This window comes from Brassica napus, chromosome C2, assembly GCF_020379485.1.
Source record: "Brassica napus cultivar Da-Ae chromosome C2, Da-Ae, whole genome shotgun sequence".
In the NCBI taxonomy this organism is placed as follows: domain Eukaryota; kingdom Viridiplantae; phylum Streptophyta; class Magnoliopsida; order Brassicales; family Brassicaceae; genus Brassica; species Brassica napus.
Genome location: NC_063445.1, coordinates 5,148,587 through 5,220,515, shown reverse-complemented (window position 1 = coordinate 5,220,515; position 71,929 = coordinate 5,148,587). Strand labels below are relative to the sequence as shown.

The following is a 71,929-nucleotide window of genomic DNA, read 5'->3' as shown; positions in this document are numbered from 1 at the left end:
TGGACACGCGAGTCCGCGTGTAGACGGAGAAAAAAAGGGATTCGCGATAGATCATTCATTTTCACTTCTCTCTTCTAAAGCTAGGGTTTCGTTCTCTCCCTGGCGATTTTTCGTGCGAGGCGATAGCCGGATCATTTTCTCTTCTTTCTTCGATCTAATCGACGTCGTACTCTCTCGTAGACGATCTGAGGTGAGTATCCACTAGTTTCACCGATTGATTCAATCGTTTGGGGTCGTAAGCGTTTTAGGTTAAAAATCGATTTGGGGGTTTTGATTTATGGTTTTGGGGGTTTTGTCGTAGGGTTCGAAATTGAAAAGGGGGTATAGATTTCTGGTTTAAAATCGTCATGCGGGTACGTTTATTTGGGATTTGTAATCGATTTAGTTTATAGTTAGGGTTCTAAAAGGAATCGTTTTGTCTGATGCAGATGGATCCCGCAGCAGAGATAAGAGATTCAAAGAGGACAAAGGAGTACATCAACATGCTCTCTTCTGTGGCTGATTCAGAGTACGGGATTCCGACGAGGTGTCCCTGTGGTGGCAGTATCATTCACGAGGTTCGTCGGAAGGACGAATACGACACGCTTCCTGGGAAGCGGTTCTTCACGTGCAAAAACTACGAGGTACGGTACGGTTGTTCTTAATTGTATTATGAAATTTTTTTTTTAAAAGAGATTGATTATTGATTCAAAATTTTTTTTTCTTCTTACCAAGGCTGATGGGTTTCATTATCGTCAGCCTTGGGTCCATGGTGTCGAGGAGCAGATCGAACGCCTCACTAAGCGTCTGGCGGAGGTGGAGGTGGTGATAAATTGGGTGCCGGAGGTCGATAACCACATTCAGAGACTTGAGGTAACTAGATTCTAATTTGATTTCAATTTTGTAAAATATTTCTTAATTTCTTATGCATTGCCTAACACTGTATGATTGTTCTTTCATGTACAGGCAGAGGTTAAAGACCTCACTCGGGAGGTTGATTACCTCACTGGGCAGGTTTATAACCTCTCTATCCAGGTTGAGGTCTTGGAGAAGCTCTGCTTCGACTGAAAACAAAAGGTAACCCTTACTCTACACTGGTTAACTACAGTGGTAGCTAACTAGAGTTTAACCACACTTAGTTGAGTTTTAAAAATTATAGGTAGTTGCGTATTCAATGGTAGTGAATGGTTGTGTATCAAATCGGTGTAGTTGAGTTTTTAAAATGGATTTGATGTTCATTCAATGATATCTGTGTAGTTATACCTATGTTGTACTTGTTATAGAGTCATTAAAACACACAAACCAAACACTAAAACTAGTATAGAGTAATTAAAACACACACAACAAACAGACACACGAAAAACCAAACACACACACCATACTTAAACTAGTTTAATCAATGCTTGGTAGTTAGACAAACACACACACGTAATCAATTTATTGTACTTTCTAACACTAAAACTAGTATTAAAACATAGGCATGATCCCCATCACAAAACACACCAAACTTTTAAAACTTCTATCTAAAACTCAATGGAACCAATTTCCCTTAACTCTCATGGGTTCGTTAACCTCCTTGCCTCCCAGAGCAGTCAACCAATAGATATTGGTTGTTCTGAGGTTCCAAAACCTGCGGAAAGGCGGAAGTGGACAACCAAAGAAGATGTGGTGCTGATCAGTGCTTGGTTGAACACCAGCAAGGATCCAATCGTGAGTAATGAGCAGAAGGCTGGCTCATTTTGGAAGCGCATAGAGGAGTGTGTGAATGCAAGCCCTCTGCTTGTTGGCTCCGTTCCTAGGGAGTGGAGTCAATGTAAGCAGAGGTGGGGTAGGGTTAATGAACAGGTTTGCAAGTTCGTGGGATGTCACGAAGCTGCTTTGAAGAAGCAAGCCAGTGGACAAACTGAGAATGATGTCATGAAGGCGGCTCATGACATCTTCTTTAATGACTACAATGCCAAGTTCACTCTTGAACATTGTTGGAGGGAGCTTCGGTTTGATCAAAAATGGAGATCCCACACTTCGACACGAGATGGTGCAAAGGAGAAGAGGAAGGAACCTGCGGAAGAGGTGGGTGGCGAGCAAGATGTTAGGCCTCCCGGTGTGAAGGCTTCCAAAGCAGCAAAACGCAAGAAACACTTCAATGAACCAGCGTTTGATCAGATAGAGAGCATTTTAGAGGCAAAGAATAACTTATCCAAACACAAACTCCTAGATAGGTTGCTAGGAAAAAATGCAGAAACTCTTTCTGATCAAGAAATAGCTCTAAAAAACAAACTCATTTCAGAAATGCTTTAACGTGGTGAGTGGAAGTTTTTTTGTGCATTTATCAGTTGGTTAATTGTTTGATTTCTCTTGTTTCACTGGTTAAACAGTGTTTGAATATGTTTTGGTTTATGTATATTGATAATGTTTGTATATGTTTTGGTATCTAGATTATTGATATGTATCCGTTTTTCTTTGTAGGTCACGGGTTCAAGGAGGAGGATACGTGTGGACGTGGTTGTAGGTCTCGGTTTCTTTATGTATCAAATCAAGTAACGGGTAAGGTTGATGGTTGTAGTAGTATTATGTCAGATTGAATCACGGGAGGGTGTAGTATTTTGTATGTTTCTACACTCGTTTTAGGACCTTCGGTTAATATGGGTGTATGTACCCACAGGATGTGTTTTCAAGTCACGGGTGTATGTCCCCACGACTTGCCTTTTCAACTCACGGGTGTATGTACCCGAGCAACTTGACTCATGTATCTCTATATATATAAACTATGTCTTTCTATTATTTTTGTGCATCAAAGTGTTTCACAATAGTTGTAAACTTGAAAACCAAAACTTCTAAACTTGTAAACTTCGTTGATACACTTGCTTTGATACACTCATCAACCATCACCACTTGCTCTGATACACTTTTCATCCATCACCACGGGGGTTCACCACGATTGCATAGACATCACCACCTCTACTTATCAAAAACCAATCCATTGAGGTAAAATACGAACTTTTCTTTTGTTTTTATGAGGCAACAATATCATTTACCATATAGAAAAGAAAAAAAAATGATTTCTATAACTTTAAAATCCAAAAAACAATCCTAAAAAAGATAAACATACCATATAGAAAAGAAAAAAAATGAATTATATGAAAAAAAATTATAATCCCTTTTGTTTATGAAAAAAAATGAACTATAACTTTAAAATAAAAAAAAAAATTCTAAAAAAGATAAACATACCATATAGAAAAGAAAAAAATTGAATTATATGAAAAAAAATATTAAACTCCCTTTTGTTTATGAAAAAAAAGGAACTATAACTTTAAAATCCAAAAAACATTTCTAAAAAAGATAAACATACCATATAGAAAAGAAAAAAAATTAACTATAAGTTCTTCTTTTGTAGCAAGAAAAAGATCAATAAATATCATCAACAATGTCTTCCTCATCAAGCGATGAAGCAGATAAAGCTTTTGATGAAATGGTCGACAAAGTTGTTGATAATTTCATAGACACAGTAGTTGATGGTCAAACCAACTACCGGAAGAAACGAGCTTATATCGAAAGAGATCGAGAGCGAGGACACAATCAACTATGGAAAGACTATTTCATGGAAAATCCTACATACCCACCTGAAATGTTTAGGAGGCGTTTTCGAATGAACAAACCACTGTTTCTTCGCATTGTCGAGCGTCTAAGTAGTGAAGTTCCATACTTTCAGCAAACAAGAGATGCTGCGGGAAGGTACGGGCTTTCTCCCCTTCAAAAGTGTACGGCAGCTATACGTATGCTCGCATATGGTCAGTCGGGAGATACATATGACGAATATCTCCGACTTGGTGACAGTACATCACGTTTATGTTTGGTAAATTTCTCTGATGCAATAATACAGTTGTTTGGAGATGAGTATCTACGAAGACCTACCCCCGAGGATCTTCAACGATTACTCGATGTTGGAGAGGTACGAGGGTTTCCGGGGATGATAGGCAGCATCGACTGTATGCACTGGGAGTGGAAAAACTGCCCAACGGCTTGGAAAGGTCAGTTCACACGTGGTTCAGGAAAGCCGACAATTGTCTTAGAAGCTGTTGCATCACAAGATCTTTGGATATGGCACGCATTTTTCGGCTTACCAGGTACCCTCAACGATATCAATGTTCTAGATCGGTCACATGTTTTTGATGACATCTTACATGGTCGAGCACCTAAAGTTAAGTTCAAGGTCAACAACCACACTTATCATATGGCCTACTATCTTACTGACGGAATTTATCCAAATTGGGCAACATTTATCCAATCCATCCCACTTCCTCAAGGTCGTAAAGCCGAGAAATTTGCTGAAAAGCAAGAATCCGCCAGAAAAGATGTCGAACGGGCTTTTGGAGTATTGCAATCGAGGTTTGCAATTGTTAAAAACCCAGCTCTACAATGGGACAAGGAAAAGATAGGAAAGATAATGAAAACTTGTGTCATATTGCACAATATGATAGTAGAGAACGAACGACACGGATACGCTCAAATTAATACATCTGAGTTTGAGTCAGGAGAGTCCAGCAGAAGTTCAAGGGTGAGAAGCAGAGATAGTATTCATGTCGGTGATATGTTAGGCATCCGCAGAGAAGTTCGAGATTTAGAGAAGCATGCTCGATTGAAAGCTGATCTAGTAGAAAATATTTGGTAAAAGTTTGGTGATGAAGATGAATAAGCTTTGTATGTTTTTGAATTTCTTTATTTATGTAATCTACTCTTAATGTATTGAATAAAAAAATTTCAAAATTTTATAATATATTTTAATATTTTATTCATGTATTCTGAATTATTTCTAATTTTTTTTTAATTTATATTATTATTTTATTCCTATGAACTCTTTCTACGAGTTCACTAATGCAGAAAACAACAAATACAGGTTCATAACTATTTATGACCCCATTAAAAAATATTAAAAAAATTGGATGAACCCCAATTGGGGGTTTACCAATGCTCATGCTCGAAGGCTATTTGCATAACCGGTCATGTCCATACAATAACTTGATCTTCTGTGTGGTGGCACCAACGCTCATGATCATACTTTTTGAAACTCTTTTGCATTAAAATAAAGAAGTATAATCAATCTTTTGGTGTCTTTTGGAACAAACCGATCCTAGCTAACAATTTTGGGATGAACTGGGTTAATAACTTCGAACCGATTGGAAAATGGAAACTAAACCGAAATAAAAATTAACAAAACTGAAAATATATTGATGTATAAATATCGAGCAAAGTAGTAAAACCTATATTGGGCCTCGTATTGTTTTGTGTCATACAAAACTTGGTCACGAAGTTTTATGTCTTCTTAATGTTCTTGTTGTATCACGATCAAGACAGAAATATATAACAAACACACATTTTCTCTTTTGATAAACTAACAAACGCATCTCCACCGAAGAAGCTCTCTCCCACGGCTATCAGTCGCAATGAAAGAAACTCTCCCTACGGATGAAGGTATCCTCAAAATTCACCATCTTCCTTCTTATTGAGGAAAAAACAATTAAAGGCAATTAAAAATACGGAAATTATTATTATTATAAAAAAATAGAAGTGGATAAAAAATAGAGGCAACGAATTTGTGTGTTGCGTCTGAAACTCCCACACTCTCTAAAATCTTCATTATCCTCTCGATGAGTTTCACGAGAGCAAGCCTCTTCGATTTCCCTCTTCTTAAACCCCTCGTTCTTTCCCATCACTCCTCTGTTTTCGCTTCTAGACGTAAGTCCCCATCTCAACGCTCATATGAATCGAGTCAAAAGGAAACTGAAACTCACTGTAGTACACTACTAGTAGACGCTTAGTAGAGGTTCATTCTTCTCGAAAGTGTTTGACTTTAGGATGCGGGTCTCGATTTCTTGATCGTAAGAGTCTAATTTGATTCCAAAAGGCTTTGTTCTTGAGTCTGGTTTTGTGATGGGTTTAGTTTCACCATGTAACTTGGCTGATTTGATTGATTCATAGATAAAGTTGTCTCCTCTTTGTGGGGTTTGCAGGTTTTGTTACCAAACCCATTCTTAGTCTTTCTCCTGCTGTCTTATTGCCCACAAGACCAACTCAGATTATTGCCAAGAGCTCATCAGGTTCTCCCCTTATTGTTTTTTATTGCTTCTTAGAATGTCAGCCATTGGATTCTTCTAGAGGAATGAAAATATCTTTTACTTTTGTGGATTTTAGTAACAGCACAGCCTGTCTCTGAGGACGCTAGTGAAAAAGATCATCAGTCCAAAGATGTTAGTGGAGACTCAATACGGAGACGTTTTCTTGACTTCTACGCCTCTCGTGGACATAAGGTCCTTCCAAGCGCCTCTCTTGTACCAGAAGACCCCACCGTCTTGCTAACCATCGCAGGAATGCTTCAGTTCAAGCCTGTTTTCCTCGGAAAGGTATCAATCATAATCCAATTTCACCGCTGTTTTGAGACTGTTTCTTGAAGGATCCGAATGTTACAAACCGCACCGTAACAAAAATCTCTAACATACACCTATATATCTCTATGTTTTTATTATTGTTAGAACCGCACCGTAGTTGTCTGGCATTGTTAAGAGACTTTTTTTTAAACAATGCTGCAGGTAACAAGACAGGTTCCTTGTGCAACAACCGCACAAAGATGCATTCGCACAAACGACTTGGAGAACGTTGGCAGAACAGCCAGGCACCACACCTTCTTCGAGATGCTTGGGAACTTCAGCTTCGGCGATTACTTCAAGAAAGAAGCGATCAAATGGGCGTGGGAGCTCTCAACCGTAGAGTTCGGCCTACCTGCTGACAGAGTCTGGGTCAGCATCTACGAAGACGATGACGAAGCTTTCGAAATCTGGAAGAACGAAGTCGGTGTGCCCGTTGAAAGGATCAAGAGAATGGGCGAAGCTGACAACTTCTGGACCAGCGGACCAACCGGCCCTTGCGGTCCCTGCTCGGAGCTGTACTATGACTTCCACCCCGAGAGAGGGTGTAATGAAAACGTTGATCTCGGGGATGATTCAAGATTCATTGAGTTTTACAATTTAGTTTTCATGCAGTACAACAAGACGGAGGATGGGTTGCTAGAGCCTTTGAAACAGAAGAACATAGACACCGGTCTAGGCTTGGAACGTATAGCTCAGATCCTTCAGAAGGTTCCTAACAACTACGAGACGGATCTGATATATCCAATTATTGGAAAAGTATTGGAGTTGGCAAACATCTCGTATGACTCTGCAAGTGACAAGGAGAAGACGAGTCTAAAAGTGATTGCAGATCATATGCGTGCGGTTGTTTATCTTATCTCAGACGGTGTTGTGCCTTCGAATATTGGGAGAGGCTATGTGGTGAGGAGGCTGATAAGAAGAGCTGTTCGTAAGGGTAAGTCTCTAGGGATAAATGGAGATGGGAGAGGAGCGTTTTTACCGATAGTTGCTGAGAAAGTGATAGAGATGAGCACTTATATTGACTCAGATGTGAAGCAAAAGTCTCCAAGGATCCTTGAGGAGATTAGGCAAGAGGAGGTTCACTTCAATAAAACTCTTGAAAGAGGAGAGAAGCTACTTGAACTAAAGCTTCACGAGGCCTTGTCAATGGCTGGTAAAAAGTCGTGTCTGTCTGGAAAAGATGCGTTTGTTCTGTACGACACTTACGGTTTCCCTGTGGAGATAACAGCAGAAGTTGCTGAAGAGCGTGGAGTCAGTATAGATATGGACGGTTTTGAAGCTGAGATGGAGAATCAGAGACGTCAGTCGCAAGCTGCTCACAATGTTGTGAAACTGACGGTTGAAGATGGAGATGATATCACGAAGAACGTTGATGAGACTGAGTTTCTTGGGTATGACAGCCTCTCTGCACGCGCTGTTGTGAAGAGTCTTTTGGTTGGTGGGAAGCCTGTGGTGAGGGTAACTGAAGGGAGTGAGGTGGAGATTCTGCTTGACAGAACTCCGTTCTATGCTGAATCAGGAGGGCAGATTGCAGATCATGGGTTTATGTATGTTAATGGGAGCCAAGATGATGATGCTGTTGTTGAAGTGAGTGATGTGCAGAAGTCTCTTAAGATATTTGTTCACAAGGGGATTGTTAAAAGTGGAGCTTTGGAAGTTGGTAAGGAGGTGGAAGCAGCTGTGGATGCAGACTTAAGACAGCGAGCAAAGGTGCCTTTGAATTTCATCTTATTATTTTATCGATTTGTGTATATTTTGAATCGGTGCACCTTGGGACCCAAAAAAAAATTAATTTTCATGTTTATTAATTTCTAGGTTCATCATACGGCCACACATTTGCTGCAGTCAGCACTTAAGAAAGTAGTAGGACAAGAAACATCACAGGCTGGTTCGTTAGTAGCTTTTGACCGCCTCCGGTTTGATTTCAATTTTAACCGGCCTCTACATGATGGTGAGCTTGAGGAAATAGAAGGCCTGATCAATAGGTGGATTGGTGATGCTACACGTCTTGAAACAAAAGTCCTTCCTCTTGCTGATGCCAAAAAAGCTGGAGCCATTGCAATGTTTGGTGAAAAGTATGATGACGAGGTAATAGACATGTCATTGACTCATTATACAAAAACGCAAGACATTAGTCAAATTATGAGAACCACATTAGTATAAAGTGTTACATTTTGTTTTATAAGTTGATTTCCTTTACACTAATGGCAGGTTCGTGTAGTGGAAGTTCCTGGTGTCTCCATGGAACTTTGCGGTGGCACTCATGTTGGAAACACTGCAGAGATAAGATCCTTCAAGATTATCTCAGAACAGGGCATTGCATCTGGAATCAGGCGTATTGAAGCAGTTGCAGGTGAAGCATTCATTGAATACATAAACTCGCGGGACTCTCAAATGAAAAGCCTATGCTCCATTCTAAAGGTATTCTACTTCTAGAGAGAGTTTCCCTTTCCATGTTTGAAGATATGTTTTAACTCAACAAACAAGGTAGTAGTTACTTTTATGACTTTTAACTAATTGTTTGTTTGGTTTTAATCTGAAGGTGAAAGCGGAGGATGTTACAAACAGAGTGGATAATCTTCTAGAGGAGCTGCGTACTGCTAGAAAAGAAGCATCAGACTTGCGCTCAAAAGCAGCGGTCTATAGAGCATCTGTCATATCCAACAAAGCATTTACTGTAGGAACTTCACAGACAGTTAGGTAATGAAATCTCTATTGTTTCTTTCTAAAATGGTTTATATGAACTTCATGTGGATGTTTTTATTTCTTTTAGGGTGCTGGTTGAGTCGATGGATGACACTGATGCTGACTCCTTAAAGAGTGCAGCCGAGCATTTGGTAAGCACACTTGAAGAACCAGTGGCTGTGGTGCTAGGATCATGTCCAGACAAAGACAAGGTTAGTTTAGTGGCTGCATTCAGTCCAGGAGTAGTGTCTCTAGGAGTTCAGGCAGGGAAGTTCATTGGTTCCATAGCTAAGTTGTGCGGAGGAGGAGGTGGTGGGAAGCCTAACTTCGCTCAAGCGGGAGGCAGAAAGCCTGAGAATCTCTCGAGTGCATTGGAGAAAGCTCGGGAAGAGCTTGTGGCGACTCTATCTGAAAAGCTTGGTTGAAAGAACCAACTTTGCTATGTACATGGAAAAGAGATTTGTACGCATTTTGCTAAATTGTACGATAAAATAATCGGTAAAGAAGTATGGTATGCTATTTAAAATTAGGGCAAATGTCCAAAATAGCATCTTTCTAAGTTTATATCACAAAAATAGCACTCAAAAACTAAAATGACTAAAATAACACTTTTCTAAGTTTATATCTTATCTCAAAACTTCATTTCTCAATTATAAACCCTAAACCTCAAACTCTAAACCTAAACCCTAAACCTTAAATCATAAACCCCACCCTTTAACTCTAAACCCTAAGTTTGTGACTTTTGATAAAACATTAAGTGCTATTTTTGTGACTTTTGACTTTGAGTGCTAGTTTGTGAACAAAAACTTGATTTAGTGCTATTTTTGCCTTTTTCTCTTAAAATTATTATCAAAATTAGTCTATAATATATAATATATTTATCTTTAATGAATATATTTCTAATATATATATTAAGATATAAAATTAAAAAGATATAAAATTAAGGACAAATCTCCAAAATAGCATCTTTCTAAGTTTATATCAGAAAAATAGCACTCAAAAACTAAAATGACCAAAATAGCACATTTCTAAGTTTATCCTTTGAAAATTTTAATTTTTTTATTTTTCAAAATTTGAAATCTTATCCCCAAAACCTCATTTCTCAACTCTAAACCCTAAACCCTAAACTCTAAACCCTAAACTCTAAACCCTAAACCCTAAACCCTAAATCCTAAACCCCATCCTTTAACTCTAAACCTTAAGTTTGTGACTTTTGATAAAACATTAAGTGCTATTTTTGTGACTTTTGACCTTGAGTGTTAGTTTGGGAACAAAAACTCGATTTAGTGCTATTTTTGTTTTTTTCTCTAAAATTAATTTATTTTATTTAATAATTTAAAAAATATATTTTTATCGAAAATATTATTTAAAATAAATTTTATAATTAAAATATCTATTTTAAAAAGATAAAAAACAAAAATAGCACTAAATCAAATTTTTGTTCCCAAACTAGCACTCAAGGTCAAAAGTCACAAAAATAGCACTTAATGTTTTATCAAAAGTCACAAAGTTAGGGTTTAGAGTTAAAGTGTGAGGTTTAGAATTTAGGGTTTAGGGTTTAAGGTTTAGAGTTTAGGGTTTAGGGTTTAGAGTTTAGGGTTTAGGGTTTAGGGTTTAGAGTTTAGGGTTTAGGGTTTAGGGTTTAAGGTTTAGGGTCTAGGGTTTAGAATTTAAGGTTTAGGGTTTAGAGTTGAGAAATGAGGTTTTGGGGATAAGATTTCAAATTTTGAAAAATTAAAAAATTAAAATTTTCAAAGGATAAACTTAGAAATGTGCTATTTTGGTCATTTTAGTTTTGGAGTGCTATTTTTGTGATATAAACTTAGAAAGGTGCTATTTTGGAGATTTGCCCTTTTAAAAAATATTTTTTCACGTTTAAAATAAATTAAATTATATAAATTAAATTATATAAATTAAATTATATAAATAAATTATATTTTAAATGAGAAATACTTTTTTAAAAAAATATATATTTTTATTGTAAATGAATTTTATAAATCAAAATTTTATTTTGTGGATATAAAAATAATTTTATGATATTATTAAATAAAATAAATGAATTAATTATATATTTTTCTTAATTTTATAAATTATAAATGCAAATGCTCTGCTAAAAGCTTTATATGAGAGCATTGACCAGAGAGCATTTGGAGAGCATTAAGCATTTAGTAAATGATTTTCTAACAATTGTTGATTGGATAACGTAGAGCATAGTGCTAATGCTAATGCTCTACCAATCAAGGCCTAAAGGTTCATTAATGCTTTTTACACCACGATGTCTAGGGTTCAAACCCTATAAAATGAAAATTATGTAGATTATGGAGAAAAAAAGGTTACAAGAGGTCTTCAGAATGGTGCAGGACGTATCATCGAACATGGATTATATAGGGCGGCTTGGAGTGATGCAATCAGACGTGCATTCTCATATGATGGTAGAATTGTCGGCTGTAGGATCATCTATGTAATATTTCTCATCGTTGTAATAGCATAATCAATCAGACTTTAAAAAAAAATAACTGTTATATATTTTAGAGGTGTCTTAATATAACTAATTGTATTCAAAAAACTTGGACCAAATCGGGTAATATTGTTATTTTTGGTACAAATATTCAAACCCGTTTTAGATACATTTGTTATTTAGATATTTTTAGGTTTCTATACATCAGAACCGAACTCATCCATATCCAGAATGATCCAATTCAAAATCCACACATAAATTTATAATATTCAAGCAAAACCTAATTTCAAAACAAAAAAAATGATACCCGAAAAGAACAACTCATACCTAAATGGATAGCCAATGTTCATGCTTAATTGATTTTATAAACTAATAAAAAATATTTTCTATGTGTTTGGCTAAATTAATTAAAATAGAAAGAGTTTTTTATTTAGTAAAATAATTATATGAAATGAAAAATTAAGTGACAATAAATGTAATACATTTTTGTTAATTTGTTTTGAGTTATTATTTTATTCATAAAATGTGTCTTTGAATTATGTTTTTGACTACGCAATTTTCCACCGATCGAAACTAAAATATATAAAAAAAATTTTAGTTAAACAAACTAAACCGAACGTTTAACCATATGCAAAACCCAGTTATTTTATATTTTTGATTTTATAATTGACAAAAAGTTAATGTTGGTTAACTAATAAATAAAATATGTACTATTATTATTATGGTAATATAATTAATGAAATTGTTAAAACTGAATGAAATATAAAAAAACAATTAATGTAATTTTATACTGATATCCATGTTTTCAAACAGTTCTCATTTATATTGATACAAGGGATTAATCCGCGCTACGCGCGGAATATATTAATTTTCAAATGTTAATTATCTAACTATTCTTATTGTTTTATAGAAAATGGTAATACTAAAATATATTTTTAATATATTATTTACTTATTATTTATTTTATTTAACATTTTTTAGATAGATAGTTAATATACCTTTTCTACTTCTTATATTATATATTCTTTATTATTTATTTTTTCTATATTGTATATTTACTTATACTAATATTATGGTAGATATTTAATGTAATATTCTTATTTCTTATATTGTACATTTAATTATTGTTTAGTTTTTTTTATTATTATATTGTATATTAATTTATTCTAATATTTTTTATTTTTTATTAAATAAACAATATTGAGATAATATTTGTATTTCTTTTACTGCATATTTACTTATTATTTATTTTTTCTTATATTGCATATTTACTTATTCTAATATTACGATAGATGTTTAATGAAATATTAATATTTTTACATTGTATATTCAGTGATTATTTATTTTAGTATAAAAATTTTAGATAGATGTTTAATTTAGTTTTTCTATTTCTTATTGTATATTTACTTATTGTTTATTTTTCTTATTTTTATATTCACTTATTCTAATATTCTTGTTTTATATGATAATATTACGATAAATGTTTAATTTAATATTTATATTTCTTATATTGTATATTTACTTATTATTTATTTTTATATCATACATTTATTTATAAAGTATTTGAAAATAATAAAATGAAAAAGTATACATTTTTCAGATAGATGTTTAATGTAGTTTTTTCATTTTTTATATTGTATATTTGCTTATTATTTATATTATTTTTTGATAAAGGTCTTTATTATTTATTGTTTATTTATTGTTTCTTATATTGTATATTTACTTAATCTAATTTTATTACTTTTATATCTAATGGTAATATAATGATAAATTTTTAATGTAATATTTCTTTTTTTATACTGTATATTTATTTATCATTTATTTTAGTATACAATTTTCAGATAGATGTTTAAAGTAGTTTTTTATTTTTATATTGTATATTTATTTATTTTAATATTATGATAGATGTTTAAAGTGATATTTCTATTTCATATATTTTTTTATATACATTTTTCATATAGATATTTAATTTAGTTTTTCTATTTTTATATTTTATATTTGATTTTTTTTCTTATATTGTATATGTACATATTCTATTTTTTTTTTGCTTTATATCAAATTATAATAACATGATGGATGTTTAGTTAAATGTTTATATTTATTATATTATATATTTATTTAGTAGTGATTTTTTCTTATATTATTAACTTACTTATTTTAATATTTCTTTAGATGCTTAATGTAATATTTATATTCATATTTACTTACTATTTATTTTACTTTACATTTTTCAGATCGATGTGTAACTTAGTTTTTTTCCTGCTTTTATATTGATTTTCATATGTTATATTATTTATTCTAATTTTTTTCATTTTATATCAAATGATAATATTACAATAGTCTTTTAATGTAATATTTACTTATTATTTATTTTATTATACATTTTGCAGATAGATTTTTAATGAACCTTTTCTATTTTTTTTAATTGTGTATTTGCATTTTAAGATAAATATTTAATGCTTAATGTACTTTTTACATTTTTTATATTATGTATTTACTTATTAATATTATTTTTGTATATTATATATTTTTTTAATTGTGTATTTACTTATTATTCTATATATAATTCGTATATTATATATTTATGCATTTAAATGTATATTTACTTATATTTTCGTATGTACTTACTTATTATTACTTTTTGTATATTATATATTTACATATTTAAATGTGTATTTACATATATTTAATTTTTATATTTTAAGATTGATGTCTAATGTAATATTTTCATTCTTTATTTTTTTATTTACATTTTAAGATAGATGTTTAGTGATTTATGTATTTTTTCATTTTTTATATTATGTATTTACTTATTAATATTATTTTAGTATATTATATGTTTACTTAATATCAATATTTTACATTTCAAGATAGATGTTTAAGGTTTAATGTACTTTTTCTATTTTTTTTATATTGTGTATTTACATTTTAAGATAATTTTTTAATGCTATATGTATTTACTTATTAATATTATTTTTTTATATTATATATATTTTTAAATTGTGTATTTAATTATTGTATATATAATTCATATATTATATATTTGCATATTTAAATGTATATTTACTTATATTTTCGTATGATTTAATGTATATATATGGTAATAATGTGTATTATGGTAATATGATTTAATGTAATAAGGTTATAATAGTAGTCATGCCATGTGGCTACTTTTCGAAGAGGGTTTATAAAACGATGTGGACGTTCCGTGGAGCCTCAATTAGTCTTTTTTATTTTTTAATGCTTAATATATTTTTATTATGTATTTACTTATTAATATTATTTTAGTATATTATATATATTTTTAAATTGTGTATTTACTTATTATTGTATATATAATTTGTATATTATATATTTACATATTTAAATGTATATTTACTTATATTTTCGTATGATTTAATGTATATATGGTATTAATGTGTATTATGGTAATATGATTTTTGTAAAAATGGATTACTTGTTTTAGATGATCACACCACCTAGAAAATAGTCATCAGTTTTCAGCAATATGGATACTGACTCTAGAAATACCCTTCAATTGGCAAAAACGAAATAAAAGCTTTGGAATGAAGCACCACGTGTAACGATAACACAACGCGTCACTCAATTAAAAGAGTCAGGAATATTACTTCAAAAATCGGATCGATAAGTGGTAATATTACTTCAAATACCGGATCGATGGTGTTTTACAGATGGATTATGGAAAAGGGGGAAACTTACTCAGGACAAAGCTGGTATAGCAATTTGGAATGTTTTGATGGGTTTATGGAAGAGAGGAATATGAGAGCGAGTTTATCACCCCTTTATTCGGAAATAGAAACTCTCATTTGGACAATGAAATGCTTGAGGAATTTATGTCAATTTCATATAACGTTTGCAATATATTGTTCTTTATTGGTGAAGATGATTTTAGAACCAGAAAAATGGTCTGCCTTTGCAACATATTTAGAAGATATCCAGCAGCGCAAGAGCTTCAATTATTCAGAACTCTTACGTGAACCCTGAACGCGAAATACAAAGACAAGAAGTCTGGCACGCAATGCTTGACAACAATCGTTTACATGGACATAGAATTATTAGTTTGATTTGCAGAGTTTTAGTTGAGTCTGTGTTGTTGATAATAATATATATAGGACTAATTAGCGAAGTATCTATATTGAAATGCACAATTGAGAAAGTAACTGTGTAAAAAGCAACAAATAGATGAGAACCAATGTTTTAAAACCCGACCCGGACACTGAACCAGACTACTTACCGGGTTGCTGGGTTACTGGACCGACCGTGGGTGAACCGCGGGTTAAGAAATGAATTAATTTTATTATATAATAATATATCAGCTACGTAAATAAAAATATAGAAACTAAAATTTAATATTTTCTAATTTTTTTTTAAAACATAAAATAATAGTTTGGATATGTATATACAGTATAACCTCTTTAAATTAATACTCTATAAATTAATATACGCTAAAAATCTCTATAAAATAATATAATTTTATAATCCCAAATTGAGTTTTTGGTTCAATTAGTATATCGATAAATTAATATCTCTATAATTATAAAAAAAATTATAGTTTTGGTGTAGTCCCAACATTATTAATTTATAGAGGTTTCACTGTAGTTTATGTTTAAGAACATTTAGAAAAAAAAACTTAACTTTAGTTTTTATATTTTTATTTTCATTTGACATACAAAATATCAAAAAATAGTTCAGACTATTTAAAATTTTCTCTAACAAGGTAAGAGTTATGATATCTAAAAAAATCAAGACATAAAATTTATAAATATTTAAATGTCTAATGTGAATAGTAAATTAAACTTCAAAAACAAAATAAACCAAAAGTAAAAGATAATTGTAATAAATTATCAATAATGTAAATAAACTAATTAACACCAAATTACATCAACTAATTTTGGTTTCATCAAAATCTAGAAAACACAAATATAAAACCGAAAAGGAAAAACCTAACTTTTTTTTTTATTAGAGCATGTTTATCCGGGGTTCTTAGTGAGGTTCTTAGTGTGTGGGCCCCCACAAAATCCTTAAGGATCGGTTACAAAAACTACTTATTAAGAACCAATTTTAGTGAGTTTCTTACACTGTTCGCGGGCTCCACTGACTCGTGGCGGCCCGCGATTGGTTTGCTTTTTAAGTTTTTTTTTTTTAGACAAAAAAACCTAAGAAACCCATTTGTGTTTCTTAGGGATAAACATGCTATTATCACCTAACTTCTTAATTGGAAACTTAGAATATAAAACATAATCTAAAAATATAATTAAAAAATTAAAAAAAAAGAAGTAAAAGTTATTTATTGGTTCAACCGGTGGTTCAACCGGTACTGGGTTCTGAGTTTTTGCGGGTTTCTAAATATTTGGTTTTTCACAAAATCCAAACCGGATTTTTTCTAGGTCACCGGGTTTACCGGTTCAACCACAAGTCCGGGTCGGGTTTAAAAACACTGATGAGACCATTATGCTAAGTGAAAGACGGTTTCATGCACCTTCTTCTTTTTTGAATTAGGGTTTGTGGATTTCACCACCAAGCCACCATGAAAGATTCACAAATGCCTCTCTCACCACCACCACGAAGTGACCTAGATCATGCTATAACTCCACAACAGACATCCCTCATGATCTCATCGTTGAGATACTCTCTCGGCTACCAGTAAAACCCCTCATGCGATTCCAATCAGTCTCAAAGCTGTGGTTCTCTGCCATCCGAACCAAAAACTTCGTTGACTCGTTCCTGACTAGGTCAAAAACTAAGCCTCGTCTCCTTTTGCCTTTCATGCACTTAGACCCCACAAAACGTTTCATATTATCCGCTCCTGAACACAATAGCAAGGAGGATGTCGACAAGTCCTCATCCACAGTCACCCTCAGACACTACATGACGATCTCGGATCCCGTCTACTATACCATGTCCCGACCCGTGAACGGTCTGATTTGTTGCATGCGTGATGGATCGATCGCAGTCTGTAATCCGGCCACTAGACAAATTGTGAAACTGCCAGATGTTACACGCAACAGAAGATGCATACATGCATTTCTTGGCTATGATCCAGTCGAAGATCAGTACAAAGTGTTGTGTGTCATGATGACGAGATTCGATTGGTCCCGCCCTCACCAACAAGATATCCAACGGGAGCATTTAGTTTGCACAGTGACATCATCTGAGAAACAAGAGTGGAGAAAGATTAAGAACACCACCATAGATATTTATCGTACCGTCATCGGCGGAGGGATATGCATTGCTGGCGCTATATACTACGAAGTTCGACAGTCAAGGATAGTTAGATTCGATGTAAGAACTGAGACTATTATGTTAATTAAAGCACCTGAAGAGTCAAATTTCTCGAGAACATTCCCTTCCAGTCTTTTAAATTAAAATGGAAAATTGGGAGGTGTAGAATATGATTACAAACGCGTTATGAGATTGTGGATTCTTGAGGATGCTGAGAAGCAGGAATGGTCGAGCATGACGTCTGTGTTGCCTTCTGAACTAAAATGTTTACTTGGGAGTTACGTAGTGTCTAAAGGAGATGTTCATACCGGCGAGCTTATGGTGTTTTATCCATGGTCATGGTCATGGTCATCTAAGCCATTTCGTATTTGCTATTATGATTTTAAGAAAGAGAGCATAATAAGAAAAGTCGAGGTAGTGGTGGATGGTGATTTAAGACGTATCCATGGGATCGGTGAGAAAAAATGTCAGTTCGGATGTTATCCAGGTTACTTTGAGAATATTAGGTTTTTGTGATCCTATCGTTAGCTTCTCCCTCTCAGTTTCAAACGTTACTTAATTGTTTTGTTGGAAATGATTAATTCCTGAAAATGGTTTTATTTAATTTTGTTTTGTTTGAAGATATTCGGCTTTGTCAGTTTTGCTAGTTAGGTATGGAGTGTGAATAAACAAAGAACCGATGACGAATAAGAGAAAATATCGTTGAGTTTAAAAAGATTATATCATATATCCTTACCAGCAAATTTTCAGTTCACAACATATATGATGCAACACACATCTCCAAGTAAATTTTGAATTTCCCAAGGACTCCACCTCATAATATCAAAACAAGCTTTTTAACTTATCAGCTCCTCTCTGCAACGGCTGGACGATGACGTAAAGCTTCATTCATCAGTCAAATGTGCAACTTTAAAAAAGCTCAACATTGTAATATGTTTGAATAGTTTCTTGATGAAAGAGCATAGAGGTATTACACTACATAAGGATATGTTGGAGGCGGCTAAGTCCGTGACCCGTGGGAGTAGAAAAATGTTTCTTCTTGCTTATCTTGATTTACAGGTTTGAGCTTGGGTTAGATTGTTCATGTACTTTGAATTTTTCTGTAGGTGTAAAAGTCTGCAGGGCTATTATACTGACCGGTTGGGTTTCTGATGAGGACAAGCTCGATGCTCCAAAACAGAATGCTTGCAGATCCTTCGTTTCTCTTGAAAGTTGGAACCAAGGTCTGTCAATGATTTAAGCAAAGACGAGGCAAAGACGGTGTAAAAGTAACTGCAGATCACATGCGAGCAGTTGTCTATCAGATGGTGTTTTGCCTTCAAATATTGGCCGTGGTTATGTGGTAAGGAGGTTGATAAGAAGAGCTGTTGGCAAAGGATGGTCTTTTGGGAATTGGGATAAATGGAGATGGAAAAGGTAGAGCATTTTTACGAACCGGTATGCAACCTGCCTTAGAAGTTTCCATCTAAGATCTTAATCTGATGGGGGCTATATATATATACCAGATGATAACCCACGCGCATGCGCAGAGTGAGTTTTTATAATAATGTTTGTTCATTAAATGGTTTTAACATTTTGCAACACTACAATCTTTATCGATTATAAAATGACAAATACAAATGTTGGTCTCTTAAATGTATCATCGTTGTTGGAGAGTTAATATATTACATCTTATTTTAATTAGTTTTAAGACTTCATATGCACAAAAGAAAATTAAGTTTTGCGACTGTCACAAATCACCAAAACCAAATAGGCAGCATCAATTGTATAATACGAAAGAAAATTAGGTTTTCTGCTCTCGATTTATTTACTATTGACTCTTCTTAACTGATTTCATTTTCTACCTCTGAAAAATTGTGCTTTCGTTCTCGTCTTTTTTTTCATTGATATGAGTTTATTTATTTTTTAACTTTTTCTATGAATTCGTTGAATTACATAAGTGTAAATTAAAAAAGATAGACATTTGTAAAAATTAGTTTAACTCGAGATACATATCTAATAATCAAAATTTTGAAGAAAATTACCGGCAAACTATATTAACAGGTTAATGTTCAAATCTAATATATCAAGTTGTTATATAATATAAGTGCAGACTCGAAATATAAATGTATGTCTAGTATATATTCACCAGTTCGGTCCAAAATACAACAAAACAAATTGCTTATTTTATTAACCTACGTTTTTGAGGTTTAGTTACTTAAGAGTATACATATAAAAATATATATAATACTTTACCATTCTAGTATATGTAAACTATGTATAAACTAAGAAATGTTTGATTTATTAAATGATAAACCAGAAAACTTATAATAAATATTACAAATCTCTCATTTTTACAGTTATAATAGCCAGGTGGGGTATTAGGGAGAAATAATATTAGACGAATGATCAAATTTCTCGTTCTTCAAACAAACTCAACTGGAGGTGACTGAAATCTTGTCATGATATTTCATTAAAAGCTTTTTAGGAATAAAAATCAAGATTAAATTATTTAATCTGAATGAAATAATATATATAGTGCTTTCAATATTAAAAATCTCTTCGATTTGAAGAAGTGTGCTTCTGACGTTGTCAAGATCAAATAAGATATCAGTAGCCACCTATTTAAAACATAATTTGTATACATAAAAGTATATACATTAGATTAAGCACATAAATCAAAATCAATACCTATTGTTAATTTACAATCACGTTTTTGGTAAATAAATCAAAACAACTTTATTGATATTGACATATATATATATAATATATATTTTAATATAAATATTTATTATTGACACTTCCTACTCATATGATTTTTTAACATTTGTATATTTGCTGTAACAAAAATTTAAACCGTTACTCACAAAATTTTGAATGTGAGATTTTCTAATACGAATTTCAAAATTAAAATATTAAGATCTCAGTAATTTTTCACTGCAAATTTTGAATTTAACATATTGATATATTTTTGTATAATTTATTTCAAATTATATTAAAATATATATATATAATATGAATATCTATTAATGAGACTTCATATTCATGGGATTTATTAGGGCTGAGCATTTTATCCGATACTAAAACCCGTATCTGAATTCGATCCGAAAATCTGAACCGAAGTAGCAAAATACCCGAACGGATATTGAATTCAGAGAGATTAGATATACGAACCCAAACGGGTAATATCTGAACCGGAACAGCTAATATTCCAACCCGAATGGATATCCGAAGATGACCAAACATAAGTATACTAACCATATATTAATTTCTAGTTTACTTCTTTCATTTTATTCAAAATATTTATATTAATGGTTCACATTGCTCATAATAAGATAATATACATATAATTATTGACAAAATCATTTGCTATTCACTTAAAATAGATATCAAGCTTTTGTTTCTTGCATTAACAAAAGTTGCATCTAAAATTTCAAAACAACAACTAAATTAGTGTCTTTCTATTTTTAAAATTTTATCTCCAAACCTATTAATAGTTTAATCTTTTAAAAATTAGAAAACAAGTTAAGTTAAAAATATATTTTAAATACAAAAAACTTAACCAATCAATAATTTATTTATTTTTTCTTCAAAATTTAAATATCCAAACCCGCACCAAAATATCCAAACCCGAACATAAAATACCCAAACCCGACCCGACGTGTATAAATACTCCAACGGGTTCTATACCTTTATACTGTAATCCCGAAAATCTTAAATACCCGATACGAACTCGAATGTGTATCTGAATGCCCACCCTTATGATATATGATCATTTGTATCTTGCTTGAACCAAAACAAAAGTTAAACCATTGATCACAAAATTTTTAATGTGAGACTTTTACCATTTTTAGTAATTTATTGTCATTTTAAAAAATTTAAAATATAACATATAAGAAAAAAATTATTTTTTTATTAAATGATTAATCTGATTGTTTAATTTATTTTAATAATATAAAATTAAAAAAAAAAAGAGGACACAAAAATTGTTATTAAATATGTATTATTCATAATCATTAATTGTCATATATATGTTAATCATATTAGGCAATTCCGTAACTTTTTTCGGATGACAAATATTATATTAACCATTTTAAACATTCAGTTTTAGTTATAAAATTTTTTTTGATATTTTTTATTTATATAAATAAGAGTTTATTAGGAAATAATATCAAAATTAGAGTAAAATTATTTATGTATCCAAATCAAATAAACCAAATCTCTATTTGTAGAGAACAAAAAATAATGAATTTTGATATAATTGTTTTTATATAAAAAGTATTAACTACAAAATAATTTATCTGAAGCAACGAGGATGAAAAAATATCTGAATAATTCCAACAACCAATTAAAAATTAACAGTTCTATGGACTTTATATCTATTCTATTAAAACAGGAATATGACCTATTGATATATGTGTGGTCCAATTATTTTAATACAATTATTAAAACCTCTTATTAATCACTTAAGAGAAATATTATACAAAGAAAAGCACAAATATAACGAAAAACACACAAATATAAAAATTAAATTTCTTAAAAAATGTAAAAAAAATATAGTTTATTTTTTAAGAAAGAAACAAAATCTCAGACTTTTACTCGCTAGTTAGGAGCGTGGAATTCAAAGATGTAATCTGATTAGTTTATGTTTTCAGTGTGGGTTTTACTTTCTTGTTTTTCAACCAGTTGAATCTTTTCAATTTGGTTTAATCCACGTCCTTTTTTTTCTTGTTTCGTATGTGTTCACTAGTTGAATATTTTTTTCAACTACCCCAATGTAAGTAGTCTTAGATTATGTACATTGGTTACATGGTTACAACACCCTATTTCTACCCCATATCACATTTTTTTTTTGAAAGAATGTTAAATTTTATTCATCAAAAAAAATTTTTTACATTAAGTGGGTCTTTGGCTAAACAAGGAAAACTTCTAACTCTGTACACCTTCCATACTTCTACCTTCTACCTTCTACCTTGCTATCTCCTAGCTATCAAAAATTATTTACAGCCTTGTACTAAACCAATACTGCAAGAGACCTTCCATGCCTTTCATTTTCTTCCTTTGCACCAGACTAAGCTTATTCCTAATTGACTTATCAATAAGCTTGGAAAGGGCTTGCGACGGCATATGGGGTTTTCCATGCCGGCGTTTGTTTCTTTCCCACCACAGTGTATATAAGGTGACTTGGAATGCATATCTGAGACAGAACCTCTTCCTTTTTTCCATTGTTGGGACAGAGATCAATTCGACAATGATGTTCCACTTATCCGTATATGATCTGCACAAAATCCCTTTAACAAGCTGTTCCCAAATCAATGATGAGAATAAGCACTAAAAAAAAAGATGGTTTCTTGTTTCGGTAGCCGATATACATAGCACACAAGTAGAGTCTACACCCTGACTCCAGCCAGATATGCGATCCATTGTTGCTAACCTGCCACGCATTGCAATCCAAGTCATGAAGGCAAACTTTGGTGAGGCCTGAGAGAACCAGATACTCTTCCCCCAGGTGCAGAGCGACCCTACTTCTCGCGTCTGCTGCCATGTCTCAGTGGTTGAGAAGTTGGTTTTGTAACTCGTCTTCCATCTCCACAAATCCACATCATCCGTTCCAGATCTTAGCTTTCCCTTAACAAAGTCCATCTCCTTTTCAATGTCGTTTAATATAAGCCGCCTGTGTCTTTTCCTTCTCCTTTGATTACAGACAGCTTCCTCCAAAGTAGTCTCCCTACGGATCCCCATTTCGAGTATACCTCTCTCCCCCAAGTAACTCAGACATCACCCCAAGCTCAGACCACCGATCTAACCAGAAGGAGATATGTCTTCCATTTCCCACCGCCTTCATATGAAATGTCCTGGCTACATGTCTCAACTTGAGCATTTTCCTCCATGTCCAAGAGCATGCTTGTGTTTTCTCATTAACTTCCCAGAAACTTTTCTTTTTGAGAAGATTAGTTCTGATCCACTTACCCTAAAGAGAATCACCATTAAGCATTCTCCAGATAAGCTTTAGACCATATACATGATTAACTTCCTTCAACGGCCTAATCCCCAGCCTCCCTCGCTCTTTGTTTTACAGATATCCTGCCACGCCACCTTAGCACCAGTAGACTTAAGTTCTGGCCCAGTCCACAAGAAAGCGGAGCAGAGCTTCTCAATCTCCTTTGAACATTTACTTGGTAGTCGAAAGACAGTGGCCCAGAAGTTAACAATGCTCATTATCACAGACTTAATCAATTTCAGTCTTCCTGCATAAGATAAGAACCGACAAGTCCAAGTGCTTATCCGGCCTCTGATCTTTTCAAGCAGTGGCAAGTAATGTTGTCTACCCATAGCCTGAGTCATCAGAGGAAGTCCCAAGTAATGAACTGGGAGCTTGCCCTCTGCAAACGGGAAGTTTGTGAGAATTCTGCTTTTCTCTCCTTTAGCAATCCCTGCCATAAAGATAGTTGATTTCTCTAGGCTGATAGAAAGACCAGACCACCCTGCAAATTCATCAAACACTGAGAGCACTCCTTCTATAGAATTCTTAGTACCTTCCACAAACACCATCAAGTCGTCAGCGAAGCAGAGATGGGTGAGGGCGAGAGATTAACACCGAGGATGGATTCCAAATTTCTTCTCCCTCAACGCTTTGTCTATCTTATATGACAGAACATTCATACAAAGAACAACGAGGTAAGGTGAAAGGGAACAGCCCTGGCGCAGCTCTCTTGAGCTCTGGAAATAGCCAGCTAAGTCTCCGTTAACTTGGACCGAGTAGGAGGGAGTGGTAACACATAACTTGATCCAATGAATAAATCTTTCTGGAAATCCCATAGCCACCAGACTGTTCATAAGGAATGAACACTGAACAGAATCAAAAGCTTTAGAAATATCCAGTTTCATAGCACAACAAGGAGAGATCGAGTTCTTGTGATAATCCTTTACTGCTTCTGAAGCCAGAAGCACATTTTCCATCAACAGCCTACCCTTCACAAAAGCAGACTAGTTTGCAACAATGATCCTGGGTAGTAGCTTTTTTAACCGGTTCGCAAGAATGTTTTAGACTACTTTATAGAGCACATTGCAACAAGCAATGGGTCTATAGTCCCTCATCTCCGTTCCATCTGTCTTCTTGGGAATGAGTGCCAATATTGTTGAATTAACTCCCTTTGGAAGGAAGCCCATCTGAAACACAGACTGCACCGCAACAGTGAAGTCATGAGCAATCACCGGCCATGCCATTTTGAAGAATTCACAAGGAAACCCATCAGGCCCTGGCAATTTATTCGATGGCATAGCAAATAGCACACTCTTAATCTCCTCAGCAGAAACAACAGCCTCCAAACCATTACAGTCCTCCAAGGAACATTCAAACTTCAGCAGGTTCCTTAGCTCCTCCACTGACACACCCTGATAGCTCTCCGGAACTTGGTTTAGGATCTCGGAAAAAAAATCTCTCCGCCTCTAGTTTAATCTCAGAATGCTGTTTGGCCATAGTACCATTCGGACATCTGTTCTCCCTCAAGGTGTTTCGGGCTTGCCTTGTCCTGATTGAATTGTGGAACGTTGTGTGTTCTTGGTCACCCACATCCAACCAGTGTAGCTTAGACCTCTGTTTAAGGAAGTCTTCTTTCAAGCCTACGAGGTGAAGCCATCTTCCATATGCCTCTGCTTCCTCTTGAACTGCCCCCACGCTTGGATTAGCCAGAGTACTTTTCTGCGTGTTACATAGCACCGCATGAGCTTCCTTTGTTTGAGTAGATAAGTTACCCAACTGCTCTCTACCAATCTCTCTAATCAGTGGCATAAGATTTTTTAACTTCTTGAAGAAACGGAACATATCAGATGTGGAGTGGAAAAGCTTCTCCGTTGACTCCCAGTACTCGAAAATACTTTTGCAACTCCAAAATTTGTGCAGGCAATGGTCTCTGGATGCAGTTTGACCAGGAACCCAACTGCGCTTGTGATAAAGCTAAGACTTCCCAAGAGTACATGTGTAGAGGAACTCCACGCAAATGCACCCATATTGGGGTTGCCTCCTCCTCCTGCTTATCTTCCTCTGACCTCGGCGTCCACTTTGAAACTACCATTGGGACTCCAACGATGTTCCATACCCCTTTTCAAAATCTTCTCTCTCGCTTTCGGGTTCGAAACTCGAAACCTCATTGTTGTAGCATTAACTTCAAAAACAACGATGCCGAAGCACCCCATACTTCCAGATCTTATTTAGCACCATATGAACTTTAGCAACATGGGGCGAGATGTCGAGGAACTTCCCCACAATGAAATCCTCCCACACCGGCGTAGAACTGGAGAGAACGTCATCTCGAATCTCTACCAAACGCACCCCATCCTTTTTCGAAATCGCAACCTCGTACTTCTTTAGAACCCTCTTGTCTTGCGCAACAGAGACCCAACTTGGGGGCACCGGCTTCGCCGCCACAAACGACACCAATTTACCCACTGAAGAGCATTCATCCTTGATTTCCCCTCGCCGGAGACCCAGGAGGGTCGCGCGGCGCATCCGAAACCATAGTCGAAACCCTTTCGCCAATCGCCAGAAAATCGCCCTCAGAGCAAAACGCAGCGTTTTTCTAGTGCACTTTTATCTATTCATCCACATATCATATTCTCTCTCTTATACATCATCTTTTCTTTATTCTCTACAATGGTTTTGTTTTAAAAAAAAATTATAACACCCTACCCTACCAATTTTATTTATTATACTTTTATTTTATTTTATGTTTTATTTTGTGATTACATATTATTAATAAAAATTATCATTTCAAATTAAATCAAATAATTAAGAATTAAATAAATTTATAAAATAATTTCAATTTTTCGTTTTTATTTTACATGTTAGTATTTTTAAAAACATTGTAAGTGATAAATACGAAAAATATAGATAATTATTTTTAAATCACATTCAATCACAAAAAACTGAAAACTGAAAATACAAAACAATAAACAAAAATCACACATTAAAACTAATAAAACACATATAACTTAATTAGTACAATAGACTTAACTTAGAATTTAAAAAATCTCATTAACCACAGAACATTCCGAATTTTGCTCATATGTGTTTGACCAAATCTGATTGCAATTCGTGATGGACATTTGAATACGGCAACTCGGATCTAGCACGCACATGATTAGGAAATGCATGTAGCACCTCCGTCGAAAATGGTTGCAGTGTACTAGATCAACTTGCCTCAGATTGATCATAAGCGTTCCAATGTTGAGCATACGTATCTCGCTCATCCTCAACAATCATATTATGCAATATGATACATGACATCATGATGATAGCCAAATCGGCTATGTCCCACATTCGAGCTGGTTCGCGAATGACTTTAAACCGAGCTTGTAACACTCCAAATGCACGTTCGATGTCCTTTCGAAATCCCTCTTGAAGTTGTGCAAATAACTTATATGGTTCACTTTGAGGAAGCCTGATCGATTTTACGAATGTAGGATAAGAAGGATATATACCTTCAGCTAGATAGTATGCCATATTATACTGACGTTGATTCACGAAATCACTGGTGCTCGATTTAGTGGTATTTTATGGGGATTCTATCTATCGCTGTAGGATTCCTATTCAAGATCACTGCAGTTCCTTTTCGGGCGGCTGTAGGACAGACGGCCGCCTATAGGTGGTAGGGTACGCTAAATTTGAATTGAGACGAAAGCTTTATAAAATGGATGTAGCAGTTGCTTGTCGGAAACCCAGAGTCTTTACTTGATCTAGGATGTGTGATCACTTTTGGAGTACTTCCTTGTTCGACAGCATCGAACACTGGTGAACGATCTAGAACGTTTATATTGTTCAATGTGCCTGGACATCCAAAAAAGACATGCCAAATCCATAGATCATGAGATGCAATAGCTACAAGAATAACAGTGGTGGTTCCCTTATCTCCTCTAGTAAATTGTCCTTCCCACGCTTTAGGACAATTTTTCCATTCCTAGTGCATGCAATCAATACTCCCAATCATCCCTGGGAACCCTCACATTTCACTAACATGCAAAATTCTCTGCAGATCATCTTGAGTTGGGACTCTGAGATACACTTGTTCATACAGTCGTGTGACTCTTTTACAGAATCTACGCAAACACTCCAACGCTGTAGTACCTCCTATTTTGATGTATTCATTGATCGCGTCAGCCGCCACACCATACGCTAAAATTCGCATGGCGGTGGTATATTTTTCTAATGGAGATATACCTTCTTTCTTGGCTGCCTCAAATCGTTGGGTGAAATAGTCGTCACTGCTTGATAAGTCCCCAACGATCCGAAGGAAAACATATTTTTGTGTCCGGAATCGCCGACAAAACATCAAATCGTCATATGTAGGTTGATTGGCAAAGTAGTCGTCAATCAGTCTTTGATTTGCCGCTGCATGATCTCTCGTGAAATATCTTCTCTTGCCACGAGATGGATAGCCTTCCTCTATTTTCTTTCGACGCTCCCTAAAATGGTTGAGGATAAATGTATCTTCAATTTCAAATTGCTTTTTGTAAGCTTCGATATAAAAAAATATTTCTGGTTGATCCATTGAATTTTTTTTTTTAGCAAAGTGAGATTTGTGGTAGTGGTACATTAATGGAAGAATGAGTCTCATTTATAAAAAAAAAAATGAACCAAAGGATTTCTTGGTTGGAAGATAAGATTCTCAATTATAAAAGCTTAACGTGCCAATATAACATTACTAAAGCATAAAATACAATACACATTATTAAAGGAGAAAATGACAAACAAACATTATTAAAGAAGAAAATGACAAACAAGCATTATTAAAGGATGGGGTGATATGATGTAGACAACCGTGGGGTGACATGATAAAGAAAAAAATGGAGTGACATGATACATACAACCACTCGTGACTACAATTACTTTCCAAATAAGTCATGGCTCAACTGCTGCAACAGCTCTCTGATGTGGTCATTGAGACAATCCTTTTCACTTAGCTTCAGCCATATCTTCATCTTCTTAGCACGAGTCTTTTCTTTCATCAATTCGTTTGCTTCATATTGCCTTTGGGTTGCCTCCTTTTGCATTAGGTTTGCCTCTTCTTGCAACATGGCTAACTTTTCCAAGTGTTTAGACTCTTGTGCTTTCATTTTCATGAATTCATTAAAATCTTCGTTGACCACTTCTAAAAATGCACCCTTACCCTTTCTTTTAGCCTTTTTCTTAGCTGCATCCCTTCCCATTGGACGAGCGCTAGATCCTATAAAGTTGGGGTCACTCTCATGAGATCTCTTTGATCCACTGCTTCCAGAGCCAAGATTTCCCCCTACCTTGCTACCATAACGTGGTTGATCACAGACAGCGATCCATTCTTTCATATATTTGAAAGTCCCATTGCCAGCACTTGAATATAATTCATGTTCTTTCTCCAATACATCATCTTCCGACCACCCGCTTTGTTGCATATGTTTAACGTTATCGTATGCACCAACCCATTTGACTAACTTTTTATTCACGTAGTTGTAGTGATTCCTGCATGCATTTCCGTCACGTGGAGGATCAAATGAGCAATACTCATTACAATACTCAGCAATTTTATCCCAATATGAATCACCTTTTTAGTTTATGCCAAAAACGCTATATGTTCCATATTAAATCCAACCACTCAGTAGCACTAATTTTTGCTCAGTGGTCCATTTGGGACTTCTCTGGTGAGAATGAGTTTAATCCTCTGCATCTGGAATGGCTTGAACGCTGCTCATACCAACAAGAACATTTGTGTAGAAAATTCGGAGAATTCAGTTGCTCTGACATCTGAATCATTTTCATTACCAGCTGGAGTAGAATAATACGGGCATACCAGAGATGAATACGGCATCATCGGTCGATAATAGGGAGGATAGTTTGCAACAGCTGACAACATGAATAAATTTGGTGGATAACCATAGTTAATTTGGTACATGTTGGTGTTGGTTGGAAGCTTGATTTTGAAATTGAGAAATGTTGAGATTTGAGTAGTTAAAAGGATAATTAGAAGAATTTTGGGTGCTAAAACGATTATTATTGGGATCTATTTTACTAATTAAGGATGGTTAATGATAAAACGAAATTTTAGTGGGAGTTAATTGCAAAAATATAGTAAAAACATGAGTTTTTTTGTGTTCAAATGAAATGAAACAAGTCTCTGTTTATAAAATATGAAAAATGATGAATTTTGATATAAAACTTATATATATATATATATAATTATAATTATATGCAAAAATTGATATCAAATAATTGAGATGAAAAAAAAAATAGAAACTATGATCATCTAATCAGTTTCTTACACTTGTCTTTATCTACCTATTTACTTTGCAATCTATTCTACTAAAATAGATGTCATGATTTTTTTCATGTGTGATTTTTTTTAATTTTGACCATCCTTTAAAATTTTATTAAATGTATTTTATTTAAACAAATAAAACATAAAATCTATGAACTACTTTAATCATAATATATTTTGATATCTTTTCATTTTAAATATAAAAATATATATTTTTTGAAAATTTAACAAATCTGTTTGAAAAGATTTTAACAAGATCTTATTTTTTAAAAACTATATGTAAATATTTTCACTAATTTTGTAATTAGTTTTGAAATATTATTATACATTAATATATGGAAAATTCTTCTAAATAGCCATTTTTAATAATTGTCTCAAAATTAGCCTCTCAAGTTGGGAATCAGAATAATAGCCTTCATTAATAGAGCTAAAGACTATAATGTCCTTCTTTCAACTGTGATATTATCTCGACCAAAAAAAAATATGGTGAAGTAATCTCCAGCGACGAGTCACCTCCGGCGACGAGCTGTTGAAGTCCAATGGGGAACGAAGCGGTGATTATCCATGTCGACGAAACGAGCTGTGTATTGATCTGTTTTAATCATTATTGACAGTGGTTTACAAAGAAAAATTCCAATCTCAATTCGAAAACTTAGGGTTTTCGAATTGAAATTTGGGGGTTTCGATTTTGTAGTTCTTCATATAATAGATTTGAGCTTGTTTTGTTGTTCAAATCAAACTGAGAGAACATAATCATAATTAAAAGAAGAAATCTCGCGAAAGCTTCATTTGCAGAACTTGGCTTATGGAAGAAGACGAGTTCGTGACCTTGCTTTTTTGGTAAGCCATTTTGAGTCTTTGATGTTCCTAGTTCTTCTTTCACCAATGCTTTATTTCGCTCAGATTCAATTTTTTTAGTCTGATTGGGTCATGCAGGTAGATTGGATGATATGATATTGTTTCAAACCCGTGTGTGTCGATGTTGTAGTTCTCTTGTTCCTCTAAAATTTATAGTTTTTTCTTGTCAAGAACATATATAAAAATAAGTTAGCATTCAGATCATAGTATCTTAAGCTGAGTTGTGTAGAAATTTAGTCGTTAAGGCTTGAAATTTCATATTTGCACTTCTCTAGTACTATCTGAACATAGAAACAAAAACTCAATACAATTTGTTCAACTCAGAACATTGATTTCGTCGGAACAAAACGTTTTGGAAGCATTTATACATTATCATGATAGCTTTCCTGATTTTCTGCAGAATGAGACAGAGCCACCGAATGAAACACTTGCCTTTCCATTGTCTCCACAGAGTGGGACTCAAGTTTTTTCTCCTAAAGTGACAGAACACATATATGCTCAAATCTTGTTTTGCATTTGGAGTTTTGAAGTAGTTTTTAAGCTTTTGTACATAGTCATGATAGCCTTTCTTATTTTTTTTTTGTAGAAAGACAGAGCCATCGAATGCGACACTTTCCTCTCCATTGTCTCCACAGACTGAGACTCAAGTTTTTCCCCATAATGTGACACAACACGTATATGCTCAAATCTTGTTTTACACTTGGAGTTTTCAAGTAGTTTTAGAAGCTTTTGTACATAATCATGATATCCTTCCTGAGTTTTGCAGAATGAGACAGAGTCATCGAATGAGGCCCCGTCCAATCAAAAACCAGCGGAAGAATAACTTGACAATGATGTAAGATTTATTCTGAAAAAAACTCTTATAGTTTTCTTTTGCCTTATAGGCTGAGACACAGACTAGGAATCAATATTTTTCACCTAATGTGACACAACACATATATGCTCATTCTTGTTTTACAATTGGAGTTTTCAAGTAGTTTTGGAAGCTTTTGTACATAATCATGATAGCCTTCCTGATTTTTGTAGACTGACAAAGAGCCATCAAATAAGACGCCATCCAAGCCGAATCAAGCAGAAGAAAAGATTTCAAGAAAGGTTAGAGAAAGTCAATATGTCACACTCATTTTCTGTTTAGCTTAAACTATATTTTTGAACTTTGTTTAATGTTGACTTAGCCAAGTATGAAATGTTCCTACGAAGTTTGTAATGAACTATGAAGACTTTTGTTTTATTTAGGTTGTTATTGAAGAAGTTTCAGGTTTTAACACTTTATTAATAAAATTACTTCAAACATCTCGAAACTTCTTCAATAACAGCCTAAATGAAACAAAAGTCTTCATAATTCATTACAAGAATGAACTGTGAATCGGTATGTTTCAATCGTTTTTATCAATGGTGTACAAAGAAAAGCTCAAGTTTACTTAGGGTTTTCAAATTGAGATTTGAGGCTTTCGTGTTGTTGTTCTTTGGATGATACTTTAAGCGTGTTTTGTTGTTTGAATTGAACAAATAGAGCATAATCGGAGTTACAAAGAATGAATTACAGAAAGCTTCATCTACAGATAATTTTGGCTTACAGAGGAAGACGAGCTCATGACTTTGCTTTTAGGTAAGCAATTTTGAATTTTTGATATTCCTATTTCTTATCTGATCAAGGAACCTGGTGTGAAGATAGCTTTGACTATTGGAGTTGGTCTTCAGATACTGCAACATGTAATGCTTTTTATTTTTAGAAAGTAAAAAAATGATAACAAATAAAAGAGAAGAAACATGTTTGGAGTTTACATGAATAAATGGAATATTAATATATTATACATTTTAAATACCGGAAGAGACAAGTGTGTCTCGTCTTTTGACAAACCTTGGAATAAGTGCAGAGTCTACATCTCTCCTAATAAGCTCTGTAACTACATTTTTTATGCTTCCATGAATTCTTGTCTCTAAGGTTAATGGATGTATATGGAAGAAGACAAATTCTCTTTGTTGTGTTTCTCTTTTTTTCACCTGAATGGTAATGTAACAGTTTCAAATTGAGTTTGATAGGGGAGTCTAATACCAATGATAACAGTTCATCTACAAAGGTCTTAATCTTGTTTAGTCTCACATCTAAGAATTTGATACAATTTGTTTAGTTTCAAGAAAGCTTTCCAAAAAATCCGATATTAACAAATTTTAGAAACGTTTTGCTTGGTTACTTGTTTGGCTTACGCATATTTTTTTTGTAGGCTCGTGAATTTTCTTATGACGTTGTTAATCGCTTGCTTGTGCTTGTGAAACTGTATGGTTTTGTTAATTTTAGGAAGGATTTGTTTAGTTTCAGGAAAGCTTTCCAGAAAATCCAATATTAACAAATTTGAAAAACGTTTTGCTTGGTTACTTGTTTGGCTTACGCATATTGATATCTTTGGTAGGCTCGTGAATTTGCTTATAACATTTCTAGATGATTTCTTGTGCTTGTGAAACTGTGTATTTTTTTAAAAATTTTCAGGAAGGATTTCTATAGTTTCAGAAAAGCTTTCCAGAAAATTCGATGTTAACAAATGTGAATTTTTTTTACTTGGTTACGCAGGATAGTAACACGCTGGGAAATTCATTACCTCTCAGACTAACACTATCTGAGCTGAAATATCATATTGGTTCAGAGCCAAGGCAAAACAATTGGAGATTTATGTTGCTTATTGAAAATGTTTACATTTCGAATGTAAAAAGAAAGCATTTTACATATTCTGGATGACTTTACAAAACCAAAAAAAATAGAAAAAATGTTATAGATGATTGGAAAGCATTTGATAATTTTTGGAGGGCTTCCAGAAATAATATTTTAGTGTATTTCTATCTAGCAACGTTTCAACTTAAAAATAAAATCAGATCAAAAACTTAGTGACCTTCACGTTTAGTAAAAATAATGGTTTAGACGCTAGGCTTGAGGAGAATCATCTGTTATAGTCAAACACATAAATTTACTTAAACTTAAATTATATATTATAAAGTTGGAAAATATTTGGCAATTTTTTGATAGGCTTCCAGAAATAATAACATGCATGATTCAAATTGTTTTGGAAGGTTTAATATATAATTAGGACAACTATCGCTTAGTTAATAAAAAATAACAAACTTTAACCCACAACCAACATATTCCATGAAAAGCTCTAATCTTGCCGTTGAAACTTCTGAGGTTACGAGTATTTGCTATGGAGATTGGGAAAAAATCTTAAACAATACTTTTCAACTCTAAACAAATTCCATAGCTCAAAGTTATATCTTCCTCTTGAAAGATTCATTTGAGTCCATTCTCCACAAACACAAAAAAAACTTCAATAATATTTCGAAAATCTGTTAAAAATATCAAAACCAAATCTCAAAATGATCAACCAGAGAGACATTTAACTAAATATTCCAAATTAAATATTGAAGATCTTCTTCTAAGTGGATAAAAGATGTAGTCATATTCTTATCAACATAGAACTCTCATTGGAAAGATTCATTTGAACTTCATTCTCCACAAACACAAAAAACTTCAACCATATTTTGAAAATCTGTTAAAAATATCAAAACCAAATCTCAAAATGATCAACCATAGAGACATTGTACTAAATATTCTAAAACAACTCAAAAAAAAAATTGTGAGTCTAGAAGGTGAAGATGACAACAATCCAATTTTAAATTTCAAAACAACTAGAAAATCCAATCGCAGTAACATATCCTCAATTTATAATGAACATGAAATGATGATACGTTGATCAGATGCGGAGACAAGAAATAATGAGATGTGGAGACGAAGGCGGAGTGGAGATGATGAGGAGACGGTGACGGATCGGAGACGACGATGGCGCAATGCGGAGACGACGATGGAGACGATGCGGAGACGACGACGGAGACACAACGGAGATGACAATGGAGACGACGGACGGCGGCACAGCTTTGTCTTCGTGGAAAGATTTATTAAGTTTTCAAAATGCTTTAATTTTGTTATTATATAATTTAGGTTAAATTAACGTTGGGGATAATATAGTAATTGGCAATCATTAAATGAAACATTTCTGTGACTTTGAGCCTTGAAGTCTATATTTGGAAGAAAAACTTGGTTTACTGATCTATGGTCATTTCTCTTAATATATTCAGTTATCACTTATAAAATGAAATATAAAAAATTATATCCTATTTTTTATCTATTATATAATCATAATCAATCATATTAAAAGAAAATTATTATATTGAGCTAAATCTGGTAAAATTATATTAAATTAATAAATTTATATATAAAAATATATACAAAATTATAAATATTTATGTTCAAAAATATAATACATTAATAAGGCGGGTTAACATTATCAAACTATATAATACATGCATAAAAATTAACATGTATTTCATTAAAGCTAATAATCATGTTAAAATAAAATTATTATATTGAACTAAATATGATAAATTTATATTAAATTGATAAATTTATATTAAATTGATAAATTTATAAATTTTACTTTTCAAAAATATAAAAGATTCATGTTAAAAATATAATATGATGACAAAACGACTTAACATTAGCAAACTATATAATACATGTAGAAAATTAAGATTTTTCTATATACAATAATATATTATCTAAAATGAATAAAGTAAAAAACATTGGTAAAAGGAAATGTAGCTTTGAAAGGTGCGTCAAAATTTAGAATAAATTAAATACAAAACAATTTTGAAATATGTTGTTTCATGCATATATTAATTTGATTAATAACTTAATGCAAATACAATAAGATAAAGATATAATAAGAAGCAATAAATACATATGACGGTTTTAAATAACTGATTAACTACAACATATAAAATATTAATTTATTAAATATTGTATATGAAATAGTTATATAAATATTTAAGTATATGATTAATTTTTTAAAATGTATACTATTAATGATCTAAAATAAATATCTATGTATATAAAATTGAAAACAAACATCCGCGTGCTTGCGCAGGTCGAGATCTAGTTAAAATTTGAAAGACAAACTTAATATTTTGGTCCAATCAACAATAAACATTTGTAACGTCGTACAAGAAGAACCCATTTTTTTTCAACGGTGTTAATAAGTTTCAACACTGAATTTGCCAAATCATGTATTTTGTTTTTACAACAAACTATTGTAAGCTTATCAATAGTTATTAATATTTATGTTGATAAATCTCCCATTGTAAATAGTATAATACAGAATTCATTTGTTTGAAATGCAAACACATACATTTTTTTGGTAAAGACAAACACATACATTTCTTATTGCTCAGTAGCTTTTTTTCATTGCTAAGTGGTTAATAATAAAGTAAACATAAAGCTACGACTTCCCTGGTTAGAGAAATCTAACGAGGCAAGTACCTGGTTGAAGAAACTGCTAATATTTCTACTTGAACCCTCAACGTGTCATTCACGACATATCCTCTCCGTGAATCCCTGAGATCAGCTAGAGAGATAAACTCAGGGTAACCCCAACCTAATCCTGGTCCCGGACGATTGATCCAATGATTGACTGTGAAAGATATAAAGTTGACAAGAAAGCATTCTTAGTCACAACGGATGTGTTCACAGCGATGATGAATATACAGTAGTATCGATATATATCATCTGCTTACTTGGCCTGTCGATGGTTCTCCAGTGGGGAGAGGCAAGTTGGTTAAGAACTCTAAGCTGGGCTCGAACATAGATACTCTCGTAAGGTCTGAGGCTCTCGTTCGCATTAAGGACAATATACATGGACAAGAATCTTCCCTCCCCCGTTGAAAAGCCAGTTGGATACAATTGTATATTCCTGATCAACATATGTAATATTTTTATAGCAAAAAAAAAACACATGTAATATTTTTCACTACCACTACACTCTTAACTAAAGTAAAACAGCTTTGATCTTGAACTAATGTTCACTACAAGAAAAAATCGTTTTCATAGCACTACAGTATAGCGTTTTTTGTCTTTCCGCTATGGTTGATATACCCTTAATTTTAGATAGCGTTTGTATATTTGGAAACGCTATGATAGTCTATTTTTAATAGCAGAATATAATGAAATGCTATATTTAGCTTTTTGAATCCCCAAACCCTAAACAAATTTTTAATCCCTAAACTATAAAACACAACTTAAAACTCTAATATTCTCATACTATAATTTTAGATCCTAAACATAAACTCGGAATTTACTCTTTTTAATATGAATATATAACTTTCAAAACACAAGCCTTAAATCTTCAATCAAACTCTAACAATATAAATCCAATCCCTAAACCACATACTTTAACATATATCATAAGAACATTAAACCTCAAACTTTAAATAAAATATAATTTTTATAATATATATCTCAGACTATGTATAATATTTCAAATTTACATTATACAATTCAAAAATAAAAATAAAACCATTAAATAAAAACAACACAAAAAGATGATTATAGATAAATGAACAGATAATTCTTATTAGTTTAATTTTGGGCCTTTGATTAGTTTTGATCCAAAGGCTAAAAATCACTCTTTTGTGATCTTCCTCCTTCGTTCTTATTGGTCCATTCTTCAAAATTTGGATTAATATTTCTGACCATTGATTATTTGTAATCCAATGGCCAAGAATTCATCTTTTCATTTTCCTTCTTCTAGAGTTTATCGATCTCTTCCTCTCTGTATCATTCCCTTCATCTCCCTCACTGTCTCAAACACACACACGATTCATGTAACACACATCTCCTTTCTCTGTAATACTCTCCTCACACACACACGAGTCTGAAGGTGGAGTCGAACCCAGAACCCAGCGACCGCGGATCTGAAGATGCTTGACCACCGCCATCTCCCCCTTTCGCCACCGTCTCTCTCACCACCACTGGTCACCTCTCTCTCTCTCTCTCTCTCTCTCTCTCTCTATTTCTCTTTTAAATCTGGTTTTCTGTTCTCGTTAAAAGTGAGGAAGAAATGGTGATTGTTAGCAGATGTGGTAGTTATTGGGTTTGCGGCTAGGAGGCGATGGAGAAGCTGGTGGTCGTGAAGAGAGGTGGTGGTCATGGGGCTTGCGGCGAGGAGGCGACGGAGAAGTGGGTGGTCGGAGCAGAGTGGTGGTCATGGGGTTTGCAGCGAGGAGGAGACGGAGAAGTTGGTGGCCGTGAGAAGAGGTTGTGGTCATGGGGCTTGCGGCGAGGAACGGAGAAGTTCGTGAGGAGGCTGGCTCAAGAAGATTAGGTTTTGATTAGGTTTAATTAAAATTAGGTTAGATTAGATTTAATTTTTAAAACATTTGGTTTAGTGTTAAGTGTAAACCGATTCTTATCTTTTATCAAATGTAATTTATATTGTTTAATAAAAAATAATTTATTATGTTTTTAATTATTAAACCTACAAATAAATAAATTTTAAATAAATAAATTTTAAATAATTAATTCTAAAATAAATAATTTAATGTAAATAATAACGTTAAAGATATGCTATTAAAAAATATTTAATTGCATACAGAAAAACGCTATAATATATAACAATAAGATAGCAATGCAAAAAACCGCTATCTAATGTGTTTGACCTACTATGACGGACGATGATACAGCGTTTCATAAACCGCTATCGTATCGTTAGATAGCGTTTTCCGTCCGCTAAGAAAAGCCTTTTTTCTTGTAGTGGTTGGACTTACCAATTTCTTCCTCCGATGGAGAACGCATCAGATAAATAAGTATCTCCGAGCAGCGTGGAGAACCTCTGAATAGTCCAGGTGAACCTGGGGTTAGGAAAATTCCTAGCGACGGTAAAAAGTTCTGATCTTTGAAAGGTAGTAGGAAAAGTCACATCAACACCAAACTCGCAGTGATCTCCATTGAAGAGGTATCCGTTTCTCGGGTCTCTGAAAGCAGCAAGAGACATGACCCGAGGGAATCCCCACATCGTTTTGAAAACATTGTATCGCCATACATGTGCAGCTGCGGTTTATACAATTGTTCGATAAATAGATGTCACCACTATATACGCATTGCAAGTTTTTTTGATAAAATCGATTAGCAAAAAAAATACCTTGCATGGTGAAGTACTGCCTCGTGCTTCTACTAAATACGTAAACCCTGAGATCCGCGATAACCTCTTGATGTGAAAAGACTAGAGTCGAGTTGTCTATGGCTACATAAAGAGAAATAAACCCTGAACCACCATCATGCCTGTTCCCGTTGGGGAACACAATAAGTGACCTGTTATAACAAGATCCATCAAACCTTTTTAATACATTGATAACTAATATCACTATATCAGAATACCCAGAGAAACAATTAAGTAAGGATTTAATCAAAAAATGTTTTTTTTTTTTACCAAATTCAGGGACCTTTGTCTGTGTAATTTTTTTTAAAAAAAATTGAGGACTATACGTCAGTGTTTAACTTGGCTATGCCTAAGACCGTCCTGAGAATACCAACATACCAGTTGTATCCACCAACCGAAAAAGGACCAGATCTGTATCTGTCTCTTTCTTGCGACTGAAGGATCGTGTTAAAAGCCTCAATTTTGAGAGAGTAAGACATTGGAGGACGATCTCTCATACCCGTCACTTGGTTTGAAAGTGGAACTTTATAATCACGTGAGGAAATCTCTAGGTCGTCATCTTTATCTAAGTAATGCGCTTCTCCCAGGTTTGTGTCTGCTTTTGCTCCATTCTCCTCTGTTTCAAGACAAAAACAGAGCATTTGAGTAAAAGAAAATAAATGGATTTCTTGAATATGGGTTCGAATCTAAGAGCACAAGATATTTCATGCATACGCTGTGGAGTTGTCTTTAGGTCATCAGTGTATTCTCGTATGAGGGATTGTGCAGAGGCAGATGTGATCAAGAGACAAAATAAGACATAAACAGCATAAATGGTGTTTGTGTAGTGACTCTTCATCTTTTGAAATTACATATGAATGAAAGTTTAGACCAAAGACTGAGATTTTATAATAGTCCGTAAGAGTGACAGGTTCCTCTGTCAATGCTATAATATTTACTAGATGATAACCCGCGCATGCACAGAGTGAGTTTTTATAATAATGTTTATTTATTAAATATTTTTAACATTTTGCAACATTATAATTTTTATCGATTATAAAATGATGAATACAAATGTTGGTCTCTTAAATATATCATCGTTGTTGAATAGTTAACGTATTACATCTCATTTTAATTATTTTTAAGACTTCGTATGCACAAAAAGAAATTAAGTTTGCCGGCTGACACAAATCACCAAAACTAAATAGGCAACATGGATTGTATAATGATGAAAAAAGATTAGATTTTCTGTTCTCGATTTGTTTACTATTAAATCTCCATAAGTGATTTCATTTTCTGGCTCTATAAAATTGTGCTTTCGTACCTGTCTTTGTTTCATTGATATGAGTTAAGTTTATTTTTTTAGCTTCTTCTATAAATTCGATGAATTACATAAGTGTCAATTTAAAATAATAGACATCTGTAAAAATTAGTTTCACTCTAGATACATATCTAAGAATCAAAATTTTGAAAAAAAACATCGGCAAACTATATTAACAGGTTAGTGTTCAAATCTAATATATCAAATTGTTATAGAATATAAGTGCAGACTCAAAATATAAATGTTTGTCTAGTGTATATTCATCAGCACAGTCTAAAAATCATCTAATTCAAGAAAAAGAAAAGAAATTATTTATTTCACCAGTTCGGGTAATATCTGAATCCGAACGGGTAATATCCGAACCCGAATGGATATCCGAAGATAACCAAACATAAGTATACTTAGCCCTATATTTCTAGTTTAGTTCTCTCATTTTATTCAAAATATTTATATTAATGATGCTTATTGCTCAAAATTTGATAATATACATATAATTATGGACAAAATCATTTGCTACTCACTTAAAATATATATCAAGCTTTTGTTTCTTGCAAACAAAAGTTAGTTCTAAAATTTCAAAACAACAACTAAAGTGTCTTCCTAACCTATTAATAGTTTAGTCTTTTAAAAATTAGAAAATCAGTTAAGTTAAAATATATTTTAAATACAATAAACTTAAACAATGAATAATTTATTTATTTTTTATCAAAATTTAAATTCCGAACCCAACCCAAAATATCTAAACCCGAACATAAAATATCAGAACCCGACTCGAAATGTAGAAATACCTAAATGGGTTATATACCTTTATACTGAAATACCTGATACGAACCAAACGTGTATCCGAACGCCCACCACTACGATATATGATCATTTGTATCTTGTTGAAAAAAAAAAATTAAACTATTGATCACAAAATTTTCAATGTGAGACGTTTACCATTTTTAGTAATTTATAGTCATTTAAAAAAAAAATCAAAATATAACATATAAGAAAATATCTATTTTTTTATTATATGCTTAATGTGATTTTTTTTTAAATTTTTTTTAATTGTATAAAATTAAACAAAAAATAGATAGGTTAGAAAAATTCTTATCAAATATGTATTATTGATAATCATTAATTGTCATATATATGTTAACCATATTAGGTAATTTCGTAGCTTTAATTTAAGAAAAGAAAAAATATTATTTTGTACACTGCTAATTAATTTGATAGTTTGTTTAATAAAAAGCATAGTATATGTTTACACTACAAGAATTGTTTAATATAGCTAAGGACGAGCGACGACAATTCCGTAGCCATATTCATTAGCTACGTAAATAGCAACAGATAGCAACAAAAGTAGAAATTTATAAATTTGTAGCTAAATCTGTTGCGATCTCTAGCTAAGTAGCTACAACTGTGATTTGTAGTTATTCCATAACTAACTTGCTACTGATTAGCTAAAGAATAAGTTATCGCAAAAGCAATTTTAACAAACAAATGATTATGAATACTTTGGCATCATATGATATGATAGATAGTATCACCAGTATTTTAAAATTCGATTAAAGAAATGTATTCCACTACACATTTAGACAATTTTGATCTGAGATTTATGTATTTAGTGATAAGTGATCATATAGATTATAGAGACTGAGACAAACAATTTTTTGTAAAAGTGTTTAATTGAGGGTGTAAAAATCACATTTATGTAATATTTTTATGTATCGAATTGAAAAAAATGTAAACATTGAACCTAATCTTAAACTTAAACCTTACATCTTACACCATAAACCATAAAATCTGCTTAGTAAACTCTAAACCCTGTAAATCTTCATTTTTTTGAAAAGAAAACCCTAAAAATCTATACCCTAAACAATAAACCCTAAATATGTATACCCTAAACCATGAACATAATATCCATAGTTGTATATTGGGAATTTAGATGTTTATTATAGTTATTAAAATATAATAACACTAGTTGCATATTTGATTTTGGCAGGCATCGATATAATTTAGAAAGTATTTATTAGAATGAGTATATAATTTATCTCATTTCGTCACTTACCAAAAAAAAATTACAAATCAGCGCCAGCCGCCAGATTTATTTCATGGCCGCGAAATATTTTCCAAAAACTTTCAGTATCCCCCCCCCCCCCAAAATATTTTCCCAAATCTCCGCCAAAATGTTCTGATTATAACTTTAATTCTTGTTCTCCATCTTTCCCAGTCTCTCTCCAAATCTCTTTTCCCCTTCACGGTGATGATATACACAGCCTTTTTCAATATTTATCTTTTCGTTTTCTAATAGCTTCAAGACAGATTCTTCTTTAATTTTGTAATTCGGATTTGGGTAGTGGGTGTTTACAAATCGTAATTGAGTTGGGTTAATTTCTTCATTCAGCCTCTTCCTTATTTACTGTGAAATTATATTGTTTAGATTTGTGTAGTGGAAGTGTTTTATGACGAATCGATTTAGGGTTCTCATCGGGAAGTACGCGGCTGAGTGAAGGGAGACAAATTCAAAGCGAGCAAAGAAAGATACTTCAGCTTCGTCCTTCCCACAGGGGGAAGCAAACCATATGTTATTGCTCTCTTAAATCGACTTGTCGACGTTTATTCTCCTGAAGATTGCAGCTCTCTCTATATGTGTTTCTAGATTTCGAGTTAACCGCCCTCATTCAAGAAGAGAAGTTCCTCAGCTTAGTTTCAGGTACCAGTTCCGTGCTTGATTTCTGATGTCTGTCTGCCTTAGAAGGAACTCAGATTTCTTCAAACACCAGATTCGCCGTGTTTGATTTCACATTTAAGTTTGTTGAAGTCTGTGTTTGTTTTCTAATCGCAGGCTTCGATTCGGACTGCGACGTTGATCCTGACCCGAGCTTTAGGGAGATTATGAAAGATGTTGAGATCTTTGGTAACACAGTCCTCTCGGTCCTTACTCTCGTGCTACACACAAGTCGTACAGCTTTTGGATGGTAAGATTTTATCTGCACAGCAAGTGTTTTGTTCATGATTTTTTTTTTTTGTGAAAGTTACATCTTGACGCCTGTTCTGTGCTTCAAGTAGTTAAATCCTTTATGTTGTTTTTGCAGCACCAACAGGAACGGAGGCTATCCTGCCATATACATACATTTTGCATTGATTTTTTCAGAGGTAAATCCTCATTGACCTTGTTAAGTTTCCTTTTAATTCTCCTAAAGATTTTATCCCTTAGTGAATTTTTGTTCTTCTAAACTACAGCTCTATGATTTCTAACGGAACACCATATGACGGACAAGATGACCAATTTAAAGCTTTGGAGAAGCTGGGTTTTCAACAAAAATTTCATTAGTTTTAGATCTTTTTGTATTTGGTTTTACAATGTTAACATTTTGGTATCAAACAAGTTACTTTTTGTTGGATTATGTTCGAAAATTAAAATTGACACTTTTTCATTTTGAGAATTAACTATAATTTTAAATAAATAATTATATTTAAATTTCAATTAAAGTTTTAAAATTATAATGTGGCTACAAAATATTTGTAGCTATACTTGTCACTAGTTAGCAATAAAATAAGTTGTAGCAATGTTGTTGCTGGTGGCTACAGAACAAGCTCTTGCTAATTCATTGCTAAATGGCTACAAAATGGCTAGAGATTTTGTTTAGCGTGGGAGCTGAGGCCAGGGATTTAATTTGTTGCCATCTGTAGCTAAACTGATTTTAGCTATAGATTGTATGTGATAGCTACAAAATAATCAGTAGCTATTTAAGTAAATTCTTGTAGTGTTATATGGATCAACTTATTTTTTTAACAATTCTAAGAATTATTCTCATGATGACACGTGACTATAAAAATATGTTATAATGCTCCGAGATTAATATATAGGGGATTAAATTATTTCATCATACAGTTTGTTTCTTTTTTAACTAACCCTTTTATACACAAATCAAAATATAATGCCCTATATATTAACACAAGAGCATTAAAACATATTTTGGTAGCCACGTGTCATCACTAAGATGATTCTTAGAATCATTAGAAAAATAATTGGTCCATATAAATAAATAAATAAATAAATATATATATATATATATATATATATAATTTTTATTAAACTATTTATCAAATTGATTAACTTTCCTTAAATAAAAGCTACCAAATTACCTAATATCCCACCGAGCAAAGCGTTGAATTGCTGGTGTCGGACCTCCTTCATGCTGATAAAAATAAATGAATAATTGGAACAGGAATCGCATCCAGCTACTGCTTCCAGATTATGAAACAAAGATCCTCTGCATCAAACCCAGTCTCTCCAAGGCTCCGGACAAACGCGTCTGGCTAGGCACAAAATCAGGAGACTACACAGTCAAGTCAGGGTATTACACTGCTGTTGTGGAGAATAATGATGATGAAAGGCGGGAATAGAGTTCAAGTGGAAGAAGAACGTTTGGAACTTAGAATGTGCCCCTAAGGTGAAACACTTCTCCTGGAAACTCCTCAAAAGAGCCCTACCCGTAGGGGAGCAATTGCTAGAAAGGAATATAGATGTTGATCCCAAGTGTAAAAGATGCGGCTGAATCTATTATTCATCTCTTTTTCCAATGTCAGTTGGCTCAAAAGATCTGGCATCTCGCCCCTCTTACTTCTGAGGTGGATTACAGAGGAATCATAGATTTAATGTCGGCGTGGCCTTCTCTATGCTCGCAAAAGTGCTTACCTCTAACCGGTATTCTCGCTGGTTCCCTCCTTGGATCTTGTGGGCAATTTGGAAGGCAAAGAACAGATTCGTCTTTGAAAGATTCTATGCTACTCCCGAAGACACCCTCTCCTCTGCTATCATCTTGGCACGCGAGTGGAGCAATAACTGCAAACCAGGCCTGCAGTAAACAAGCGCAGTTTCCGACAGATACCCGAGGCTTGCAGTGAGACCATGATAGTAAGATCAGATGCAGCCTGGAGCTCAACCAGTAGGAAGCAGGGTTAAGATGGGTGCTACACTGCACGCCAAGAAATCAGGAATTCCAAGATAAAGTTGAATTTGTTGTGTCCCCATTAATGGCTGAGGGTTTGGCTCTGCGAGAGGCGGTCTCTACTTGTCAACATCTGGGAGTTAGTTTGGTGCGGTTTGAATCAGACTCTGCTCTCCTCGTCAAATGTATTAATTTGGACTCAGTGTTTTTTGAGCTCCATAGTATTGTCTCAGATGTTTTAGCTTTTGCTTCTAAATTTCAGTCTATCTCCTTCGTTTGGATCCCTCGGGAGAAGAACATGGTGGCTGATAGTTTGGCTAAGTTGGCCTTGAACTTTGTAGACGATGTGGTGGTTGCGGATGCTCTTAATGCTCCCAACTAATTTCTTTAATATAGTTAAGTATGTGTTTTAAAAAAAAAAGATTAATATATATATGGTAATTAATGATTATGAATCATACATATTTGATAACAATTTTTGAATCATCTCTCTTTTTTGTTTAATTTTATATTATTAAAAGAATTAAACAATCACATTAAGAATATAATAAAAAAATAGATTTTTTCTTATATGTTATATTATGAATTTTTCAAAACGTCTATAAATTACTAAAAAATGGTAAAAGTCCCACATTGAAAATTTTGATCAATGGTTTATTTGTTTTTTTAATAATAAATCATATGCATATGAAGTCTCATTAATATATATATATATATATATATATGTACAACATAAAAATATATAAATATGCTAATATTGAATTTTGCATTAAAAAAGTATTTAGACCTTAATATTTTAATTTTGAAATTTGCTTTGATTATTTTAGCAAGTGTAATATTTTATTAATTAATATTTTTTGAAAATCTTACAAGAGATCGATACAACAAAAATTTATTTAGAAGCTATTAAAATCACCTACAGAGATACATGGATTGCACTCTAATCTCATATATTAATTGAGTGACAATTGCTTTCCTAACCCTAACCTTTTTTTCTCTTCATCACAACACTGACAAAGAATAATTTGGAAGTGTCGATTGACTATCTGAAATGGTAACGTTTTCTTTAGTTCAGCGCATTGTTTTCCTTAAATAGACCTAGAACAATTTTTAATGATTAGCTAAATGGACCATACATAGAAGAATGTGTTTTGGTTTAAAAGTTGTTGCATATCCAAAATTAATATGAACCATCATATCTTTCGTTTACAATTTTGTTACAATAAAAAATATAGGCTTGGGGAAAAAATCCGAATCCAAAAAACCGAACCAAATCTAATCCAAAAAGTAGTACTGAACTTTAACTTGATCCGCGCTCTCTCGCTGGTGTTTGATTTAACTTGTGTTTAACGTAAACTCATAAATCACTAGTTTTATAAAAAAATCTCATGTATATTTTTATGTTATGCAATTTACATATAGAATAGAATATATTATTTTATAATATAGATGTTTGATAATAATTTTTTTATTTCACATAGTATTATATTAAAAAAATTATAACTTAATGCAATTTGATGTAATTGTATTATTCATATATTAACCTGTTATTTTTTGTTAACTTATTTTAAAATAAAACAACATACTATATTTTTTAATTTTTGCATTAGTTTTCTATGAACTATTATTAATTTTATGATATTTTGTTTTCTTGAAAATCAAACTCTCGGAATTTTTATATTTGATTAAACTAAATAAGGTAATAATGTGTTTAAAAATTGTTTTATATAATATATACTATTTATATTTCAGTTTTCATTTTTATTTTCACCACAAAGAAACAAGAACCATTGTAATTAATTAATTTAAATTGATATTAAATACAGAGGCAAAATCTGTAAATAAAAAGAAATACAGAAAAGAAGTGCTTAATTTATTGTAAATACAATATCTAAATGTGTAAATAAAAAAAAATATTTAATCTGTTATCCATGTTTTCAAACAATTTCCATTTATCATGTTATCCATGTTTCCAAACAGTACCAAAACGTACTTCGGTTTTAATAATATAGATTGGTTAGATATCCGATCAGGTTCAAAATTTTGATATCTAGAGAACCATAACGGAACCCAATCCGAAACGAAATATTTCGGGTATCCGTATATATTCAAACCAGATTTATAGACTTAAATATATTAATTATTTTTAAATTTAATATCTAAAAGAATATACAAGATGTTTTTAAGTTGTCCAAAATGCTTGAAAATATATACAAGTAGTTAAAAGTAAATGTTTAAATAGTTTAACGATAATCAAAATACTAAACCCAGATTTTATGCTAAGTTTAAGTATTTTTGGCATATATTATCTATATGTTATATATTATTTTTATTTTTAGATTTTGAGAAATTAAAGTACATATAAACTTTATTTAAAAAAGAAATTAAATGGATTATCCGAATTCAAAACCCAAACCGAACCCGTAAAAATCTGAACCGAATCAAATCTGCAAAGATCCTAACGAAACCGAACCGAACCAAATGATACATGAATGCCCGTATAAAAAAGTTATTGACAACAAAATATGTACTATTTCTAATATTTAAATAAAACATATTTAAAAAATTCACCCCGCGGATTATTATGTAGTGTAGTCATATTTTTAAAGCAGGAAATTGCATGTACTTTTGTGTCTATATACACGCGCATGCATGAAAAAAACAGAGCATATGACAATGTACTGTTTTCTACAAAATGCTCTTTCTGTAAAACTGATATTTTCAATTGTATATACTTATTCAATAAAAAAGTTATGCCAGCATGCTCAGAATTAAAACACACGTAAAATACATTTTCTGATCCATGCATACGCCGATACGCGTGTATATCATTGAGTAAATGTACATGCAATAGCGCATGCACACGATTACAAATTTACAATGGACGTTGCAGTTGGATTAGTTCATGTTTCCTTTTATATAGACTGGGTTATACAAGACCGCTTGAATCTTTTTTAATTGCATTTTTAAACCGCTGGATCTTTTTTTTTAATACAAGGAAATTCAGGACTGAAGTCCGTAATCTCTAGACCCCAAACCAGAAAATATAATATTAGTTTCGTATTGAGGATCCTTTTCAATTGAGCCGATGACCTCTTTTTTTTTCATAGACAACACAAATGGTGTTTGTGAAGTGACTCTTCATCTTTTGAAATTATATATATATATGTATGAAGTGTAGAGTACAAAGACTAGTGTGAGACTTTAAAATATTGACAGGAGGGAGGTGCCTCTGTCAATGCTACAAGATTTGATAAAATTATTTCATCATATTTAGAGCAGAAAACTGCATGTATTTTTGTATCTATATAAACGCGCATGCATGAAAAAGAGAGAGCATATGCGTGAATACGTTTCTGTTATCCCTCTTTATAAGAAAACAAAACGATTGTCATTTTTGTCATTTTATCCATTAGACTATATTTGCGAAGTGATTTTTTTAAATTTGCTTAGCTGTCATCTTCATAGACACTTTCACCAAAAAAAATCATGACATGGCACAATAAGATATATGACATGGCTTATAAAAAAGATGACATGGCTAATTGAAAACTTAAAACCCTAACATTATGTCTAGGAGATATATATATGAGTCTTACACAAAACGTATTACATCGATTGCGAAATAACTTCATAACTTTACCTAGCTAAACTTATTATGTCGTCCCGTGATAACATGCAGCCGTCCACATATGTCTTCAATTAAAAAAAAAATGTATTTCATAATCTTTCTTTCCGTTAGCTTTTTGTATACTAAGTTTGACCCTATTTTGTTTTTTTATGCCGGATCTGTACACATGGAAGTATAAGTCATCTTCAAAGCATAAGACTGTCACGTATTTGGTGAATGGTGTAAGTGATTTTTTTTCCTGTAACTTGATCGTGTAAGTGATTTTTCTTTGTTATTTTACTGTAATTTACTTTTCTGTACATCTTTTCTTTTCTTTTTTGGTCAAATACTTTTTGTATCTCTAAAATCTAACCTATTTGATAAAATATGTTTCAGGTTTCCAACAAAATTGATGATTTTAGCAAGACTAAAGTCGATGTACGGTTTGAATATAACACCATGATGATGACATTTACAGTCAGAGAAAAACTCAGTCAAATTTCTTCATGAGCAAGTTAAATCCAAGTTTACGGTTTGAATGGAAAATAATAAGTTAAGTCATGAAAGTGTAAAACTCAAGTCTTCGGATTGGTGTGCCAAGAATATTGTTTTGTTAGATCCGAAAGCTAAAGCGTGGAAACCAAAATTTGAGATATGAAGAATATTATCAATTGTATGCTTTTATTGATTTCTTTATTCAGTTCTTTTAGCATTTATTTTAACTATAGAACCTTAAAAAAATGCATCACGTAACAATTCATTGTTTCTACCATTTTCTTTATTGCAAATTGATACCATGTTTACAAATCATGACGTAAGTAATCTATGAATATATTATTTACAAGACAATTTGCCTTTCCTACAAGATATGTCCATATTTTTCTCATTAATGATTGACAATGAATGGAATGAAATCATGATTAACAATATATTTTGTTTTCACATACCAATTATTAAATAGACAACTTAATCTATGAATATTAATGAGTTTTCATAATATCAAGTAACATATATTTCGGATTGCATAGACTAAAGATATATTGCCTTTTCAAAAACATTAGTTATATTGTAGTGATAAAGGAAGGAAATCAATATGAAAAATATATGATTCATGTATTCAATGACGTGAATGAATATCAACTATGTTATATATATGTATATATCATTCACAATATGTTAGTTGACAAAATTTTAACTTTGCAATCATTTTTTAACAAAGCTTTAGGCCATGTGTGACAAACCTAAAAATTTAACCAAAAGAAATTGATAAAAAGTTTAATCTAAAATTATGATTTTAAATATATACATATATATATTCTTAAATATTATTTAAAATAAAAAAAAATTTCTCTGAATTTTTTGCTTAATTAAAGCAAATTTATATTAAATATTGGTCAAAATAATAACATATATAATATTAATAAATTTCATTTTAAAATATAATTTAAATTTTAAAAAATTCATCACATGCAAACACCTAGTTAACTTAAAAGTTCAAGTACAAGAAAACTGAGGCTTACAGTAAAGCCAGACGAAATATAAAATTACACAATCTAAATTCCAAAGCAGGCCCAACCAGACCCAGATAGAAGAAAGACTAATCGGCCACGCGGAGGGAAGACGAGCCAACATGCAGCTCGAAGACACGTGATAGTCGCATAGCGAGGTGGACACACATGTCCTTGAAGGTCAAATCCCACGGCTTACTACTGTCGAGTACTCAGAGATCGTCATCGGAGCTCCGATTCACCGGAGAACCTATGATCCGAAGCAAACTAACGCCCAAAACTAGAACAGGGATAGCCAAAGGACCTCGCTTCAACAAAAGAAGATTCTGATGTATATAATCGATCTAAAAACATTAGATTTCCCTGAAATTAAACAACAACATCTTTAAAGATTTAATAAGTCCAAAGATGACTCGACCAATCCAAGAGGAGGGAGGAACAATCCGATCTTCAGATCGATACACAAGTGAAACTAAGGGACGAATAGAGAAGCGCAGGCAAGGAAAAAAATACATTTGCTGATCCATTCCGTGCATACGACTGCATGTATAAGACCATCATTAACCTCAATCTCTTAACTAGGGTTCTTAGCTTCGGCTACGAGACGGTTCTTAGCTTCGGATAAGAGACGGTTCTTAGCTTTTTTAGATTTTAACTAAGAAAAGTTAAAACCCGTCTCCTAAATAAAAGATAAGAGCCGTTTCTTAGCTGAAAAGTGTAAAAAAACACCAAAAAAAAATAAAAATGTGTCAAATCATAAATTAAGAACCCCGGCTAAAAGACCAGAGATAATCATGCCATAATAATCTCTCGCTGATTACTGCATAGAAGCGTAAAACTACATGCAACCGCATGAACACAATTATTTGGAAGTTTTCAAACAAGTTTCTTGATATGTAAATATATAAAGATAAATTGCACCGTGTATTAAAATCAAATTTGAGACGAGTCTCTCTCTCACCTCCGTTCTCTCTCAAAAATCTTTCACGGAGGGGGATGATGAGAGTACTCGATCCTTTTTGGTTTTCTGATCTTTTGATCAGATGATGGTCTCTTGGAAGCGGTGGTTCACATAACCTCGTCTTCGCCGGCTTTCGTCTCCGGGAAGTGGTGACCTTTTCACCGCTTACGGCGGCTCTCCATCGTAACCTCCCGATTCCGATACGATCAGCGCTTCTCTTGGTCTCGTGCTCAATTGATTCTCCTTCTCAGCCTTTGATTTTGGATTCCTTTCCTTGGTTAAGGTGATTTTCATCTTCGGGCTCCTCCTCCATCATTAAAGATGATCGGTGTTCATGCAGGAATCTCAAAGGTTTGGGTTTGATTGAAGTCGTTTGAAGTTTCATTGAAGCGTTTGATCTGTCAGATTCGACCCTCGACTGGTCGGAGTTGAGAGCCGTTCGGTTGAACGGATTCTCCTTCGTTTATGTTTTGCCGATGGCGAAGCTCCGTCGTGCCGTCTCTCTGGCACCGGAGGAAGAGATCTGTCTCGCGTCTTGACGCTTGCTGGGAAATCGATCATGTGGTGGAAGCTTGAAGTTTTCTTCCCCAACGGTTTTTCTTTTGGGTTTACGGCCCAGAGGTTTTTACGTGTAATGGCCCATTGTTTAGGCCTTCTGTTTTTTCCTTTTTGTATTGGGCTTCGTTCTCTGTTGGGCTTGTCCCTTTAATAAATCTTAAGTTGACAAAAAAAAATATCAAAATTATAATTTAATATCTAACCAATTGACTTAAGTTTCACACATCATACAATACAATAAGTAAAAGGGATTGAGCTCGCCTTTTTAGCCTATCCACGTGGGATTGAAAATTCAGGCCAATCAAAGGATCCCTTCATGCCACATCAGCCTAGCTTCAAGTTATATGTTACATATAATTCTACCGATTAATTTGTGTTGGATTCGGCCGCAAATAAACATAACTTTTTTTAATTGCCCATTCAAAAAACCAATTAAAATAACTCTAAATGGCCCATATGAAACCCAAACCTCCGTCAAACCTGATTTCCAGAGCACTGCTATTCTTTTACTTCCGTTCTAAATCCCTCTCCAACCGTTTCTGAGTAGTAATCACAATCTACTCTTAATTATACATTTATGTACATTACTATTATCTTCATTAGCGAAGAAATCCTTCCACATCCCTCTCTTGCTCCTCCTATATTAACCCATTGTTAAGGCTTTCACGGAATCATATTCAACAGATTCAATGGATGGCCATGAAATCAGTTCAATCCTCCGGCAAGTCTCCTCTTGCATTGTATTTAACGACATCGGAGGCCATAAATGCTGCGAAATAGAGGTCCTGTTAGAGTTTTGATTCGTCACCGAAGCTTCAAAAAGAATTCAAACGTCCTCAGCCATGGTGATTACATAAGTTCAGAGGATTATGAACAGCCAATGGTATGTTTCCTTGGATTTTTCTCTGTTTCATATATTTTTGTTGTTTCAACTACTTTCTCTCTATTTCCTGACACAATTCAATTTGTTTTCCGTTGGTTTTGCAGTGGCTCCAGAACTCCATTTTAGGTTTCTTCAAAGTGTAAGCTCCAAAACCGTGAATTTCCATTTTAGGTTATGGGTGCGTCTTTTTCATTCGTCTTCTTCTCTGTACTTGTGGTGAAGAAAGATTGATCAAGATTGGCCTATTTCAGCATAGATATCTTATGATTGAAGGAATAATTAACGTAAGTGATCATATATTATTTTTTATTCTCTAGCTATGAATTTGTTGCTCACGGAGCTCCATAATCATAAACTATGTAATTCCTAGCTTACTTTTCTTATAAAACCGAGTTTGAAGACATCTGTGACCATCTCTATAATTCAGTCTCTATAAAATAATAGGTCAGTTAAATACTTTGACCTATCTTGCCAGACAAGTAAAAAAATAAAGCATTGACTGTTTTAATTTTCGGTATTCTTTGTAGTAGAGAATGTAGATCCTTCCGATCACCATGATTATTTGCTTTGGTAAGTCTATTCTGACTCCCTTTGTGTGTGTTTATAATAGTTTAGTTGTTTCCATAATATTTTAAGATATTTTTGATGTATTTTTTTCAGGTACCAGTTTAGAAGAGTACCTTCTAAGATATGCTTTAAGACGTTTTATGTTTGTTGTTTAGATGAGCGACTATGACTTCCGTACGTCTGGAGTTCTGGTGATTCTAATTCCAGTTCATGCGAACTTACCGAAGGAGAGAGATTTGGAGAAGCTGATGCTCTACGACGGTGTCACGTGGCAGGAGAAGTTGGGGAGGGGTTTGTTCAACTCGCTCCTCTGAGTTGGGGCTATGTCGGTCATCCACATCCTCATCCCAACTCATATCTTCGTCGCTAATTGCAAAAATCCATAACCTTTCTTTGACACGGAAAACTGTGCCCCTTTGTTCACCGGCCATAAAGTAAGCATATACACCCATACTTATATGTGTTATCTATAGTTTTTATATGTCAATTATTTGATGAAACATTTTTTTTTGCAAGCCAAATCCCTGGCAAGTGGAACAATCATCATTACAAACAAAGGTCAATGTATTTTCTTCTTTTTTTCCTTAAGTAGTTCAAACTTTCTCTATATGCATAAGTTTTATGTCTAAATGAAGATGAACCCAAGAGTAGTGGAATATGGGAACTGAGTGTCTAAGAGTTTCACCTATGCCAGCGATGGGCACAGAGAACAGCCATGTGCTGAAATGGCTACGCTGTCTGCATTTTATTTTAAGAAATAGATAAAGATAATGAGGAGAAGAGTGGACAGCATAGATGTCTGAGACTCCAAGGGTCCAATTAACACATTCAAAAACTAAACGTACATAATGTATTTGTCTTTAATTTCTTTCTTATTCTTTTCTCTTTATTCTGTGGGTTTTTGTTGTTCTTGCGATTAGGGTTCTTGGTCTACTTTAAGTGTATTGATGGAGTGATGGAATCTTTCAGTGACTAATTCAGCAATAAGATAGTCTGAGCAGTTCATCTCTATGTCTGTTAGATTGGCTTACCATTCAATGATCCTGCATAATTTTTTAGCCAACTTCTTGTGTTTTCTCTCCTGATGTTCGAGTCACAAAGAGTCAGAATGAGACTGTTCAAAAATCATAGAATATGTTTTTAGGCTTCAGATATCAAATGTGTTACTTTGATTCAGGGGAAGTGTTCTGAGCATCCACTTTAGTTTCTTAAATGCAGTGTTTGTTTAGCATACGCTTTAGTTTCTTAAATGCAGAAACAAAGAGATAGGGCACCTACAAGTTTGATTTAGATTTGTCGCACATGGGCTTTGTGATAGAGTTTGCAATTTCCTCAGTTTCCACGTCTGTAGATAGATATTTGGCATCTATCACTTTGGCAAGTGGAAGCTCTCACGAAAGGATATCTTGATGGGGCTGAAACTTCTGAATCAGATGATTTACCTTAAAATTGTGCTAGTAATAGTGGCAGCTTTATCCAATCACATTAAACTTATGCATACTCTTTTGTTATATGCACGGAACAAATGGAATAAAACAATACACTCCGTAAGAAATTATGTGGTTTAACCTTTACTTATAACATTCCACCACTTCAAATTTTAATTTTCGTCTCAATGTGCTTTTGCTTCCCCCTTCCCCTCCATCCTGCCCTTCTATAAGTCATTTAATCTAATTGGTAAAAGTTCGAAATGTAACAATAATTTCAAGAATAGGAAATAAATATTTATAAAATAATTAAGATTTTGCTCAAAAAATTAAGATATTTTTCAAATCAAAATTATAAATTTTATAGACAAGCAAATTATAATTATAAATTTTATATAATAACTAGATAATAATTCGCGTCGTCTGCAGAGTGAAATAATTGATTAGATTATTTATTTTATGATGTAATAAAATATTTGTCGTATAGCTTTTTCAAGGGATGGGCATTTAGATATCCGTTCAGATTCAGTTAATTTATTCGGATTTTGATTTTTAGAGTTAGAAATTTAAATACGATTCAGATATTTAAGAAATTTGATTTGAATTTGGATTAGAGGTTTGATTTGGGTTCGAGTTCATGTGCCTATTTTAATTATGTAATTTATAAACAAAAATTCAAATATACTTAATCCTCAAAATCCAAAAATAGAAATAATATAAAAAATTCATAAAAATAATTCAATTTAAATATTTAGATGGAGAAAAAATATATTTAAGTATTTTAAACATATTTTGCTATTTTAGATATTTTTATATTAATTAATATCTAATATATATAAAATTTAAAATAACTAATATATTTAAGTATATAATTGTGCTTTAGATATTTTCGGTATCCAAAATATTTCATTTTGGATTGGATTCGGGTCTGGTTATCCGGGATATTAAACTTTTAGATCCATTTGAGTAGTTAACCAATTTTAGTTTGTGTTTAGTATTACTTTCAAATCACGTTTGGTTCGGTTCTTCAGATATAATAATGTGGTTATACTTTTCTCCACAACCGGTGTAATCTGCAACAAAAAAATTAATTAATAACTAGATCTTGATCCATGCAACCACGCAGGTGTTTGCTTTCATTTTTATATACATAGAATATTTATTTTAAATCATTAGTGGTATACATTTTTAACGTTAATCATATATTTATATATTTATATAAGTATTTCATATATAATAATTTAATAATTTTATAGTTTATATGTTTTAGTTAAATAATTATTGAAAATTATCATATGTATTTATTTCTTCTTATTATATATCTTAGAAAATTAATATATGTATGAAACAACATATTAGAAAATTATTTTATATTTAATGTATGCTAAATTCTGATCCACATTTCAAAGCTGGATTTTTTTTAGCAATATTTTTTTATGTTTATTCATTTTAAATAATACTATATTTGGACTCGCACAACCGTGCGGGTATTAATTTTCATGTTTATATATATATATTACATAATAAGAATATATTTTTAAAGTTACTTATATATTTAAATGTTTATATATAATTATTTTCAATTTAACAATTTGATAGTTTTCATACTGTAAGTTAATTGATTATTTCAAATCATGACATATATTTGGTATTTTTTATTATATATATTTTAAAATTATTTTTATTCGATTATTATGATCATGATCCGTAATTCAAAGCGCTAGATTTTCTTTATCAATATTTTTTATGTTTGTTAATTTAAGATAATAACTATGCATATATATATATATATATATATATAAGTTTAAGATAAGTTAATTTTATACATGATTATCTAATTTATTAATGTTAACCCGTTCTACCAACATATTACATTTTTAGCACAAATTTTTAATGCTTGTGAAAATAAAATATATTAATTTATCAGTTTAAAATAACTTTATCATATTTAGTTAAATACAATGTTTTATTTTAAAATAATAGATATAACTATAAAATAGTAAAATTTGATATAATTTTTTTCATTTTATAAAAGATAACTGAGTGTATATATATATTAATGTATAATAACATTAATTTCATTACTAATTAAAAAATTAGTGAAAATATTTATATACAATTTTTGATAATTAAGATATCGTTATAATGTTTTTCAACGCATTTGTTAAGAAAATTAAACATATATATTTATATTTTAAATTAAAGGATATCAAATTATATTATGATTTAATTAGTTAAAAGATTATCTATTAGCATTGAGGAAATACATTTAAAACAAAATTTAAATGATGATCCAAATAAAAATATCACATATGAATCAAGGTGAGTTTGTTAACGAATCATGATTTTTAGGAGTCGATGTTATATTAGGAATGATATATTATTAATCCATATTATTAATAATAAATGAATGATAACTGATTTCTAGTGATTGTCCATTTTTAAAAAAATCACAAATGAATCAAGGTTGTGACTTCTGTTTTAATATATAAGATATTTTGTAACGTTAGAGTCTAGCTATTTCAATACATGTATGCATATATTCTACCATGGACATGGAGGCAAAGTAGCAGGTTTACAAGGCGACGTAAGTGGAGAATGTGTCCTTGGCGGGCTTAGGAGAGGTTCGTCCATATATTATATTTTCCATGGGGCTATACAATTATTTAAACCGTACATAGAGTAATGATACTTAATGTGTGTGTTGCAGACAAACAATTATTTTCTTCAGAGTGGAATAAACTATTGGGGTCTTGGTCTCGATTCCATTTCTGTTCCAAAAAAAAAGAACATGAATATTTCCATATTGTATAATCTCCATGTTTTAAATTTGAAGAATAAAAATTCTAAAATTCTATTTATTTGGCTCCAGTCGTGTAAAGTCACGTTCAGTTAGTGACTGAAATTACAAAAAAATGTTTCTTCTTTCTCGAGAAATTGATTTCACTGTTTCTATATTTAATTAATCACGAAAAATTAAGGCTGCCAGTATAGTTAAACTTTGTCATTTTCTTTCAATGTCAATCGTTACTCACACACACGTTTTAAACTCTTCTAATAATAAACTACAAGCAAAACAGATTATTTAGTGGTAAATAGGACTGTTTACGATGAGGATGAAATATAAATGCAAATAAATCTACGCGCGGGGAAAACCTCTAGTTCCTTTTAATAAGGAACTTCAATTTTAGCAACAACATGCCACATAAATCCATTCTTGAAATGGATCTTCGAGTCAATAGTCTCAAAATTAAAAGGATTGCTGCCTTTTTTCTTATTTTTTTTGAAAAATCAATAACGCAAACTTAATTATTGCAAACCTGACAACATATAATATTTCAAAAATAACATATTTCAACTAAGGAGCATGGATACAAAACAAAGCACGATGACATTAAAACAATCAAAACAATTGATTGACCATAACACTCCAACCACGATGATCCTATATAGCAAAAATTTCCACAACATTTTGTGTCATACATGCAAATTAATCAAACCCTTAACACCATGAAAATAGTCATCCACATAAGAACAAACATACAAATTAATCAAACCCTTAACCCCATGAAAGTAGTCATCACACATAAGAACAAGGACAACAATCCCCGCGGACCGACCGTCTATATATTAAGTAACTCTGCATCTGTAATATGCTTTACCTTTTAGGTTTCCACTCTTGTAAAGAGCGGGAATTATCTTGAAAACATTCTATGGCATTGATGTAGACTTTGTATAATGTTCAAGCAAAGCCATTATTAATATTAACAATATTAGTGACAATATGTTGTTTGAATCCCTCAGTTGCCTTGCTCAGTTCCGCAAAGCTGATCTAAACACATCTAGTGTAAGCAGATCTAAACCAGGTTGGACTTAAGCAAGCTTAAATTGGTGGGCCAGAGCCAGGCTATATTAGTATCCATATTGTATTATCAACCAAAAGAGAAGAAGAAATTATCTTTTCTTATCCCAATTAACCACAGGGTGGTGGGTTAGTGGTCTTGAGGCAGTTTCCCCGCCAATACGGACCCGGCTTCGAAACCCCCTGTGGCCACTTGGGCTCTCCCTGTTAATTCCTGGGTTGGAAATTACGTGGCTGCTGCGGACCTCGTGGGATTAGTCGGTTGACCTCGGTCGCCGGATCCCCACGGATATATAAAAAAAAAAAAGAGTGAAAAAGGAAAAATAGAACTAGGGTTCCAGAAAAAAAAAAGGTAAAAAAGAACTTACGGTTTTGCTAATTCTATTAGGCTTCGGAAGAAAAAAAGCTATATAATAATCTCTCCAAAAACTTCTCAGTCCTCACCAAGAGCCTAAACCTAAAACTAACTAATCGAAGAATATGGATAATATCTTCACTCTAATAAACTAACCTAATGCAGTCCTCATCAAAAACTTCTCAGTCCTCACTCTTATAGACAGCATCTCTGGCTGTTTCAACAGATGGTCTGTTAAGGCTCTACCTTTTGCTGGGAGGAGACAATTGCTTTCCTCTGTTATCTATGGAAAATTAAATTTCTGGTTTTCTGCTTTTGTGTTGCCAAAAGGCTGCATTAGGAAGATTCAGAGTCTGTGCACCGGATTTCTTTGGGCTGGAAACACTACATCGAATTATGTTGCTAAAGTTTCTTGGAAAAACATCTGTCTACCTAAGGATGAAGGAGGGCTTGGTTTTAGGGATTTGGGAGAATGGAATTTGACCCTCTGTCTAAAGCTCATCTGGTTTCTGTTTAACGACGATGAATCATTATGGGCAAACTGGATAAAACACTATCGTATTGCAGGAGGTAACTACTGGAGCATCGATGTGAAATCCGCAGGCTCTTGGACATGGCGACAACTGCTCAAGCTTCGCGGTCTTGCGGCAAGGTTTTTAAGAGCTAGAGTGGGAAATGGAACAAGAATAATTTTTTTGTTTGATCATTGGGCAGTGCTTGGTCCTTCGATTAATGCTTTCGGTCCCACAGGTCCATCTGAGCTTCAACTTCCTCTAAATGCAACTGTTGCTGACGCTTGCACTCCTATTGGTTGGAATTTCAGAGGTGCTCGTTCTCAGGCAGCAGAAGAACTACATATTGCTCTAACTACTTTTCATCTCCCTGCAACCTCGCATGTGAAAGACAAGTATGTTTGGGTCGCTATTGACCATGAGAGTACTTCGTTCTCTATTGCCCGGACATGGGATTGATGCTAGACTTTTCAAGGGTCCAAGATCAAATCAATGTAGTATAAAAGATTGTCGAACCAGTTCTAAGTGATTCTAAAGCAAAGGGAATGCAAGTTCATGCTTAAGCTAAGTGCAATCCGGTTTTAAAGATGGTATGAACTAAGAACTAATAAGCTAATGCAATAAAGTAATGATCTTTCTTTTCTCAATATGAAGCAAGAGGACTCATGGGACTAGGCATTTGATCTTGGGTGATGTAGATCCAATCTAAGGGTGGCAAGCTAGCAATCAAACACTTTCCTTATGCCTAGACACTAAGCTAAACAAGCTCTATCCCTAGATGAATGTTCTTTTGCTAAAGCAACTCAAGCATCTAATCCCTTAGGTTGAATGTTACTAAAGCAAACATGGAGAACAAGTCTAATAGCAATCTTAACTCCTTTAGCAACTAATCCCTTAGGTAAAGCAAGCTAAAAACATTGAAGAGTTGGTTTAGGCATTTCATCATACATCTTGTGGGTAGGAAATGCCTAGAGATCTATTTTAGAATGATCAAGACTAAAATAACATTGAGAACCCTCAACAAGCAAGGAAACAAGTGGATCTAACACTAAACACCCTAGATCTTCTCTAATCACCCTTAATCACCCTAGCCCATGAATCCAAGATTAGTCTACTCACTAATAGACATGAATAACCCCAAAACCATGGATGATTCAAGGTTAAACATGATTAGAGAGCAAGATAATCAAGCAAAGATAAGAAATTATGATCAAGATTAAATCTTTCACCCAAAAGTGGCTTTTGATTATATATAAAACAAGATAACCTCTAAAATTAAGTCTAAAAAGTATTTATAGTGGTCTAAAAACGAGCTGGGTCGACCCAACAAGCTTGGGTTGACCAAAGATAATTTGGGTAAAAAGTTGGTAAAAACAGAAGTGCAGATTTTTCTAAGTGTCGCAGCTGGCTTTCGACATGTCATTTGGCCGCTGCAACAAGTACATATGGGGCAGGGGCGTGTGCATTTTCCCAGCGGTTTGGCTTGGCCGCTGCAGTTGGCCGTTGGGACAGTTGGGACCTCGTCTTGTGAACCAAAATCACCATTCTTGTCTCCTAACCATCTCCAAAGGTTCCAAACTCACCAAATAGCATCTCCATCACCTAATAGAGACAAATGTATATGCAATGCATCTAAATCTACTCTAAATGCATCTAAATGGACAAATTGAGAACTAAAATGATTGCTAAAACTATGCAAATACATAAGATATCAACTCCCCCAAACTAGAACTTTACTTGTCCACAAGTAAACTTTCAAGGTCAATTAGAAGAAAAGTTTGAAAATGGGAGCTCATAACCAAAAGACACACTTTCTAACCTTCAATGTAACATCCCAAAGAAAACATTGCAAATAGCATGAGCATCTTCCTTATTATACTCTAGCTTCTCTAGGCCTATCCATACTCTTTTGCCTCTACTCAAGTTGCAATACTCTTTACCAACAAGTTCCTTCAATCAGCTCTCACATTGATTCACACACACACACACACAAGGTGAACTCTCACAAATGGGCACATGATCTCAATCATTTGGCTAGGTAAGCAATGGTCTAATATGAATGAAGAGATGGGTTCAAATGTTTTCATTTAAGGGTGGTTATCACTCAAAACAAGGAGCTTGATCATTATGCAAAATTTATCTAAGATTAGAAGCAACTCATGCATACATAGATTCATTCTCATCATTCTACCCCATTTTGTTATAAGTGATCACAAGTTCTACCCTCTTTATCATCATCTCACAATCAATCTAAACCCCTCACATCACTCACCCAATGAACAACTCTCTTTTTCTTTTGACTCAACTGCTAGGGATTTTAATTCACTTTCTACAAGCTCTAACTCTTTTTCATTTCCTTCCCCAACTTCTCTTTGATTCTTTTTCTTTTCTTTTCTTTTTTTTTTTTTAAGGGGAAGGTTTTTTGTTGCAAAATTAAGAGCTTTTTATTTTCTTTTTATCCCTAGAGTATTCTTTTCTATTCAAACTCTTTTGCTCATCTCTAATCTTTCTCACTCTCCAAACCCAAGATATGAAATTTAGAACACACAAACCCCTCTCACCATCCCTAAATGCTAACTCATTGTGCTAGCAAGAGATGAGAATTAACCTATGTCGCCTCCAATACTCTCAAGATTTTGCACATGACAAGCTATCAAAAGAGGCCTCACTCATACAATTCAATGTTTGGTCTCAAAGAATGGTTAGGGTTTTAGGGTAAGGAGTGTCATTTGGGCTAACAAAGATAGGTATGAAGGAATAAGATAACCCAAATGTGTATGAGATCCATGATCAAGTATGCAAAGGCCCATATGCAAGAGAGATTAAGTTCATTCATGCCAAGTTCAGTTTGGAGCTGATTTTAAGAACAATGTCAATATCAAGCAAGCAAACAAGTTTAAGAAGAGTTTTCAAGGCTCGAAGCTTACAAGCTTTTTCAAAAGATGCTTAAGCTACTTGATATGTTTAGCTAGGATGTCAAATTGAGTTCTAGACATGTGTTCTTTACAAGGTTTCTTCCAATGCATGAATGCAATCTCAATGCTTCTAGACTCAATCCTAAAGATGAAAATGATGCAACTAAATGCGTATTTTTGTGATTTTCAAAATTTTTCAATTTTTGTGGATTTTCTATGCAAATAATTATTCACAATGCAATGCATGAGATTGAAGTTGGCTGTCTTAAGAGAAGGGAAATGAAGAGGGAGGACTTATTGTCACCTTGGAATTTTCGACATGGCCTTTGGGAATTTGTTGAGAATTCCCCCATACTTGTCCCCAAGCTTATTCAAATACACTAAAGAAATAAAAAGATATATAAAAATAGATACAAAGGATACCATGGGACTTCCTCCCAAGTGAGCTTGTTTTAAGTCTCTAGCTTGACTTTCCTTCCAATTGGCTAGTGAGGAGGAGGATCTTTCCCACCTTCAAGAGTGATGGTGATGATTTGAGAAAGAAGCTCTTGAAGCTTGATTGGATCATTTTGAAGCTGAGGAGTGATGATGGCCCTTGCACTTGAGAATGACTTAGACCTCCCCTTGCATTTGATTTTGTACTCAATGGCTCCATCTTTAAGCTTCATTGGGTGGAGAGTGAGAGTGTGAAGAGTCTTATCAAGAGGTGGAGGTTGAGGTTCTTTCACAATCTTCTTCTTGTCATGAGCAACCTTTGTAGCTCTACTCACTTCCAACTTTTTAGCACTTTCCAAGTGTGCATCACACAGCTCTTTAGAGGACTCTCCAGCAAGACTTTCTTTCTTACTACCAACCCCTTCAGCCCTTGTCTTCTCAATGGAGGATGCTCCACAAGTGATTGTTCCACAATACTCAGCATTCATCTTTGGGGATTGTAGTGGATAGGAGATAGCTTTGTTCACATTTAGGAGTGTGACCTTCTTGTTGGCAAAGTCTATGCAAGCTCCCACTGTTGTAAGGAATGAAGTGCCAAGGATCAATGGGACTCTCTTCTCAGTTGCCATCTTCAGAACAGTGAGGTCTATAGGAATTATGCATGCTCCAATCTTCAAAGGGAAGTCCTTGATGAGAACAATAGGAGTTGTAGAAGAGGAATCTCCAAACTGTAGTGAAGATATGTTTGGCTCCATGCTCTCAATCCCTAGGCTCTTCATCATCTCTATTGAGATCACATTTACACTTGCACCAGAATCAACAAGAGCATCATCAAAAGTGAACTTGCCAAGGTTGCAAGGCAAGGTGAACATTCCTTGAGACTTAATCTTAGGGAGGAACTTTGGAGGGATTGGTGGATCAATCTTCATAATGGAGATGTCCAAAAGCTCAGCCACTTCAGCTTGGTGGTCTAGAATGTCATTGATGAGCATCATCTCGACATGAGTTTCACGCATACCCGAGATTTCTGGAAGCTTGACCCCAACATCAGTAAGATCTTTTCTAAATTTAGAGAGCACCTTCTTCTGAGCTTTGGTGAGAACTCTTTGGGGGAAAGGGAGTTTATCATAGGGTGATAGCTCAACCTTAGTTGCTTCCTCTAGCTTAACCTCTTTCAGATTGTTGTCAGCCTTGTGCTCAGTTCTTTGCAGATTCGTTGCTTCAACCTTTGTGGCAGCATCTTTCACAATTTGTGCTTCAGCTGTGGCTACAACAAATCTCTCAACTTCCCCAAACTCAGTTCCACATACTAATCTTTCAATCTCATCCTCCTCTTTCTCATGATCACTCAGCTCAATCTTTGGAGAAGTAGTGGAGAAGACAGCATTGCAAGACTCCTTGAGGTTCTTTTCTAGTTTTCCTGGTAAAGACCCCATTGGCTGCTTGGAGGATGAAGGCATAGAAGCAACTTGATTCTCCAAAGCTTTGAGATGAGAGGCAAGTTGCATGTACCTGTTGTTGAGGTCAGAATAATTCTCATCAATCTTTGCATGGATGTTCTTGAACTCATAAATCATGGTCTTCTCATTTCTGGCCTGAAATTCCAAGAGTTGCTTGAACATGGAATCCACACTTGAATCTGGAGTTTGAGTTTGAGAAGAGCTTTCGTGAGTCTGAGGAGACTGGTTGGCTTGGTAACCTCCTTGCTGATTGTTGTAGAGTGGCCTTTGCTGGTAGTTGTTTTGGTACTGAAAGTTGGGCTCTTTCTTGTACCATGTGCCATTAGCATTGATGAAGCACAACTCCTCTTGGCCTTCTAAACTATCAACCTCATTGATCACTGGAGGTGCCTCTTGTTTCTGGTCACCAACAAAGTTCATCTTCTCCTGCTTAGCCTTTTCTGCAAGAAGTAGATCCAACTTGGCTTGGAGAGACTTCAGCTCTTTCTTTGTCTGCTGATCATCACTTCTGTTGATCCTATCATGCTCCTCACTGTAGATTGAGTCACTCTTGACCATGTTCTCTACCAGTTCCTCTGCTTCTTCCTCAGTTCTTCCCAAGAAGAAACCATTGCTAGCAGTATCAAGTCTGTTTCTGCACTGTGATAGAGCTCCTCTATAGAAGGTGCTAAGCAAACTCTCTTTGCTGAAACCATGATGAGGACATTGAGACCAATAGCCCTTGAACCTCTCCCATGCTTCACTGAAGCTCTCTAGACTTTTCTGTTGAAACCCAGAGATTTCGTTCCTGATCTTAGCTGTCCTTGAAGTAGAGAAAAACTTGTCTAGGAAAGCTCTCTTGCACTCATCCCAAGTAGTGACAGTGGCACTTGGAAGAGTCTTCTCCCATTGGTGTGCCTTGTCTCCCAAAGAGAAAGGGAATAGCTTCAGCTTGAAAGCATCTTCAGAAACACCATTCATCTTGGACAAGCCACAATACTTATCAAACTTGTACAAGTGATCAAAAGGGTCTTCAACAGCAAGACCATGATACTTGTTGTTCTCTATAGTGTTGAGCAGCCCTAACTTGATCTCAAAGTTGTTGTTCTCCACAGCTGGTGCTCTGATTCCCAACCTATGACCATTAATGTGAGGTTGATCATAGGCTCCAATGGCTCTAGCTTGGCGCTGTGGATGTTGTTGCCGGTGCTGTGGTCTAAGATGATCAGCTCTTGGATCAGTTCCTCCTAGGACATTACCATCTTGAGGCAGATTCTCCATATCAAACCCCAACCTTTGCAAGTGAGCCTGTTGCTCTACTTCTCTTCTTTGTCTTGCAATCTCTCTCTCAAGTGCTCTAATGTCTTCAACTCTTGGAACTAGGCTTGATGAACCTCTGCTCCTCAAGTTCATACACCTGAAATGCAAAGAGAGAAGAAGAAGGAGAACCAGTAACAAAATAAAAGAAAAAGTGACTTAGTCTCAAACAAGTGACTAAATCCCAATGTCACAATCAACCTAGAACTTGGCAACGGCGCCAATTTGATGCTAGACTTTTCAAGGGTCCAAGATCAAATCAATGTAGTATAAAAGATTGTCGAACCAGTTCTAAGTGATTCTAAAGCAAAGGGAATGCAAGTTCATGCTTAAGCTAAGTGCAATCCGGTTTTAAAGATGGTATGAACTAAGAACTAATAAGCTAATGCAATAAAGTAATGATCTTTCTTTTCTCAATATGAAGCAAGAGGACTCATGGGACTAGGCATTTGATCTTAGGTGATGTAGATCCAATCTAAGGGTGGCAAGCTAGCAATCAAACACTTTCATTATGCCTAGACACTAAGCTAAACAAGCTCTATCCCTAGATGAATGTTCTTTTGCTAAAGCAACTCAAGCATCTAATCCCTTAGGTTGAATGTTACTAAAGCAAACATGGAGAACAAGTCTAATAGCAATCTTAACTCCTTTAGCAACTAATCCCTTAGGTAAAGCAAGCTAAAAGCATTGAAGAGTTGGTTTAGGCATTTCATCATACATCTTGTGGGTAGGAAATGCCTAGAGATCTATTTTAGTATGATCAAGACTAAAATAGCATTGAGAACCCTCAACAAGCAAGGAAACAAGTGGATCTAACACTAAACACCCTAGATCTTCTCGAATCACCCTTAATCACCCTAGCCCATGAATCCAAGATTAGTCTACTCACTAATAGACATGAATAACCCCAAAAACCATGGATGATTCAAGGTTAAACATGATTAGAGAGCAAGATAATCAAGCAAAGATAAGAAATTATGATCAAGACTAAATCTTTCACCCAAAAGTGGCTTTTGATTAGATAGAAAACAAGATAACCTCTAAAATTAAGTCTAAAAAGTATTTATAGTGGTCTAAAAACGAGCTGGGTCGACCCAACAAGCTTGGGTTGACCCAAGATAATTTGGGTAAAAAGTTGGTAAAAACAGAAGTGCAGATTTTTCTAAGTGTCGCAGCTGGCTTTCGACATGTCATTTGGCCGCTGCAACAAGTACATATGGGGCAGGGGCGTGTGCATTTTCCCAGCGGTTTGGCTTGGCCGCTGCAGTTGGCCGCTGGGACAGTTGGGACCTCGTCTTGTGAACCAAAATCACCATTCTTGTCTCTAAACTATCTCCAAAGGTTCCAAACTCACCAAATAGCATCTCCATCACCTAATAGAGACAAATGTATATGCAATGCATCTAAATCTACTCTAAATGCATCTAAATGGACAAATTGAGAACTAAAATGATTGCTAAAACTATGCAAATACATAAGATATCAGGGATGCAATCAGAAATAGAGCAAGAAAACAGGAGTGGACGTCTAACATTTGGTTTAAAGGATCTGTCCCCAGACACTCTTTTAATTTGTGGATTGCTCACCTTGATAGACTACCAACAAGGCAAAGGCTTGCTAGCTGGGGTATCTTGATCTATGATTCTTGCTGCCTATGCGACATGGTCCAGGAGTCTAGAGATCACTTGCTTCTTCGCTGTGAGATAAGTGAAAGCATCTGGAAAATGGCCCTTCAAAGGCTAGGTTACAGGTCCTTTCTTTTCCATACTTGGACTTCTTTTATGCATTGGCTCTCCCACAGAGCCTCATCTTGCCCACTCCTGCTTAAAAGGCTTGTGGGACAAGCTGTTGTGTATGCGTTGTGGACAGAACCCAACCGAAGACTCCATGATTGTATTGCTACCACTTCAGCGGCAATATTCAAGCAGATTGACAGATTTATAAGGGACGCTATCCTAGGCAATAGAAGACGGAAACATTTCCATCCTCTAAAGCAACACTGGCTTCGTTATGAGTAGCTGATTCCTAAGCTTCCTATTAGCTTCTTTTGGAGTTTCAACCTTGTTTTTAATGATTTTTGCCTTGGTTGATTCTTCTTCGTACTAACCTTTTTGTAAATTTACAAACTCTGTCTCATATTATTTATGAAATTCACATATTTGGCAAAAAAAAAAAAGAATATGGATAATATGGATAATCGGTTTTAACACCATGCAACTGTTGGATTTCCCTCCTTAAGCCCAAAACTAGTCAAATCATAATCAAGTCTTAGTCTAAAAAGAAGAAACATCTAGAGAAAAGTGGAGAAGTATAGAAGAAGAATTGTGTAGAAGAAGAGAGAAAGTTATGGAGTTAGATATTTTGAAATAAAATAATAATTTAGAGAAATCTAGAACATGTTAGAGTGTGCTCCTTCACTTGTATAAATAGGGGTGCTTAGCACCATTTGTAATCATCCAAGAATCAAGAAAAAGAATAGAGAGAAAACATTTCATAAAGAGTTCTAAAAGTCTTTAAGAAATCTCCAAACACAAGCCTTAGTGAAAATCCCTTTCCTAAAATAAGAAGGTTATCTCAAACACTAATCGTCTACATTCCATCTTAACCTTCCGAATAAAATATTATCCGCTATCTTTCCCAACAGCTGGTATCAGAGCAAGGTTACCGTTATCTTTGAAGAAGTGAAGATGGAGGCCACTGTTACCTTTGAAGGTGACATGTTCAAGCTTACGACGGACAACTTCTCTTATTGGAAACCGATGATGGAAGATCACCTTTATTGTAAGGATTTGCATGAGCCCATCATCATGAAGGATAAGCCGGAAGGAAAGGATGATAAAGCATGGGAGATTCTTAATAGAAAGGCGGTTGCCGTAATACGTAAGTATGTCGATCGATCTCTCTTTGAACATGTCTCTACCTACACAAATGCTTTTGAATTATGGACAAAACTTGAATCCATGATTCAAAAGAAATCACCTCGAAACAAAGCTCTTCTTGTTCGATGGTGGGTAAAGTTGGAGTACAAGGATGGCCAAAGCATGATGGAGCACTTGAACAATTTCAAGGGGATCGTAAATCAGCTTAACAAAGTTGATATGAAGGTTGAAGACGAAATGCAAGCCCTTTTACTTCTTAGTTCACTACCGGAGAGTTGGGACACACTAGTTGTCACTCTAAGCAATTCAGCACCGGAGGTAAAGCTTACCATGGACACCGTCACTGATAGCCTTCTAAACGAAGAAGTTCGCAGGAAGGAGCGAGGTTCAAGTTCTTATTCAGAAGCTAACATTGTTGATAGACGAGGTACAGAAGAGACTCATGGTCACAACAGAAGCAGAGGACGAGGCCAATCTCGAGGAAGATCTAAGTCACGTCCGAGAGTCACCTGCTATTACTGTGGCAAGCCAGGTCACATGAAGTCAGAATGTCAGTTTTTCAAGAAAGACAAACAAGCCGGTAATATCAAACAGACCGGCTCAATCCTACAAAGAAGCATGAAGACAAGACTACCATCATTGTGGAAGACCAGAGCGAAGAATTATATCTCGTTGGAGAATGTAATCTTAGCTCTGATGATAGCTCATGGATCGTTGATTCTGGTGCTTCTTTTCATGTCACCCCTCATAGAAGCTTTTTCACAACCTACCAAAGTGGTGACTTTGGTAATGTTCAAATGGGAAATCAAGGAAGAAGCAAGATTGTTGGAAAGGGGGATGTTATTCTTACACCAAACACTGGATGTAAGATAGTTCTCAAGGATGTGAGACATGTTCCCGTCATGCGACTCAATCTCATATCAACCGAAAAGCTCGATGATGCCGGCTTGGACAGTCACTTTGGCAGTGGCAAATGGAAGCTAACCAAAGGGAGTTTGATCATGGCTCGAGGAAGAAAAGAAGGCTCATTATACGTGACTCAAGCCAAGCTTTGCAAGGAAGAAGTAAATGTCGCAAGTGATGACATGGATATATGGCACCGAATACTCGGGCATATGAGTGAGAAAGGTTTAAACATACTTTCTCGCAAGAAACTTATTCCTGATATGAAAGGTTTTTCTCTCCCACCATGTCATGATTGCTTAGCCGGAAAACAACATAGGGTCACTTTCCGAAGATCATCTACGCCTATGAGAAGAAAGCATATTCTTGATCTTGTGCATACTGATGTATGCTCCATGTCCGAGAAATCCAATGGAGAGGCATCATATTTCGTCACCTTTATTGATGACCATTCAAGGAAGCTATGGGTATACCTTTTGAAGTCAAAAGATCAAGTTCTTGATGCTTTCAAGGAGTTTGTAGCCCAAGCAGAGCGAAGTACGGGTCAAAAACTCAAGTGTGTATGATCTGACAATGGTGGAGAGTATCGAGGTCCCTTTCGTTTTGCAAAGCTCATGGAATCAGAATGGAGAAGACACCACCAAAGACGCCAAAATTGAACGGGCTAGCAGAAAGAATGAATCGATTGATCACAGAAAGAGTTCGGTGCATGCTCTCTCACGCTAAACTACCCAAGCGATTTTGGGGAGAAGCCATAAAGACTGCAGTGGACATTATAAATCTTACACCATCAGTTCCTTTGGAAGGCGATGTCCCGGAGGTAGTTTGGTCGGGTAAGAAGGTCTCTTACAACCATTTGAAGGTGTTCGGTTGCAGAGCTTTTGTCCATATACCTAAGAATGAACGAGCCAAGCTAGACTCCAAGACTAAGAGTGCATCTATCTTGGGTCACCAAGAGATGATTTCGGCTATCGGCTTTGGGATCCGGTTAACAGAAAAATTATACGGAGCAGAGATGTTGTTTTTTCGAAGATCAAACAATCGAAGACATCAACAAATCAAAGAAACCAAAGCTAAGGGTTGTAAGGAATGAAGATTCTCATAAGCCTCAAGATCATGAACAAGTGATTGGAGATGATGGCGAAGGGGATCCTATCATGGATCCGAATGGTAATGAAGGTGAAGAAGAAGTTCAAGTGGAGCCAGAGGAAGAACATGAGCCAAGAAGGTCTGGAAGAGAGATAAGACCATCTGTAAGATATTATCGAGATGAGTACGTTAATCTTACAGATGAGGGGGAGCCTCAAAGCTATGAGGAGGCCATAGGAGACACTCATAAAGATGAGTGGGTTGAAGCTATGGAAGATGAAATGCAATCCTTGCATGATAATCACACTTATGAGCTGATGAAGATACCAAAAGGAAAGAGAGCCTTGAAGAACAAGTGGGTGTACAGGTTGAAGCATGAGGAGAGAAGCTCAAATCCAAGATACAAAGCTCGATTGGTTGTGAAAGGATTCAACCAGAAGAAAGGCATAGATTTTGAAGAAATATTCTCTCCAGTGGTGAAGATGTCCTCTATCCGAGTGGTTCTTGGTCTAGCAGCGGTTCTAGACTTGGGTGTGATCCAGATGATGGGTTTGATTGGGAGGAAGTCAAGGGTTTGGAAGACTTCCAAGACTCTTTTTGTGGTTCGATACAACCGTAGGGGTTGGCAAAGACCAAGGTCCAGTATGATACCAACAAACTCTGCACCGACCCCGCTGGGAACATTGTCATCTTTTGGAACAATCCTGATAGTTTGGAACTTTGGTCTGCTGTTATTTCCTTGAAGTCATGCAATGGGGACGCGAGATTAAGGGAAATATTGAATGGTCCGGTGCTGTCTTCAAACTTGATCTCTCAAAGTCGTCATATAGCGTTAATGTCTTATATTCTGCTTATGTCAATGCCTGAAATTCTCAAATATTAGTTGGAGTGTGATTTATATAATTTTCTGTTAGAAGTTGAATGTCCTGGTTTTTGTTATGTGGTCGAGACAAGTGTAAGAATCATTTGACTACTGGGTTTTTTCTTTTCTGGTCCAAGAAAAATCATTTATAAACGTTAGAACATGCTTCTTTGTTATAAATATCTTCAATGTCAAATAAACCCTCAACGTTTTCAATAATATACTCCAAAACCCTAAATATTAATACCAATATCTACATGCAATATAGTTATACGAACACCCAAAACATGTTGCATTGACGGTCGTTCCTTCCAGTTCCCCATGGTGCATCTTTGGATGAGTCTGCCCAGTTTTTTTGCTGCATGCGTAGGATAATCGCTCTCAAGTCGGAGATCAATTATTTCCCGAAACGATCTACTCCTAATATCTATCTCTGACATAATACTCCACCTTTCGAACCAGTAAAAAGCTCAAGCAAGATCACACCATATGTGAAAACATCGGTGTTCACTCCCGCATGGCCTACATACAGTACACAATTGTCTTCAAGATTTGATCAACGAAAGATTAACCAAATTAGTAAAAAAAATTTAAGATATTGGTGTACCTGCTGTCATTGCATATTCAAAAGGCAGGTATGTAGTTGCTACAAATCTCCCA

At 34.0% G+C, this 71,929-nt stretch overlaps 5 protein-coding genes, 4 long non-coding RNA genes, 1 other non-coding gene and 2 pseudogenes across 13 annotated transcripts; 9 read left to right on the top strand and 3 right to left on the bottom strand.

The window, feature by feature from the left end:
* Positions 1–1,512: 1,512 nt before the first annotated feature.
* LOC125581804 (glutathione S-transferase T2-like) lies at positions 1,513–2,277 on the top strand. Its single transcript, XM_048747830.1, has one exon. It carries the CDS (start codon positions 1,513–1,515, stop codon positions 2,275–2,277), a length of 765 nt encoding a protein of 254 aa, XP_048603787.1.
* Positions 2,278–3,248: 971 nt separating this feature from the next.
* Positions 3,249–5,043, top strand: LOC125581329 (putative nuclease HARBI1). The gene has a single exon (XM_048746567.1). It carries the CDS (start codon positions 3,404–3,406, stop codon positions 4,646–4,648), a length of 1,245 nt encoding a protein of 414 aa, XP_048602524.1. The 5' UTR covers positions 3,249–3,403; the 3' UTR covers positions 4,649–5,043.
* Positions 5,044–5,263: 220 nt separating this feature from the next.
* On the top strand, positions 5,264–9,650 carry LOC106410267 (alanine--tRNA ligase, chloroplastic/mitochondrial). 3 transcript variants are annotated; one of them, XM_048746565.1, is made up of 8 exons: positions 5,264–5,448; positions 5,988–6,074; positions 6,169–6,377; positions 6,564–8,111; positions 8,217–8,489; positions 8,613–8,822; positions 8,944–9,101; positions 9,175–9,650. In XM_048746565.1, the coding sequence occupies exons 1-8, from the start codon at positions 5,421–5,423 to the stop codon at positions 9,509–9,511; spliced, it is 2,850 nt and encodes a 949-aa protein (XP_048602522.1). In that variant the 5' UTR covers positions 5,264–5,420; the 3' UTR covers positions 9,512–9,650. The 3 variants fall into 3 exon arrangements, with proteins under 3 accessions (XP_048602522.1, XP_048602521.1, XP_048602523.1); XM_048746564.1 differs by lacking the exon at positions 5,264–5,448 and adding an exon at positions 5,502–5,712; XM_048746566.1 differs by lacking the exon at positions 5,264–5,448 and adding an exon at positions 5,690–5,855.
* Positions 9,651–16,827: 7,177 nt separating this feature from the next.
* LOC106408081 lies at positions 16,828–18,775 on the top strand (annotated as a pseudogene).
* A 4,231-nt stretch (positions 18,776–23,006) lies between these two features.
* LOC111208034 lies at positions 23,007–23,508 on the bottom strand. The gene is made up of 2 exons (XM_022706730.1): positions 23,201–23,508; positions 23,007–23,067 (listed from the first exon to the last, which is right to left on the bottom strand). The coding sequence occupies exons 1-2, from the start codon at positions 23,506–23,508 to the stop codon at positions 23,007–23,009; spliced, it is 369 nt and encodes a 122-aa protein (XP_022562451.1).
* Positions 23,509–26,800: 3,292 nt separating this feature from the next.
* On the bottom strand, positions 26,801–27,310 carry LOC125581803 (annotated as a pseudogene).
* A 2,744-nt stretch (positions 27,311–30,054) lies between these two features.
* LOC106409527 lies at positions 30,055–33,696 on the top strand. 2 transcript variants are annotated; one of them, XR_007318994.1, is made up of 6 exons: positions 30,055–30,893; positions 31,312–31,585; positions 31,678–31,746; positions 31,938–32,006; positions 32,474–32,520; positions 33,481–33,696. It is a non-coding gene; the product is annotated as an uncharacterized LOC106409527 (long non-coding RNA). The 2 variants fall into 2 exon arrangements; XR_001282099.3 differs by having other exon boundaries at positions 32,425–32,520.
* A 2,403-nt stretch (positions 33,697–36,099) lies between these two features.
* Positions 36,100–39,812, bottom strand: LOC106410225 (probable inactive serine/threonine-protein kinase fnkC). The gene is made up of 6 exons (XM_013850708.2): positions 39,662–39,812; positions 39,326–39,563; positions 38,930–39,099; positions 38,556–38,838; positions 36,528–36,703; positions 36,100–36,424 (listed from the first exon to the last, which is right to left on the bottom strand). The coding sequence occupies exons 1-6, from the start codon at positions 39,783–39,785 to the stop codon at positions 36,258–36,260; spliced, it is 1,158 nt and encodes a 385-aa protein (XP_013706162.1). The 5' UTR covers positions 39,786–39,812; the 3' UTR covers positions 36,100–36,257.
* LOC125581328 lies at positions 36,713–38,257 on the top strand. The gene is made up of 2 exons (XR_007318993.1): positions 36,713–37,763; positions 37,867–38,257. It is a non-coding gene; the product is annotated as an uncharacterized LOC125581328 (long non-coding RNA).
* Positions 39,813–42,296: 2,484 nt separating the features above from the next.
* LOC111207547 lies at positions 42,297–43,669 on the top strand. Its single transcript, XR_002659808.2, has 4 exons — positions 42,297–42,945; positions 43,078–43,210; positions 43,328–43,388; positions 43,476–43,669. It is a non-coding gene; the product is annotated as an uncharacterized LOC111207547 (long non-coding RNA).
* Positions 43,670–46,895: 3,226 nt separating this feature from the next.
* On the top strand, positions 46,896–56,139 carry LOC111207527. The gene is made up of 5 exons (XR_002659775.2): positions 46,896–49,071; positions 49,194–52,707; positions 52,812–53,277; positions 53,430–53,708; positions 53,791–56,139. It is a non-coding gene; the product is annotated as an uncharacterized LOC111207527 (long non-coding RNA).
* An 8,789-nt stretch (positions 56,140–64,928) lies between these two features.
* Positions 64,929–65,035, top strand: LOC125582550. Its single transcript, XR_007320007.1, has one exon. It is a non-coding gene; the product is annotated as a small nucleolar RNA R71 (small nucleolar RNA).
* The last annotated feature ends 6,894 nt before the right edge of the window (positions 65,036–71,929 follow it).

Excerpts from the sequence above, each read along its gene's own strand:
- LOC125581804 (XM_048747830.1), top strand. The coding sequence starts at position 1,513 with ATGGAACCAATTTCCCTTAACTCTCATGGGTTCGTTAACCTCCTTGCC.
- LOC125581329 (XM_048746567.1), top strand. The coding sequence starts at position 3,404 with ATGTCTTCCTCATCAAGCGATGAAGCAGATAAAGCTTTTGATGAAATG.
- LOC106410267 (XM_048746564.1), top strand. The coding sequence starts at position 5,625 with ATGAGTTTCACGAGAGCAAGCCTCTTCGATTTCCCTCTTCTTAAACCC. Across the intron at positions 8,112-8,216 it reads ACTTAAGACAGCGAGCAAAG|GTTCATCATACGGCCACACA; the intron begins GTGCCTTTGAAT and ends ATTAATTTCTAG. Across the intron at positions 8,490-8,612 it reads GTGAAAAGTATGATGACGAG|GTTCGTGTAGTGGAAGTTCC; the intron begins GTAATAGACATG and ends CACTAATGGCAG.
- LOC111208034 (XM_022706730.1), bottom strand. The coding sequence starts at position 23,508 with ATGGGGATCCGTAGGGAGACTACTTTGGAGGAAGCTGTCTGTAATCAA. Across the intron at positions 23,068-23,200 it reads TGGATTGCAATGCGTGGCAG|CTTGTTAAAGGGATTTTGTG; the intron begins GTTAGCAACAAT and ends ATTTGGGAACAG.
- LOC106410225 (XM_013850708.2), bottom strand. The coding sequence starts at position 39,785 with ATGAAGAGTCACTACACAAACACCATTTATGCTGTTTATGTCTTATTT. Across the intron at positions 39,564-39,661 it reads CCTAAAGACAACTCCACAGC|AGGAGAATGGAGCAAAAGCA; the intron begins GTATGCATGAAA and ends GTCTTGAAACAG. Across the intron at positions 39,100-39,325 it reads TCGGTTGGTGGATACAACTG|GTCACTTATTGTGTTCCCCA; the intron begins GTATGTTGGTAT and ends TTGTTATAACAG.